Here is a 72,089-nt window from a genome sequence, read left to right on the forward strand (position 1 = left end):
TCCCCGTCATCCAGATCCGGCGGCGGCAGTACCTTCAACCCACGCAACTCTAAAAGATAGCCATCTAAGCGTTGCTTTCGCGGTGAACTTGCGGCCCCGCACCCTTACGTTAGACACCAGCCAACCGGCAGCCTAGGAGCTCCGCCGCCTCGAGGGGTGTTGCTTCCCATTGGGAATCGATTGGCCCAGAATAAAAATTCAGACAACTGATGCCTAAATAAAGTGATTTCAGATGAGGGTGCGACCTATCTGGCGGCATGGTGAAGTAGGCAGGTCCAGCTGCCGAGTCGGTGAGGCCGGCGCGGTTGCGGTGGTGACCGGCGACAGGGAAAGAGCGATGTCGCGACGGTCGACGGCTATGCGGAAGCAGCGCCAGGACTCTGGACAGATCCGAAGTTGGAGCCGCTCTGGCGCCGTGAACAACGGCGGGGGTGAATCGGCTCCAGTACGGTTCACGCGGCCGTCGTCGAGGCGGCACCAGCAGCACGGAGTAAGAGGCACACGGCTCAGTGCATGATGGCAATTGGACAGCGTCTCCGGCATTAGGGAGGAGGGCGGCTGTGAAATTGGTGCGGTGGGGGGCGCCATGGAGGTGGGGCTGAGGTTTCGCGGCTCGGGAGAAGGGAGCTTCCCGGGGAGAAGGTGATTGGAGCCCACGAGGTATGAATGGGGGCGGGCGGGGGGGGGGGGAATTGGGAGGGGAGTGGAACCATGTCTTACGGACGCATTTGTCTGAAATGTGAGGGGGAGTTACAGTTCTACCCTTGCCTATAGGCTTCTCGGCTTTGGTCTATGTACTGAGGGTCGGGGATAGTAGAGTAGCTTTGCTTCTCCCCAAATAGTGGGCGGGAGCGATTTCGGGCGAGGAGGGCGTGTTTTGAACTATAGTGGGCGCGAGCGAATTCGGGCGAGGAGAGCGTGTTTTCAAACAGTGGGCGCGAGCTATTTTGGGTGAGGAGAGCGTGTTTTGCCGACCATGGTTTATGAATTATTCGGCACATGTCATTTCAGCCGAGGAGAAGGCGCGCTTGGATGAAGTTACGAACCTACCCTCGATGTACAATGGGCCAATTGATGCGTGTCCCACATAGGACGGTAATTTCACGTCTCCCATTTATTTGCTCGGGCGAATTCCACCAAGCCGAGAGGATGTTTAACGGTTCGTTCAAATTTTGGGAGAACGAGCATCCATGTCTACCGTACCAAGTCGATTCGAATCAAATTTTGAAATATTAGCTTGCCACTTCTTTTTTATATGGAGAGATGATGCTCGGGAGTAATGTGTTTTTACATGCTCATTGCTAGCTATTTACTATATGACAAATAGTTGACCCACTCAAAAATGCGAATCAAACCCAAAATGAAATATCTCGATTCAATGAACTAGCTCGTTCAGTAGGTCAAAATAGTGAACTAAATCCAAAATTGAACACCTCAATCGATTAGCATGTTGTACAGTATTATAGTACTCCATGAACATGTTGAAAGTCAAATTAATGAACTTGTTTGATATACGCATATATCCGCTCATGTGTGGATTGCAGACAACATGGTCTCCAATTTAAATATTTGAATGCAAGTTTATATCAGTCTTTGATCCATAAAACGCGACCTCCCCCTCTCCCGGACTCCTGTTCTCTCTCTCTCTCTCTCTCTCTCTCTCACTCTCGCCGACAATCTTCAATTCTGTTGCACGCATCCGACACAAAAACCTTGTTGGTCCCTCTCCCTTTCTCTCTCTCTGTGTGTGGGGGGGGGGTCTTTCTAGTCCGCATTCATATATACACCATCTATAGGTCTCTCTCGCACACTATGTATGATACTCTAGCTAGTCCAAGCTAGATATCTTGGGTGCACTCATCGTACGCACACAAATTCCGTGGCTCTTTGCCCTTAACTCTCTCACGCACCACTATGTTGTCTCAGAGCTCTCCCCCCTCTCTCAAACTCTCCATCCACCTGGGTCACACATACACATGCATATCTCACTCGCACTCGATAGGCCCATCTAAAACTCTATCTCTCTCCACCATTCTCTCTCCATCTCACACGCACACACACACACAATCTCATGCCCAGCTAGCCAAGTATGATGGTCTCTCACTCAATTGTAGGCACACACAGTCCCCCGTATATGTATATGACTAGCTAATCTTAGTCTCCATCACAAACATGTGCATGGTCTATCTCGATTTCTCTCGGGGCATCTTTCTATCGCGCACGCACTCCCTCAATCTCCCACCCATATAGTCCCCTCATGATATCGAGGGGATCTCTCTATCACAAACACACCCTCTCTCCCTCCCCATGCGTCCATGGCATCCATGTGTCCCTCTCGACCTTTTTTACTTATTGGACTGATGTAGGGCCTTGAGAAGAGGTGTCTAGAGGGGGGTGATTAGACACTAAGTACCAAAGTTGTAGTTTTTAGGTTTCTTTAAAGTTTGAGTGGAGTTTAGGCACAAGTTTAACATTCACAACACATATCAAGCAAGCATGCAAAGAGTATATGAGCAGCGGAAAGTAAAGCATGCAACTTGCAAGAATGTAAAGGGAAGGGTTTGGAAGATTCAAACGCAATTGGAGACACGGATGTTTTTGGCATGGTTCCAATAGGTGGTGCTATCATACATCCACGTTGATGGAGACTTCAACCCACGAAGGGTAACGGTTGCGCGAGTCCATGGAGGGCTCCACCCATGAAGGGTCCACAAAGAAGCAACCTTGTCTATCCCACCATGGCCGTCGCCCACGAAGGACTTGCCTCACTAGCAGTAGATCTTCACGAAGTAGGCGATCTCCTTGCCCTTACAAACTCCTTGGTTCAACTCCACAATCTTTGTCGGAGGCTCCCAAGTGACTCCTAGCCAATCTAGGAGATACCACTCTCCAAGAAGTAACAAATGGTGCGTTGATGATGAACTCCTTGCTCTTGTGCTTCAAATGATAGTCTCCCCAACACTCAACTCTCTCTCATAGGATTTGGATCTGGTGGAAAGAGGGTTTGAGTGGAAAGCAACTTGGGGAAGGCTAGAGATCAAGATTCATATGGTAGGAATGGAATATCTTGGCCTCAACACATGAGTAGGTAGTTCTCTCTCAGAAGTAGGATGCTGGAAGTGTAGGTTCAGTCTGATGGCTCTCTCCACGAATGAAGAGGAGGTGGAGGGGTATATATAGCCTCCACACAAAATCTAACCGTTACACACAATCTACCAAACTCGGTGGGACCGAATCGTTAAACTCGGTCAGACCGATTTAGCAAATAATGTGACCGTTAGGGTTTTCGGTGGGACCGGAATGCAACTCGGTAGGACCGATATGGTTAGGGTTAGGGCATAACGTAATCTCGGTGAGACCGATTACACAAACTCGGTGGGACCGATTTTGGTAATAAGCTTTCCAGAGAGTTGGTCAAGCAAACTCGGTTGGACCGATTATCAAACTCGGTGGGACCGATTTTGGTAATGAGTCAACCAGGAAGTTTGCATTGTAATCTCGGTAGTACTGATTGCTCAAACTCAGTGAGACCGATTTTGATAATGGACATACACAGAGAGATTACAATCCCATCTCGGTGAGATCGAGATCCCTATCAGTGAGACCGATTTGCCTAGGGTTTGTGGCAGTGGCTAAGACATCCAAACTCGGTGGCGCCGGATAGAAAGAATCAGTGGGGCCGAGTTTGACTTTAGGTTTAGGACATATGTGGATGTGAGAAAGTGGTTGAGGGTTTTGGAGCATATCACAAAGCACATGAAGCAAGAGGCTCATTAAGAAACACCTCATCCCTCCTTGATAGTATTGGCTTTTCCTATAGACTCAATGTGATCTTGGATCACTAAAATATAAAATGAAGAGTCTTGAGCTTGAAGCTTGAGCCAATCCTTTGTCCTTAGCATCTTGAAGGAGTTCCCACATCCTTTAGTCCATGCCACTCCAATGTTGAACTTATCTAAAATATACTATATAAAAGTGTTAGTCCAACAAGAGATATGTTGACATTAATTACCAAAACCACCTAGGGAGAACTTGTGCTTTCAATCTCCCCCTTTTTGGTAATTGATGACAACATACATCAAAGCTTTAGATAAGGATGTAAAGAATAGCAAGTAAAGCTTTGGAAAGACATGTAACAAGCATAGGCTCCCCCTACATGTATGCAATCATGTGAATATGAAATATAGAAGCATGTGATAGCATAACCATGATAGAGCAGGCAATGTGTTACATGTATCTTGGCTATATGCATCAGAGCAAAAAGTATTAAAGAGAATACCTTCATGCCCATGAGTCCTTCTTACAAACAGTATGTACATCAGCAAGAATTCCTCATACACATGATTGTGATGCATATACTTACCTTGTAGTCTTGAGTAGGCTTAGGATGGAATGAACCTGTGTAAACAAGGTTAGATAACACAGATACATCTACTAGCCAGAGCAAACAGAAGAAACCACAAGAATACCAAGACTGGGATGACATGTAGAGAGTGAGTACTAAGTACTACATTGGATTAGACATGTCCCCAAGAGTAAAGATATGCAATGAATTTAAATGATCTCTATCCCTTAGATGTCTTGCTCCCCCTGAATCTAACATGGGCTACTGGGAGAAGATAGGGAACAGAAAATTAGAGCTGAAAGATATAAATAATGATCAGAGCTAAAGTTCAGAGCTAATGTATGCTAATGCAGAATGAGCACAACAGATCATATGAACATGTCTCTCCCCTCAAGAAGACATGTGGCATCTCTCCTCTTGAACACCAAGCATCTGGGATCCTTGAGAAATACTTTCTACTTAAGTATCCTCTCCCCCTGGAGATCTCTCTCTCCCCTTGAAGGATCTTCTCTCTCTCCCTCTGAGATGTGATCTCTCTCTCTAAATGATAAGCTTTGATGTGATCTCTCTCCCCCCCTTTGACATCAATTTCCAAGAAGGGCTTGATAAAGATGTAAACTCTCTCTCTCCCTCTGGAATTTGTCGTGAATGGGTTTGATCCTTGAGTCACAACATAAAGCAATGATAAAAATGTGATGCTTGTAGAGGACAAGATTCATTGAGTGGAGCTAGATTAGAAGAAACACAGAATAAGTGGCAAACTGTTTTTCCTGTTGTGAAATCGGTGGCACCGAGTTGTAGGCTTCGGTGGTACCGAAAATTTTCGGTTGGACCGAAAATAACAAATGGTGAAACCGAGTTCATCGCAGAGAAAACACTTGTCACCTCAGCTCACTAGACTAATAAGATCTCACAAAGATTTGCAAGGAATTAACTGAAAGATATGCAAGGAATTAGATGCAGAAAATGCAGAGCAAACAGAAACAAATCTAGATGAAGTTTTTTTTGAAAGGGGAAACAAATATGCATGAGACAAATGCAAAAAAAAAATACAGAAAAGAACACAAGAGAACTTCATCTAGAGATGGTCGGCGACGAAGTCACCTATGTTAGAGTATATTGACTTAGGAGTCAAGTGAGATCACTTGATCATAGGTCATACTCATCGTTTAAGCTCAAAATGGGGTTACCATTTTTCATTTAAGCATCTTGATGTATTCACATCTTGTCGAGTTGCTTTAGCTCATGTCTTGGAGTAAAGCTTGTCTAAGATTGAATAGCATACCTTGGTTGGTGGTGGTGTCCATGTAGTTGAACTTGTGTGGGTTGCTCAAGGTTGATGTAGCTCAACAAGAGCTGGGAGCACCACTCGGAATTTGAGTCCATCTACCTACATGAGTTAGTTCTTGCAAGGAAGAGCACTTGTGTATCCAAAAATGACAATCATGAAGCTTAACATAGAATTTGTCAAAGGATATGTTCGATGGTTTCGTGCTTCCTTGTCTTCAACCACCTTTGTGTAGAGGCTTGGTGATGTAGAGATTGCTCAAGATGTGAGTAGGTTACAATCTCATGGAATTTGATTCAACCAAGTACCTACATGGGTTAGATAACATGCAAGATACAAATATATCCAAGACATAAGATTTTCATCATAAGAGAAATATCAAGGATTAGTCATAAGCTCATGTCTTGCATGTATCCGATGGAGTTTCTACTCCATATGGTGTAGGCACACTTAAAAGTAGGCAAACATCCAATCATGTTTCTAGGCAATCCTCTAATGATAAGTTTGGCAGTTCTAACATTCCTAATCATGTCAATTGAATCATCAAGGGTAGGATGCATAGGATCAACACAAGGTGCACAAGGACTAGCAATGTACTTGTTCAAATGATATTGATTGAAAATTACAAGCATCTCATTTTTTCACACATGAAAATACTCTCCATCAAGAATAGGCACTCTATGTCTAAGACTCCCCAAAGTAGACTCATCCATCTTCCTCCAATGGTGATTAAACCAAAGCAATGGAGACCAATGCTCTGATACCACTTGTAGGACCTTGAGAAGAGGTGTCTAGAGGGGGGTGATTAGACACTAAGTACCAAAGTTGCAGTTTTTAGGTTTCTTTAAAGTTGAGTAGAGTTTAGGCACAACTTTAACATTCACAACACATATCAAGAAAGCATGCAAAGAGTATATGAGCAGCGGAAAGTAAAGCATGCAACTTGCAAGAATGTAAAGGGAAGGGTTTGGAGGATTCAAACACAATTGGAGACACGGATGTTTTTGGCGTGGTTCCGATAGGTGGTGCTATCGTACATCCACGTTGATGGAGACTTCAACCCACGAAGGGTAACGGTTGTGCGAGTCCACGGAGGGCTCCACCCACGAAGGGTCCACGAAGAAGCAACCTTGTCTATCCCACCATGGCCGTCGCCCATGGAGGACTTGCCTCACTAGTGGTAGATCTTCACGAAGTAGGCGATCTCCTTGCCCTTACAAACTCCTTGGTTTAACTCCACAATCTTTGTCGGAGGCTCCCAAGTGACACCTAGCCAATCTAGGAGACACCACTCTCCAAGAAGTAACAAATGGTGCGTTGATGATGAACTCCTTTCTCTTGTGCTTCAAATGATAGTCTCCCCAACACTCAACTCTCTCTCATAGGATTTGGATCTGGTGGAAAGAGGGTTTGAGTGGAAAGCAACTTGGGGAAGGCTAGAGATCAAGATTCATATGGTAGGAATGGAATATCTTGGCCTCAACACATGAGTAGGTAGTTCTCTCTCAGAAATAGGATGCTGGAAGTGTAGGTTCAGTCTGATGGCTCTCTCCACGAATGAAGAGGAGGTGGAGGGGTATATATAGCCTCCACACAACATCTAACCGTTACACACAATCTACCAAACTCGGTGGGACCGAATCGTTAAACTCGGTCAGGCCGATTTAGCAAATAATGTGACCGTTAGGGTTTTCGGTGGGACCAGAATGCAACTCGGTAGGACCGATATGGTTAGGGTTAGGGCATAACGTAATCTCGGTAAGACCGATTACACAAACTTGGTGGGACCGATTTTGGTAATAAGCTTTCTAGAGAGTTGGTCAGGCAAACTCGGTTGGACCGATTATCAAACTCGGTGGGACCGATTTTGGTAATGAGTCAACCAGGAAGTTTGCATTGTAATCTCGGTAGTACCGATTGCTCAAACTCGGTGAGACCGATTTTGATAATGGACATACACAGAGAGATTACAATCCCATCTTGGTGAGACCGAGATCCCTATCGGTGAGACCGATTTGCCTAGGGTTTGTGGCAGTGGCTAAGACATCCAAACTCGGTGGCGCCGGATAGAAAGAATCAGTGGGGCCGAGTTTGACTTTAGGTTTAGGACATATGTGGATGTGAGAAAGTGGTTGAGGGTTTTGGAGCATATCACAAAGCACATGAAGCAAGAGGCTCATTAAGCAACACCTCATCCCTCCTTGATAGTATTGGCTTTTCCTATAGACTCAATGTGATCTTGGATCACTAAAATATAAAATGAAGAGTCTTGAGCTTGAAGCTTGAGCCAATCCTTTGTCCTTAGCATCTTGAAGGAGTTCCCACATCCTTTAGTCCATGCTACTCCAATGTTGAACTTATCTAAAATATACTAGATAAAATTGTTAGTCCAACAAGAGATATGTTGACATTAATTACCAAAACCACCTAGGGAGCACTTGTGCTTTCACCAGACCTCTATTGGACATGTGCTACAGGGGTGTCTCTCTCCGTTGCAAACAATCGAACACTAGCTATCTTCGTGTATCTCCTCGCCTCGCTTTTCCATCTCGGAGATGCATGCGTGATATGTTCGCATAAGAAACGAAAAAACACACTCTCTCTCTAATTTATCATTTGTTGTCACTTTCTCTTTCACACACATACTCTTTTTGCACACTTACTCATTCTCCTTCACACGCACTTGATCTATCTCGACTGAGGCACTCACCTCCGTCCATAGAACATAGATTTATTGAAAATTCAAACATCACAAAGTTTGACCATGTACATGGAGAAAAAGAATTACATCTAGTACGGCAAACATATACCATTAGATTCACCATGAGATGTAGCTTTGTATGATGTATCTTTGGTAGATATAAATAACATTTGCGTAAACCTGATCAAAGTTTCCAAAGTTTGACTTCTAAAAAATTCACATGCACTGCATTATCGAGCGGATGGAATATCTCTTTCCCCCTCTCAGCTATCTGACGCACCACTCAGCCTTATCGGGGCTCCTCAATCTCTCTCAAACTTTATTGGTCAGTTTGGTTCATGACCTGACCCTCATGCCTTGATGGTCGGTACTGCCTGGTGTGGACGTGAGATGTAAAATATTTCTGCCTGGTCAGGCTTGTGTGGTGCTGAAGCGTTTGGTTCATGCCTGGGCCAGGCAAAGCATCAACGTCCCATCAATAAATCCATGCATCAATTATTTAATGCTAATATCCATCCATGTTGCTGTTAGCCTCGTGGCCGCACGACCAGGCACGGCCAGGCGTTCAAAATCGGTCGCTTGGGCCAGGCTACTTGGAGTGTCTGGAGTTCAGCCAGGCTAATTAAAGTGCAAGGGAACCCAACCCAAGCGGGCTTTCTTTTTCACAGGGTAGCAACCAAACAAGCGTGCATGAAATCCAGCCACAACCCCAGGCCACGCAAAAGATGCTCATGACGCAAGCCAAATAGGCCTTATATCTCCCTGGTTCACACATACACATGTCTCGCTCGCGCTATACATATAGACCCATCCAAGACACTCCGCCCTTGTTCTCTCTCCATGTGACACGCACCCCCCTAAGTACTATAATCCCTCACTCCATCATAGGCTCTGTTTGGATCCATGGGTTAGAGTTAGTTTGGGCTAGTTTGGAGTCAACTAACCCAAAAAGATCCAAACAGGAGGGTTAGTTTAGGTTAGATGCATCTAACCCATCCAAAAAAACTAACCCATCCAAGAGGTGCTTATTTGGGTTAGTTCTTCTCGGGACCACTAATAAACACTTTTTTCTTTCTCTCTCCCTGCAACAGATCCCTCCCCACTTCCTCGAAGCTTCTCGTCCTCTCCCTCCCTCCCTCTCGCACCGCCCGTGAAGGTGCCTCGCCGTATCCGTGCTCCATCTAACCCTGCCATCCAAACACCTCTTTACTTAGAGTTAGTTCAGGGTTAGAATCTAACTCTAACCTCTAACTGAGTTAGAGTATCCAAACAGGGCCATAGGCTCAAGCACTCCCCCCTCCTAAGTATGATTATCTCTTACTAGCCATCAGGAACACACGTATTGTCTCCTTCCATCCATACGTCTATCTCGATATCTCTCGGGGCATCTTCTATCGCGCACACACCTTGTCACTCGATCTCCCACCCATGTAGTCCCATCACGATCTCCAGGGGATCTCTCTATGACAAACATACACTCTCTCCTCCCCATGTCTGCATTTTCTTCATATGTCTTTCTCGACCTCTCTCCCTTGTTTGTCCGACCCCTCTTGGCCACGTGCTAGGGGTCTTCCTCTCTTGGTTCCAAACAACCACACACTATCTCCTCACCTTGCCTCCGTTGTCGAAGATGCATGTGTGATATGTTTGCATAAGACACGCACACTTTTTCTCCACTTTTATCGTGTGTTGTCCATGTCTCTTTCACACACGCACGCACACTTTTTTCACTCTCTCTCTCTCTCTCATCAGGGACTCTGTCACGTCCATAAGCATATGGATGTTTTAAAAAGTCAAACCTCAGAAAAGTTTGACTAGGTATATGTGGAGAAAAACATTTACATCTAGAACGATCATTAGATTCATCACAACATGGACTTACTTCATACTATCATTTATCTTTGGTATTGCCGATATAAGTAATTTCTTTATAAACTTGGTCAAAGTTTCAAAAGTTTGACTTTAAAAAATGTTGCAACTACATTATCGAACGGAGGGAGTAGCTCTTTCTCTCTCTCTCTCTGCTATCTCTCACGGGCCTCCCCTCTCACTCGAACTCTCTATACCGACGGATTATACGCTCACTGTGTCAGCGTATAGCTCTGTATATTATTTAGTTGACCGGTCAACCAATCCACATGCTGCGTTGTCAGCTCGTGTTCTGTATAGAGGCCCATCTGACACGCGGTGAAGGAAACAAAGTTGAAACCACTCGGGGTAGCACCCCGCACGCTAGTAAATTGAGGGCACATTAAGGAGAAACTTCTTGCGCGCGAAGGACGTACTCGCGCACAATTCACCACTGCGCGACGGCATGCACAGAAGGACGCACTCGCGCACACCCAGCACACAACACACACCAGCACACGTGTACACCGGCGTCGCCACCGGTTGAGATGGACGCCGAGGCAGCCAACAAGCAGAGGCCGCTCGAGCCAAAACCTCATCCGGCGAGCCTGGATTTCATCAGCAGCCTCCCCGACGACATGCTGCTCGTCATCATCGGCCTCCTCCCCACCAAATCTGCCATGTGGACTGCCCTGCTCTCCCGGCGGTGGCGCCCCCTCTGGTGTTGCGTCCCCCTCAACCTCACCGTCGACAGCTGCCTCTATGACGGGGATTGCAAACGCATGGCCGCAGTCTCCAAGATCCTTTCATCGCACCCTGGGCCAGCCAGACGCCTTGACATCCGCATGTTCAGTACCAATTGCAAGGTCCAACCCAAGTTCGACGAGTGGTTCTTATCCCCCGCCCTAGATCAGCTCGAGGTGCTCAGCTTTGAAGCTGGACGATGTCGCTCTCTGCCGCCGTCCACGCTCCGCCTCACGCCAACACTGTGCCGCGCCAGTTTCAGCTCCTGCTATCTTCCCCAGATTAATGTCACGCCCGCCCTTCTTCTCCCTCAACTCAAGCAGATCGACCTCTTTGACGTTGTCATCTCGAAGAAGCCTATGGAGCACCTACTCTACAACTATACTGCGCTCGAGTACCTTCGTCTTGAGCAGATCCACGGGTTCATTAGCCTCCACATCGCCTCGACGAATCTCCAATAGATTTATGTGTCTTGCTGGCCCCGCAACAAGACATCAATTGGGAAGAGATCACTCCAGCTATTCCATGTTATGGTCATTGAGAATGCGCCTTTCCTTGAGAGATTGCTTGTATCGGATCTAGAAGGTCCAACAAAAATCAAGGTCATTGACACGCCGAAATTGACAGCGTTGGTGTACTCGTCTGCCAAATTCTCCGAACTCTTTATTGGATCCGTAATCGTTCAGGTACAACACTCATCTTCTTCTCCGTCTTCTTGAAATTCACATTTTTAAATTTCTTCTTGATGTATTTATGACCGTCTTCCAGAAAATGATTCCCACAAGCTTGACCCAGTCCATGCGCACAGTGAAGATCTTAGCACTAAAATCTATCGGCCCCAATCTGGATCAAGTTGTTGGATTCCTTACATGCTTTCCATGCACGGAGAAGCTACTCATCGAGGTGAAACTTCTTTCCTATTAGTAAACGGTAATCACAACGTAGCTCAATTTTTTCATAATTTTCCCAAATTACGATGACAAGTGTAGTGTTCAAAACTACATCTACGCACTGCACTGAAAGAAATGTTTTTAGTATTTTTTCTCACGTGATCACCTGCATCATTTTTATGCTGTACTACTATAGTAGCCTAGGCTAGTCATAGTGGAAAGTAACTTAGACTACTCCAGTAACTCTATGGTTACCCTAAGGGCAAGTACTACCTCCGTCCTGGTTTACTCTTCCAATTTTGTAGTATCAAAATTTGACCATAGATTTAACTGACAAAATGTTAATGCATGTCACTAAGAACTATATCGTTGGATTTGTATTTGAACATAATTTCAAATGGTGAAATTTTTAGTGACATGCATTGGCATTTTCTTAGGTAAATCTATGGTCAAAATTTTATACTAAATACGAGGTAGTATTCCCTCCGTCCCAAAATTCTTGTCTTACATTTGTTTAGATACGGATGTATCTAACACTAAAATGTAACTAGATACATCCGTATTTAGACAAATTTAAGACAAGAATTTTGGGACGGAGGGAGTACAAAAGTGGGCTATGTAGGCCAAAACATGTGCCAAATTCACTTGTGATGCATTTGGCATCGATGCCCCTCCATTGCTCACCTGGTGCCCCAATCTGGAGCACCTACTTTGCTCCGGTGCCAAATTAACTCACGCAATGAAAAAACACTGCATGGGAGAGAGAGAGGACTGAGGCAATAAAAAACACTTGTTTGGGAGAGTGAGAGGCTGGTGTAGTTGGTTTGATTGATTTGTTTATACATGTGGGTCTGTGTGCACAAGGTGCCAACTCTCTCACATCGCGAGAGCGGTGCCAAAATCTTTTGATTTGACATCGATGCTTATTATGTGGCATACTTTTGCGAAATATGGCATCGGCCACATAGTGGAAGGCAACAAATGCCCAAGCTCTTCACGTGCTCCTAGTTAAATGAGAGGAAACAGAAACAGAGAGAGAGAGAGGGAGAGAGAGAGAGAGAGAGTGAAAAATATCACTAGCCAGCCAACCCTATCGTATGAGCGAATGATATTGGTACCTCTTGATGACACGGCAATCTTATGCAGCCAGCTGCTCTAATATGTTCTCTTCTTTTGCAGATAAAAAAAGACCCGAAAGTGAAAAATGTGCTGCACTATAACAATCTCATCGAATGCCTTGATCTCCATCTTACAGAAATTGATTTGATCGACTACCGAGGCAGCACATCTGAGATTAAATTGGCCAGGTTCTTTGTTCTGGAGGCAAGTGTGCTCAAGGTAATGAGGTTTGGCGTTCTCTGGCGCAACAATGAATGGCGTGCTGATCACCGCAAGCGTCTAAGCCTAAATGACAAAGTCTCCGCAGAAGTTGAATTTGTTTTTGAAACATCAAGTGGCCAGAGACTCGAAAACTTATTTGCCCATTAGTGACTTGTCAGGGCGGTGGATTTTAGTTTGTACGATAACGCTGCATCCACCTAAAGTAACGAAAGTTCTTACGTGAACTTCCTAGTAATTCCCTCTTCCTAGGTGCAGCATTACTCCTAACATTTGTAATATCAGTTTGAAACTTGTAATATTGCTGTGTCCTATTCCTGCGTTTTCAAAATCCTGCGAATCAAACAGGTCCTGAGTTGGTGATGATGTTGTGCCTCCCATCTTTCACCAGTAGCCGTCGGATCTAGATCTGACGCATACAAACCAAGCTTCTCCATTTTTGCAAAAAGATGCCTGCACTTGTTCCCTATTTACAAACAACTCCTTGTCTCTCACAATCAGCCTTATCTCCTCCCCACCACATCTAGAAGGCCGTGGAAAAATCTGGTGCTAGGGCCGCTGCCGGAGCAGTCCACCCCCAATCTTGGTGTTCCGTGCAATGCACGGGCATCTACGCACGGGAAATTATGTCGAACAGGGCTAGTTGTAAGCAGGCTAGCTCTACAGCCATGATGATAGTGACTGCAGACGGTGAAAATGACTATGGTATGCCGAACACGGCGCCTATACTCAGGTGTCATCTTCGGCGCAGGGTCTTGTCACTTCACTGTGAGGAGCAACACGTAATAATTTGACCAACGGGTAGTACAGTGCTAGTACTCCTAGGAGTACTACATTGGTAGTACTACTACTAGTACTAGTAGCACCACCATCTGGATTTAGGAGTACTACCATGTCTAGCTGGATTTTAGTATTTGACTAGCAATATCTAGTAATGCATGTCACAAAAAATGTACTACTCCCTCTGTAAATAAATACATGGTGTTTTATTCCTATCGGCGAGAGAACTTAATGTTTTCTTGCTAACTAGAGTCTTAATATGATTACATGCAACTAAACACTGCATGTCATGTTTGGTAGTCTCGAGTCATTGAAAGCATGCACGGCCCACATCTCTCATTGGTTGATATGTCACGAAATAAGAAACAAGGAGGGAGTTAATGCACCGTGCCTAAGTGTTTTGGGATTATTTGGTTTTCGTAATGTGACTTACACAACATTTTTGTTTACATGCATTAACATTTTATTAGTTAAATCAAAGGTCAAAACTTGGCGCAAAATGAAAAGGGGACCAATAAACCAGTAAACATCAAACTTCTCTCGTTTGGCCCCAACTAGAGGTTCGGGGAGATGACTATACTGCACCAACACGGAGGGGGCGCAGCTTCATTGACTTACGGCAACTGCCTTTGGGTGAAGGACACGTGGGCCCAGGGGGTGGCTGGCCCACCTATCATACAGCCAAAGGCAGCTGCAGTAGAGGGCCGAGGAGTAGTACGAAATCCTACGCACCTACGCACGCTAACCAAGGGCAAGAGTGATCACTCGAATCGCAAGATCAGTTGACTAGTAGAAGTTAAGGTAGACCCATGGAGGCGTTGAGCGCGAGCATCAGCCGGCTGTGCCAGATGGTCCACGACGCCGGCCTGCGGCCCGGCAACGAGAAACGTCTCCAAGTAGTATTGCTTGAGGCCGGCAGGGCGAGGGGCCGCTTGGACGACGACTTCGTCTCCTTGTTCGACGAGGTCCTCATCGGTTTCCTCGACAAGTTCACCGTCGTCAAGAAGCTCGCGGATGACTTTGACGTAAGCCTTCAGCCGACGCGCCCAGGCTCTGCGATGCCCGCCACCCTCAACGGCCACTATGGTGACGCAACGGTCGCGCTCACCGCGCAGCGCCTGGCGCAGCAAGACACAATGGACATAATCACCCACGTCTACGCGCATGCAAGAGGAGGACGATAGGACGCTGGCCTTCTTGGACCGCAGGGCAACCTTGGACGCACTGTTCAGAAGCACGTTGAGCTCGCCGCCAACGCCGCTGCTCCTCACACGTCGGTTGCTGACCCGGCGCACTAGGGCGTGAGGATGTCGTTGATGGATCCGTATGTATTTTTATCTTTCCGTCAAATCCATGTAGTAGTATATGATACTACAGTAATTATCTTACCTTTCGCATCAACTTCATAATTTTCATACGTACTCCATGCATGAATGGCGCTAGAACCAAACTTCTCATTACTTTAGGCAAAATTGTTATTTTCTATCTATCGATCGCGCCATGGAGTAGAACCAAATTTTACAAGTTACGAGTTCAAAAGAAAAAGCCTGCCGTGTTCGCGTCGCACCCCCACACGGTTGGTCCGGCACGCCGCTCAAGCGGGAATGCATGCGGTGTTGCATTTTCACTTACAAGTGGGACCATAGTTGAGAAAACCGACTATCGGCAAACCCCCACCCCGCCCACCGCGCGATGGCTGAGAAAATAGGAGGGAGAAGAGATGGTTGTAGCACGGACTCAAGAAAATTGGTGTCGGATGGGACTCGTGTGGGTGGCGTGTGCCGTAGTGCTAAACGTGAATGCTAGTTATGGCCCATGCCACCCCACTATATCAAGCCTATATCGAGGTACCGTACGTAGAACAAATTTCCTGCAGTCCGTGCTCATCACTCCTCTATCTCTCTTCTCAGCCAGCTAACGGACGCGCGGAGCCTATCGTCTGTTTGCTCACATGCGGTCCCACATGTCAGTGAAAACGCAAGCGGACCCACTGAACCTGCACATCTTTCACCTCGACATGCTGGTGATGAAAAACAAATCCAAGAAAGACCTTTGGTGGCCGCTTTTGGAGTTATTCACGAGTAGTAAGATTCTATTTACAGTTTAACCCAAGATGCACATCTCGTGGCTTCAACTTATCAACTACCACTCTATTTTCTTTCATGACACGACCTGGATGCTGGATGTCCCATGTGTCGGCAAAAGGAGGAAGAACCCGACCAAATCTTCGGTTGTGCTCTCGGATTAGACTAGTTGTGCTAACTTAAAAAATTTATTGTGTACTCCCTCCGTTCCAAAATACTTGACTTCCATTTGTCCAAAAAATGGATGTGCCTATATACTAAAACATGTCTAGATACATATATATTTTGACAAATAGAAGGCATGTATTGTGCAACGGAGGGAGTAGAATGAATGCAAGTTTTTGTATTGGGAAGAAGAGTACATCCATATATTGATAGAGCGCAATTTAGTAGATGTTCTATCACTTTTAGCTAGCACAGATGCTATAGATGAGATTAGTGCACTTGTTGATACTCCTACTTGGTATACGTGTTGCTGCTTAGACGCGGAGAAAAACGGACCGAAGGGAGTACTAGAATAGAGGCTAGACATGAGACTAGATGCGAGGAAGCAACGTCTACTTCTTTACACTCGAAGAAGAAAGAAGCATGCAAGATCGAGCCTCCGCAGATCAACAATGAATGCATCAAGAAGGCACTAATCCAACTTACAGGAGTAGTAAAATGTATTCTTGTGGTTCTTGTCTTCTTTGGTCTTGCTTTTCTAGTCAAAATTATCGTTGGAGTTCATGCAAAACGGAGGTCCGTTTGGGGTCGTGCGTTGCAGTTGGCCTTACAAGTGGGACCGCAGTTAAGGAAACCGACTATCGGCAAACCCCCACCTCGCCCGCCGCGTGATGGTTGAGTTAGAGAAACAATGAGGTTGAAGAGATTGCTCTAGCATAGACTCCAAGAAATATGATGTCAGATGGAAGTCATGCTGGTGGCGTGTGCCGTACTCCTGGACGGGAATGCTTGTTCTGGCCCATGCCACCCTACTACTCCTACTAGTTAGTACTATATAGTACTACTAGTATCGAGGATTCGAGGTGCTGGTTACGTAGTACAGTATGGCTACAGTAAAAACACCCACACGACACGCAAAGCATGTGAAGCTAGTCTCTACTCCTAATGTCTCAGTTGGTAGGTCGTGTTCCGGGTTTTATTTTCGTCCCACCTCATCCGGTTTTTTTGGTACCTATTTTGGTACCTCCTCCCACCTCCCACCTCCCAACGATTTTCTCCTGGACCGTCGAATGATGCCCCCCGTGGAGGTAGCGATGCCTCAGGTAGCGAGCGAGGCTTGCAAGTTAAAAAAACCTACAAAAGAAAACCTACGAAAGAAAACCAACGAGAAAAAACCCATGAGTGATGGAGCGAGGCAACGCACACCCTCCCTCCACAAACCCTAGCCGCCGCATGAGGGAAGAGATGAGGGGTAGCACGTTGCGTCCAGACGTCTCCGCCGCCGGCCTCTCTACACTCTGCTCCCCAGTCCCCACCTCCTCCGGTCCTCCCGCACGGCCGCTCCTCCGCGACGACACCAACCGTCCAGAAGCGGAGTCGCCGCCTCGACCCGGGGTCCCCCCGTCCCCGTCGTGGTCGGCACCACGCACATCCCGAGGCACCACCCGCTCGTTGTCGGCACGCCCGAGCCTGCCAAGAAGGAGGCCGTGCCGCGGAGGGGCTCCTGGGGCCGAGAAGCATAGCGGCGCCGGCGATGCCGGGGTGCTCGCATCACCCAAGGTTGTCAGGCCCATCGCGCTCAACTTCGAGGAGAAGACGCCCGTCAAGGAGCGGCCCTAGCCAGCGCGGAGCTCGGCGTTGGTCAAGAAGAGCACCACCATCATGCCCAGGCTGGTGACACACGGCTGGAGCTTCGTCGCCGACAGGGCAACCCACCTCCTCCTCCATAGAACAAGATCCCAAAGGGCCGGTTCCACCTGTATGTACTCTGCACACCTGAACTGAACATGTTCTGTCTTGCAGCTTCTGAAGCTGATTTGAATTGAAGCTTAAACTGTATGTGCAGGAGAAGAGCTCGATGAGCTGCACGGCTGACGCACCATGAGCAGGAGGCCCAGGGAGAAGGAGCCCTCCTTGCTGGTCTCCGACGGCCGGCGTCGGCAGCACAACTGCCTCCCCCAAGAGGAGGCCCTCCTTGTCGGCCTCTCCCGTGCTGGTGCTAGGGAAGCTCAATGCTCTCGGCAAGGCAAGTGGTCACATTCAGATGGGCTCTTCTCTCTGTTGGTTTTTCTATCTGCCTTTTCTTTGAACTGATCCGACGCTGGGAAATTTTATTTCAGGAAGCCAGGGAATAGGTGCAGCATCAATGGCAAGCCGAGTCGACATGTGACTTCACACATCAAATCGAATCAATAGTGTTTTTCTACTGTCACATCAGTGCAAAAAAATGACAATTGATAGCCTCTCCTTTAGCTATCATACCATGTGTTGTGTCACTAAGTTACGATCTTAGCTGCGGTGTACATATTTTCAGATTAATGAAGCTTATAGCCCTCCAATGCAGTATCTGTATGCTTTACAAAACTATCCGAGTATTGCAAAATTGCATGATACATCAAATTGGAGCGTAGCCTACATACTTATGGACTGTGGACTTATGTTGCTTATTTAGAGGCTGCCGTACATGGATCGGGTATGATATTGATTGCAGAAATTTCTATACGACTCTTGCGGATTTCAACCTTGTTCTTCTCCCTAATTTAGGAAAACTACAAGTATTTGGTGCACGATCTAAAATAGCTGCAGGCTAATCCTCCCCTAATGTTCATAATGTTCTGTGGTACACAATATGGGTAAAGGAGAGCACATTGCTCTAATGTTTTTGCATATGATATTAAATCAGACATTTCAGTGGATAATATATGGTATTGACTTGGACATTGGTGTTGTGGAACAATCTAGCAGGTATTGGATCTTATAGAATTATAGAGTTGGCAGGGTCTGAAAATCATGGTGTTGGTGTTTCAGCCTATTAATCTGTAGATAAAGAAAGTCCGCACATCTCTACAAATAATCCTGAAGAAAGTTCTACTATTGCGAACGCTCCAACTGAATAAGAAATATGATTTTTTTTTAATTGAAGAAGAAGCCAGTTTCTCGAGAAGGAATACAGAATAATATTTTGGATTATTTTACTTGAGGTATTTCCATGACTTCATTCTTTATTTTCTCATCCCTCATTATTGGTACTATATAATGTCAATTTGGGACGTTGCAACATAAAGTTTGGGCAAACATATGTTGCTTATTAGATGGCCATTTAGGATGGATCCGTGATAAATTGTGCATTATAAGTTGATATTTCTGAATTTACTCTCTTTTAGCTCTGCTAGGAGTGGGATTAATCTTTAGTTTTATTGATTACTCCTTTTTAGTACAACTAATATTTTACTGAATAAAAACTGTAACTCTATTAATGAAGTGGTAGTTAGTGGAGTACATAATTGCACCATTGTACGACAGTGACCATAACTCTAGATTATACGTAGGATTGCATCTTCACTGAAGTAGAGATATTTGGTCATTTTCCGATGTGAATTAAGATGACCATAACTCTCACGTCGTAGTTATGGTACCACCTCCTGTGTCATTAAAGGATACTTGTGTGATTTACTAGCTGTTTTAGGTACCTCCTACAGTCCTACGTACTCGTGTGATTTACTTGTCGTTTTATATAAGCATGATGCTCGTATGTTTTGATATTTATCACTTTGCGTCATATGTGAAACAAGTAATTTAAATGATTCCACCTATTGTAATTGCATACTAGGTCTCAAATTCATCGCATCAACCGTGAGGGGTAGTATGCAAGGATCAACCGATGTGGATAACAAAATCTGGGTGCGAGCTTCCGGGAAATCTAATTGGGTCTATGCAAACAAGCAGATTTGGAAGATAATTCCTGTACATGTATGACTATACGAACTCTTCTTCCCTCCAGGCAATAGAGTTTAGCTTCAGTAAGCAAGTGCTAAGATAACTTGCATTCATAACTCTGCTGCTGATCAAGTCAAGTGTCTGTATTTGGTGTTCAGGTTGATTTGGAAAATCTTTGACAGTAGCTGTGGGTCTTATACTGATGACAATCAACATGTCTTTTCCGACCAACCAGGGGTCGATTCCAACATATGTTTTGTCCATATTTGAAGCCCATTTTCTACTCATTGATCTGCTTCACTCCTCCACAAGGTGCGATATTATTATACCCCTGTTCCGTCCTACTGCGCACACGCAATTGTGGTGATCAGAATGGAATTATATTCGTGATTCATGATCTCCACATCGAAGGAACCGAATGGAAACAATAGCATGACAAAACAAATGAATTTCTACCTATATTTCTACACATTGTCCAGCCCCTTGTCTAGCTTGTTGATTTTTATTAGTTTCAGTTTCTCACTAGGTTCTCTTGAGCGATGAGTCATACTGGATGTTCAAGGACACAGAAGGCTTCATGAACCACATTCTCTTGCTGAACTTTTTTTGGCATCATAACAACGATTCCCATGATCTTTCTATGGTAAAACCTTCAGTCTTGTTAATCCCGTTATCTTGAGTTATGATGGTATATGAATTTTTTTTCCATTGGAGCAACAATGTCATTCTTTTTTAGCCTGCAACTGTGATGTTTCCATTCAAGTTACTGATTGCTGGAATGCGGTTATTTGAAGGCATCTTATGATCTGGTCATAACTAGCCAAAGCTCTGCAATATTAGTGTGTAATCATATCCTCTTTCTCTCTGCTTGTGGGTAGTGCTTTACTGATGGACGGTGTTGGCGCGTTTAGGGCATAATGACCTGAGCGGTAGATCGTACGGTGAACAACGTCGACGGCAGCGCTAGAGCGCGGTGAGGCTGGTTGAGGTTTTCTCTATGCTTCTTTTAATTACCACATGTAATTTTATTTGAGATCTTTTCATGGTTGCGCTGCTAATTAATAATCTTAATGATGTAATGTAATTCGCATAATATGATATAATCATTTGGTAGTAGACTTTGCTGGACTATTGTAGGTCGCCAGAAACACTATGTTCTATCCAGAAGGTCATCCACAACGTCTGTGCATTGCATAGAGCTTCTTACTGCAATTTTCTAGAATGCACTTCTTGAATTATTCCGGAAGATGTTAGTATTTCACCTCAGTACCTTGCTGCTCACTCCAGCGTGAAGACGTGTTCGCTAAATGGTGAGCTATGCATTGTGAAAGGGTAAGGCAATGCATCACGGTTGATCTTTGCTTGAACTTGTGGGCCTTCAATAGCATTTTAGTTCATATAAAAGCAAATCCCGTATATTCTTAAACATAAAGAGATTATTATGGTTCAGACTATCAAGGATATCAATAATTCTATATGCGCTAAATAGGACTCCCATTTTAAAGAAAAATAAGACTCTTTTTATAAACACGGTTCGACCATGGTGCTAATATATGTTTTTTTGGGAGGTGGTTATATATGTTTAGATTCATGCACTATGTGTATCATGCCTCTCTTTCTTTTCTAAAATATTGGCAGAGGCTCTATCTCATACACTAAATCTTTTATCGAGCCTATCATGGCTGCACCTCAAGGTTTGATAACTAATGTCGATTCAGAAGGTGGATTTGGCTCATTGATGATACATATAAGCAATTTCTGAGCTCATAGGTTCCAAGCTATTCAGTTTTATGCAAAATTGTGGAGCAGAAAAACAAGCTGGAAGCTTACTCGGGGATGCAAGCCAGCGGCAACCCCACAGCCGAAGGCGACAAGGTTGCGCCAGACATCAAAGAGAAGTAGCGCGCTCGGGCCTGCTAGGAGCTCTGGGCTTGGTGGGTGTGGACCATGACATTACCGAGGAGTATTCTTTATTGGTAAGTAGTAATATTTTTGTAATAATTTTATGATATCTAATTAGTATGTATTCAAATTTCAGAGATCAGGTCGCATAAACCTATGGTTTTATATCAGTCAGAAGAATTTTTCTTAGGGAAATGAATTGGAAGAATTTTTCTTTCTTTTGACACCTCAATTCCAGGAGTTTACCTCATAAATTGTAGTGAAAACATACTAGGGTTTGTAGAGTTTTGTGCAAGCTTTTGTGATGTTGCTTAATGGCCCATTTAGATCTCAGAGCGCCCCCATGGATATATAGAATCCCTAGATATATTTGTTGCTTTCTTCTTATGGACACGCGAGCTGGATATTCGCTACACAAAATAAAGGTCTAAAATTGATCCTTTATTTCCTAAATTATTGCATATTTGCCATGTAGTTGTTATACACTTGCACACTGCAGGACATGTGTTGGATGATTCTTTTTTTCTTTTAAAAAGGAGATCTTCTAAGCTGTTGTGTTGTTTCGAAATGTGGATAACATTTTGATCTAAGTGATCTGGTTCTTTCAATTGGTGCATAGCATGTTTGTTTGAAGTTCAAGCTAGCAGAGTATGAAACTATGGGGTATTTTAAATTCTCACTAAAATATCATGGTTAGTCATTCCAATTTTAGGATCTCAGAGCGTGATGCTCTGTTGCTTTTACTAATAGAATTCATATATGATTATTTTCTGTAATGTGCAAAACATTTTTCAGGACTATCTTTGTATTGTTTGCTTACCATTTTTGAAAACAGATTTCAGCACCACTTGTAATAATTTTTTAGGTGATTTTGTGGACAATTACACGCCCATATTTTTTGAATTAATGACACCAATGAGTTGATACTTTTGGTATCTGATCTGGTTCTTTTGGGTACAAGTCTTGCTCTGAATAGTAAATAGATTGCACAGCAAATTGTCCACTCTTGTTCTGGGATACATAATGCAATTTACTGATATTGTTCAAATTCAAAAAATAATTGATCAGCGCTTAGTAGGGTCGCATATAATAAAGTATATATGAAAGTATCTTATGGTTACTCTTGTTTGGATCATTTATCTCTATGTATACATCACCGAGTTAAATTGCAAGTGAAATGGATTTCAGTTATTTTCCAATTGTTGCAGGCTATCTTTTTTACACATACAAAATTTATATGCATTATATTTGTAGGCTCAGTTAGAAATCCAATTGTTGCAGGCTATCTTTTTTATACATACATAATTTATATGCATTATATTTGTAGGCGCAATCAGAAAAAGTACATAACTTGCGAAATTTGATATGCATTGTATTAATAGGTGCAGTTCAGAAAAGAATTAGAAGTTGGATCTCTCCTTTTGTGATATTATTGCTAAAATCAAGAGGCTCATTAGAAGGAATTGTCATGTTTTGTGTGCCTTGTAATAGTGACACGCAATGGTCGTGTGATGTTGAGTGATATTGATCCTATTTGATAATGGCTGGTATATGTTCTTTGGTGACACGCGATTTTATGGTTTAGGAGAGACCAAGACTGCCGAGAAAGAAAGAAGCCGATCTGCCCCCCTGGGACTTGCGGCCACAGCTGGAGAGGGCGTCTCCCCCTTATCGACGGGGTTTGGTGCCGGTGCTCGGTGCACCGTCTTGGCCGTGCTGGGCGGCGAGTCAGCGACAGGCTTGGATCCGATCTGAAGTTGGTGGCATCACCATGCTTGTCCTCCTTTGTTAGCTGGTCTGCGGGCTTCCTCCGGACGTCCTGCTCGGCTGGTTGGCAGAGCAATGGCGATGCAAGCTCTGGGTCGGGGGAAACCCTTAACCGGTGGTGCCGGTCACGATGTTGGCGGCGCTTGCGGCGCCGTTCTCCCTCTGGTGGGCGACATCGAGACCCTCTCCTCGCCTTCCACCCCATGGTCCCGGGCGAAAGCCTAAAATCTCTTGATTGGGCGGCGACAGCGCGTCGACATCGTTTTCTTCTTGAAGACGCTGCCTTGGGAGTCCAGGATGGCCAGGGGCTCGGAGCGGTGGTGGTTTGCCTGTTCTTCTAACGTGAACCTGCTTGGCAATGGCGGTGGGTTCCTTGGTCTTGGCTGGTGACGGGCATGATGTATGGGTTCCTATGAGAGGTGAGGTGGCCAGGGCTTGTCCTCTCCCGAACAACATGTTGGCCAGTCCATCCGTGCTCGGGGGTGAGCTATTCTGCCTCCTGACGGGTCGGCGTCCTTTGATCTAGGACGAGAAGGCAGGGGTGCCCTCTTCGAAGGCAGAGGCTGAAGGTAGGACAACAGGGTTGGCCCTTGGGAGTCGATGGAGCATGGCCTTCCTCCGGTGGTGAATTGCTCCCTTACGCGGTTGCGTCGATGGCATGATCGGAGGTCGTCTCTTGTTGTTCCATAGTGTTTGTATCTTGTTGATTTTCGATTCTCTTATTTTCCTTATTTGTTGTGGTGATGGCTGTAATGTGTGGTTGTTGCTTTATATATAAAGCGGGGCGAAAACCATTTTCAGTAAAGAAAGAAGCCGAAGAGAGTTTGAATTTGTTGCTATTTGATGAAACCAGATGCCACCATGCTTAACACGTATTTCTGAATTAAAATAATAATTTGATAAATGCGTATATTTCTATTATTACATGGCAATGCACGGTCATCCGGCTTTTGCCCGTAGCAACTTTTGATATTTCCTGGCCAGAGAGAACAAACATGTGTCCAAGCACGCCGAAGCTATTATTCTCAGGTTTTTTATGCTGATATTGAATGGCTACCTTCCATCTGCTAGGGAGATAGTTTTTGCTGATCTTTCATCTGAATGTGCTCATCTAGAGCTAAAGCTGGAAGAAGCCCAAGCATCACATAATCCTGAAGACCTATGCACTATCTCCAAAGTCTTGAGCTTATTAAGAGATGACACAAAATTTGAGCTTTATTATACAAAATTGTGTTGGTATCTGGTTGTAGAACATATTTCCTATTATAGAAGTTAAAGAGAGGAAGTAAAAGGGTAAGCCAAGGGCTAGCCTAAAATCCCAAAAGGACTCACATGGTATTTGTTGTCGGCCAACCTGTCTTCAATCCAGCGGTTGGTCGCTTGAACAATGTTATTCACTCAGAGGGAGTTTTGATCAAAAGTTTATGAATTATCATGCATGGAACCTGTATATGTTGTAGACTATTTCATTGTATTATGCTATATAAAAGCGGCAAAGTAGTATTATGGTCATTGCTTTAGTAAAACATACACATGCAGTATGGTTATGAAGCTGGATGAATGCTCATTGGTCAGTTCAAGACTTCAAGATATTCATAATTAATTATGTGTGTTTTGATTAAAATTTTAAAGTTGGCCCACCTCAACTTGTCAGGCTATGGATAGAGGGATATATTGCCACCCCTTTCCCGGAGGACCAGTAGTTAGCCACTTTTTGATGTAGCTGTCAACCAAATCTAGAGCTTCTCATTTCTCTTTTTGTATGTTTTCTAAAAGAACGTAACTTGTATGGCACAATTTTGATGCCACTTGTAAGTTTTAAAGCCACATGATTTGACAATTAGTCAAAGGTCCATGGTGTTTGGACTGTCCCACTAGGGCAGGAAACTGAGAGAGAATGGGAGGGTCCGGCAGGAAAAGGGAAGTTTGGGCCATGGTGTTTTTTTTGTTGGGCCAATGTTCCGGAGATAACATGACGGATAATCCGGATAACCATATTTCTCCCCCACATATGGTCCCAATTTGGGGGAGTTTGGACTGTCCAAACCGTTGAATTTTGTGGACCATAGTGGGTGCACCTTTGATGTCCGAACATGCTTGGACGTACGAGGAAGAAATGAGGTTCGACCTTGGAGATGACCTTAGGCATTTGTTTGATATATTTATATGCATTGTAGCCCGTAGCAACGCACGGGCATCCTACTAGTACAAATAGTGTACTACTTTTGTTGATTGGCCCCATCCAATAACCTGTTGCAATGCACGTACAATTATGTATTCGGAAAATATATTTTTTGCCTCGTCGCACCACTCACTCATAGAAGCAACTCGGAAGCCATTCATAAATTTAGTAAGTTTATCACAGGCATATCATTTTATTACATACAACAGGTCATCAATCCACATCGACAACGAGGATACATTATAAATACTAAAGTTTTCACCACACAACAAATAACAAGCAATGAAATGAACTTCAACTCAACCATTCCTCGGCGTTGGAAACGCTTGCTTTGAACCACAAGTGATTCTCTGGGACGGGCCATCCATTGTTGATCTGGAGACCAACGCAGGACTGATCATCCAGGCTGAAGCGGCCTACTATATCAGTACCAAGGTAGGGAACCACCCAAATGTCCAAGGTATAGACACAGTTGCTTCTCATAAATGGTAGTAATGTTGTGTCAACAGCAGTTGGATCGCCTTTCACCATCATTGGATGGTTTTGTCCAAGGAAGAGCGAGTTTTCTCCAAGACTATCAATTCTGTACCAGGGAGAAAGAGTTGGCGCTAGCACACTAGTATCCATCCCGAATACCATGCAACGGGTGTTGGAATAGGTCCGGAGAGTGCGACCATGGGAGACTACACCTGCTTCCTTAGTAGTAACATCATCAGTGGGTTGTATACACACAAGAAGAGGTGATCCATCAGAATTAGTTGCCAGGCGCCAAATAGTATATGGGCGCTGCTCGTCCTCATGCTCGTGATCATCACCATCATCATCTCCCCCTTGGTTATAAAAATCTTCAAGTATAGATGGTGGAATGTTCACAGGACCTTGGAAACACAAGAAGAAGGTTAATTAGTAAGGCTGGCCATAGTGGGGTAACATAAGTAGTATCATGCACTTGGGACTCGCAAACATGCTTATGTGGCAGGCAATTAAGGAAGAGAGAGATGGTTATAGTTGTTGGAAATATGCCCTAGAGGCAATAATAAAAGTATTATTATATTTCATTGTTCATGATAATTGTCTTTTATTCATGCTATAACTGTATTATCCGGAAATCGTAATACACGTGTGAATACATAGACCTCAATATGTCCCTAGTGAGCCTCTAGTTGACTAGCTCGTTGTGATCAACAGATAGTCATGATTTCCTGGCTATGGACATTGGATGTCGTTGATAACGGGATCACATCATTAGGAGAATGATGTGATGGACAAGACCCAATCCTAAGCATAGCACAAAGGTCGTTTAGTTCGTTTGCTAGAGCTTTGCCAATGTCAAGTATCTCTTCCTTAGACCATGAGATCGTGTAACTCCCGGATACCGTAGGAGTGCCTTGGGTGTATCAAACGTCACAATGTAACTGGGTGACTATAAAGGTGCATTACAGGTATCTCCGAAAGTAGCTGTTGGGTTGACACGGATCAAGACTGGGATTTGTCACTCCGTATGACGGAGAGGTATCTCTGGGCCCACTCGGTAATGCATCATCATATGAGCTCAAGGTGACCAAAGTGTTGGCCACGAGATCATGCATTACGGTACGAGTAAAGTGACTTGCCGGTAACGAGACTGAACAAGGTATTGGGATACCGACGATCGAGTCTCGGGCAAGTAACGTACCGATTGACAAAGGGAATTGTATACAGGGTTTGATCGAATCCTCGACATCGTGGTTCATTCGATGACAACATCGAGAAGCATGTGGGAGCCAACATGGGTATCCAGATCCCGCTGTTGGTTATTGACCGGAGAACGTCTCGGTCATGTCTACATGTCTCCCGAACCTGTAGGGTCTACACACTTAAGGTTCGATGACGCTAGGGTTATAAAGGAAGTTTGTATGTGGTTACCGAATGTTGTTCGGAGTCCCGGATGAGATCCCGGACGTCACGAGGAGTTCCGGAATGGTCCGGAGGTAAAGATTTATATATGGGAAGTCCTATTTTGGCCACCGGAAAATGTTCGGGATTTTTCGGTATTGTACCGGGAAGGTTCTAGAAGGTTCCGGAGTGGGGCCCACCTGCATGGGGGACCCACATGAACATGAGTAGTGGGGGAAAGGCCCCACACCCCTGGTCAAGGCGCACCAAGATCCCCCCTTAGAAGGAATAAGATCATATCCCGAAGGGATAAGATCAAGATCCCTAAAAAGGGGGGATAACAATCGGTGGGGAAGGAAATGATGGGATTTCTTTCCTCCCACCTTGGCCAACGCCCCAATGGACTTGGAGGGCAAGAAACCAGCCCCTCCACCCCTATATATAGTGGGGAGGCGCATGGGAGCTTAACACAAGCCAAGGCGCAGCCCCTCCCCTCCCCAACACCTCTCCTCCTCCGTATATGCTTGGCGAAGCCCTGTCGGAGTACTGCTGCACCAACTACACCACGCCGTCGTGCTGCCGTTGGAGCAATCTTCCTCAACATCTCCTTCCCCCTTGCTGGATCAAGAAGGAGGAGACGTCTCCCGTCCCGTACGTGTGTTGAATGCGGAGGTGCTGTCCGTTCAGCACTTGGACATCGGTGATCCGAATCACGTTCGAGTACGACTCCATCATCACCATCCCCTTGGCTAGCTTCCGCTCGTGATCTACAAGTGGTATGTAGATGCAAACTCTCTCCCTTGACTCGTTGCTTAGATGAACTCATAGATGGATCTTGGTGAAACCGTAGGAAAATTTTTAATTTTCTGCAACGTTCCCCAACAATAGTAACAAAGGTAGATACCGTAACATAATAAATGTGATGCTACTATGTGTCATGCATGGCAATAAATGAGACCACCTATGATACTAATCTAAGATACTATGCACTATAGAGGTAGTAACATAAACTAGTAACATATGCATGTTACTAGTCTAAGTTACTCCCCACTATGACCAGCCCTGCTAACCCGCATGCATGTGGATGAAACAATTATAATTACAGTGAAAGACAAATGTACCGAAACAACGAGGATGCCATGCAAAAACAGTGCCACGAGTGGTGGCAGCAAACACAAGGCCCTCGCATTGAATTGCAGCATAGTACTCATCCGTGTACAAAAACTGATTTTTGAGCAATATCCATCCAGTCAAACCACTGACGACGGCAACAAGCTTGTCGAATATAGCAACAACTTCATAGTTGTTGTAATTCCAAGAGCGGTTGGGGACTCGAGAAATCGCTATCTTCCGTAGAAGACAGTCACCATGATTGTATTTGAACGTGCGTACAATACCAGTGTGCTCAACCTCTAGGCAGTCTGCTGAGATTTTTGGAAGTGGAACCCGGTCACGAGTGTACACATTCACAAGTTCCCACTCGCAGTTGGACCCAATGTAAACAACCCAATCTCCATTTGCGCCTGCCCAAGCCTTGCCCTCAAGCGATGGCATCTTAACATCATATGTATCATTATCAAGCGGCATCAACTTGCACAGGGCGAGGCCTCCGTCGTGACGGTGCCAATCATCAGGGTCACGGCGAAGAAGATAGGGGAGATCAAACCGCTCCTTGACTCTTGGGTTCCTTGTAATGATGTTATTAGTTGAGTCGAGAATGGGCTTGAACGAAGCTGCCATGCTAGCTGAGGTGATGACGTCGCACCGATCAATGAGTTCCTCCACCATGTCATGTTTTAGATTGGGGCAAGAATAGCAGGGTCGTTTCCATCCTGTTCCCTCCATGGAGAAGACGATCGAACAATGGCAGAAGAAAGGGTGAAGGGCTGAAGGAAAATGGAGGAGGGAGAGGAAGAGCATGCGACAGCAGTTCCAAATCGAGAGGGAAAGGCGAAGAGTCGGTGGACGGTTGCCAGTTTGCCACGGTTCACGAAGGGGCGCCCCGGCCTACACGTCGGTTCGGAAATACTCCTACTACTTGCCGTTGTCTCACTCATATGTGGAACGGGACCACATGTCAACGAGACATGGTGTGTAATTTCTCGTGCAAAATGCGATCTGGCCGCGTTGGCCCGAGGTGCCACATTAATTATCGGCCTTTATTTTTTTAATGGCGCGTCGTTCAGTTTTGAAGCACGACTAACTGGTACTGTACGCAGAGAAAATATAAACTACTCCACCACTACTCCACCTCCAGTACTAGTAGTATAAAGAAGATATATAGGCTGGAGCTTCAGCGCTTTCTTGCCAAGGGCTGCCCACTTGCTTCTCACACTACCGCCCTCTCTCCAGATCTAAAAAAGATGGCCCCTCTCTCCCTCCTCACCAGTGGTCACAGATCCGCCGGGGAAGAAAAGGACGTGCAGCATTGACGCACTCGTCGCCGGCGAGCGAGGTCACGCACTGACAACAAGGCCGTCCTCTCAGACCTAGCGCCCGCGTGGGATCGCTGCCGTAGTGTGTGCGGAGGACGACGACCACGAGCAAAGCCACTTCCCGCCGACCCTCATGTATGCTACCTCTTTTCGAACCATACCCTTGTTCTATTGCCCCATCTGGCACGTCATTGCATGTGGATCTTTTTCCACTCCACCATCTTCCCAATTTGCTATCCTCTGCTCTGCTGGCCACGCAGACGAAAACCATAATTTGCACTATTAAAGGAAACCCTACTTCATGCAGACTAATGCATGTCTGGGTTGAATAAGGAAAGGAAGGGAGACTGTACTATCCAAGAGAGTAGGCATCGAACCCGCATCTAGGTTGAAAAGGGGAAAATCAGTAGCTAAGGAACGAATCTCGTGTCTCTTGGTTGAAGAAGGGTAGAAAGGCATGACAACGCAATAGAGAATGACCAGGTCGATCAGTTTGTTATCCTCACATAGGAAAAAGGTGGCTAAAGAGAACAAAAATGGGACGTAATCCACATATGCTGCCTGGATATTTGTTGCTCTGGGCAACCATACCTCCCTCACCACTTTGCGTCCGTGGAGGTACATCGTACTGGTGCGCCCACTGTCCGAATGGCCTCCCATGCTCTTATTGCCACTTTTTTGATGTTAGTATAACGCCAACAGTCAAGTCAAGCAATTTTATAACCTTTAGATTTTTGCACTGTTAATGCTTATAGATTACATACCTCACTTTCATGAGACAAGTTAACTTTTTTGTACAGTGTCACCAAAATGTCAAGGCGCTGATGTCATTTTATTTTTGTTCAACTGCACAGACAATTATGAAGACAAGAGGAAAGGTCAAGAGTGGGCACCTCCTCCTCCAGCTGTTCTCTTGATTATCAAGAGGAAAGATCAAGTTTTTATGTTTGATCGATTATCAAGATTGGGATAGCAATTTTTAAGGTCCCCCCGAGTTTGAAATGATATTTTCCTTGGAGGTACATGGTTTGTAATTTTTTTATACTGTCATTAGTTAATAATGCTAGTTACCTTCAAACTTTTGTATTTGGTTTAATGCTCATGTGCAGCTAGTATACTAATGTTGAAACTTGTTACCTTTACATTTTGTATTGTTAATTCTTATAGAAACCTTCCAGTGCTAGAGTTTATTGAAATCTGTTCAGTAAAACCATTGTACTGTACCCTGTAATAAACTAACTACTCTACTATTGCACTAGCCACTAGATTAGTGTATATTTGTAGTATTCGAATGGTGTTGCATTAGCGTATGGACATAAATAAAGTGTGGCAAGCTTTCCCAGATATGTGCTCAAGAAAACTACTACCTGTTTTTCTAAATACTAGACGTTTGGGTACTTTAAGTTGAACTGCGAAAACGTCTTATATTAAGAAACAGAGGGTGTAGAGTTCAATCAAATTATCCCGGTAGTCACACCTTTGTTAAAATTAATGTTCATTATGTTATCGGAGGAGGTCTGCATGTTTGTCTCTAATGCTTGTCTACTACATACCCGACATCATGATGTAATGTTAAGTCATTTCCTTTTGTATAGTGTAACTAAATTGTCAAGGCGGTGACGGCATTTTATTTTAGTAGAACTGCACAAAGTTTGCTTAAAAGAAGAGGAAAGGTCAGGAATGGCTCAGTTTTTCAGAAAAAAAACTATGCATGCCTTCCTGACATCAGCCGCTGTTGCTTTATTTATTCCTTCAAATAGGTGGTTAGAAACAGTCTTGCTACCTTTTCCCATTAAGAAATTGGAATGCTTATATTTTTGAGTCTATGCTTCAACTAGTGCCACTTTTATAGTAATCACACTTTTAATATCTATGCAAACAGAGATGCTCGATTTTAGTGGAGCTGCACAAAAAGTCCAACTGGTTCAACATTAGGAGCATGTTTTTTTTTCAAACCTTTATATCCAATTGGTGGCACTATGAGCTGTTCATTACGAAGGTACATGGTTTGCTACTATCTTGCTACTCTTTTTGTACTGTCATTAGATAGTAATACTAGTGGTTTGCATGTGAATTTATTGGCAGGGTGGACCTACATTGGAGGTGCAGGACAGGATTCAATGATTGGATGCTCAATTTCGGTTGTATCGATTTCACCTCTTCCATCACTGCGAACATGGTGTGGTATATGTTTACTAGCTGCTTGATATTTTTGCAGACAGAGATGTCTGCCCGTTGCTATTTGGCAAACAAACAAAGTGTCCACAATTTTGGTTGAACTGCACAAGAGAATAGTATAGTCACTGGATGCAGTGCCATTTGAAAATAGACACAAAGATTGGATAGTCACTTCATGGACTGCAGAAAAGTAGTACTGTACTATTTACTGGCCAACAGTTGGTGCTTCATTGCTTTGGTCTAATTATACAATGGGTATCATTTTCCCTAAGTTAAAGTTTGTATTCCGAAAATAGTCTCGCGGTGTGATCGAGAGAAGACCAAATCATATTGCAGTGGATGTTCCTCCATCATATGTGGTTCATTCTCATGGTTCCAACTGTTGGTGAAACCACTTACGTTTGCAAGAGGAATTGTAGACTTCACAAACAAATTTGTCTTTTAGTCTGTACTGAATGTTGGCCAAGAGAAGCATCCATATTAGTAGGAAGAACATATGTTTTTTCTAGATCTTTGCTTTTGGAGCTACATATTTATATATGATCTGTGAATCATTGAGATGCATTAACATGCTGATCTTATGTATGGGAATCGTACTAGTTAGTTTTAGTTGCGACGCAAGATCCGAAGTGGTTGCTCTGTGCTTTTGGAGCTACATATTTGTATATGATCTGTGAATCATTGAGATGCATTAACAGTTACTTATTTTTGTTTGCTCAGTGTTTACAAGTTACTGATTGATCACTAGCTAGCCTACAAATGCGCACCTGGCAGTTTTATTTGCGACGCAAGATGCGAAGTGGCAGTTTTTTGACTAAAAATGCCTACCTCTGAACAAACTGACAAGCTACACTATCGATCCTACACGGATAAAAATGCCTACCTCTGAAGAAACTGACAAGCTACACTATCGATCCTACACGGATAAATAGCGTATCACACACGTACTACCTCCTTTCCGATTTGCAGGGCTCAATTCAAGAAACGACCTACTCGATCCTACACGAATAAATAGCGGATCACGCACGTACTAGAACCTCCTTTCCGGTTTGCAGGGCTTAATTCAAACCTCTCACCAACCAAGGTACTCCCTCCGTCCGGGTTTATTAGTTCCGTGAGCAGAGCAGCAAGACCAAGGCATGGCAATAATTAACGGCATGCAGAAGTTTAAGCCTAATTAATTCCAGCGATTTAAGTGGCTGCATGCATGCCCTCGGTTGCGACTCGTTGCATGCTGCTTCGCGTACTGCCTGCGAGCGATTCGGAGTGCCTGCATGCAGCCGGCCGTAATTAAGGCAGCTAACTGATGCGAAAAAAGATACACATTAATTGTTGCGGGCTTTTTAAATCCGTGAAATCATTATTGACAATGAGGGAGATGATTCGAGTGCACTTGTTTGACCGCCATGCCGGCGTGTGACCCAGACGGGACGGGATGGCACAGTCATAATTTTAGTTTCCCTAGTTTTCCACGGCAAGCTGGCGCGCTAAGCCATTATGCATTGAATTCTGATGACCGTCGCGCAACCTTCCCCCTATAAGTACTGTTTCCCGGCATTCTCCAGTGCCACCGTGACCAACTCGCCACATCCTCATAAGCCCCCACCAGCCCGACGTCGCTCGCCACGTCCGTCATGCCCCCGCCCGTCTGCGGTAGGCGACGCCGGAGGCGGTCACCACCGGAACTAGTGTTCGGTTTTTCACCGAAAAGGCAGACGGAGGGAGGAGGCATCCTATCTGTCTTTAGATGGCAATGCGCAGATCAAGGAGTTGTTGGAGTGCGACCGCATGGCGGAGGATCAGGAGTTGTTGGAGTGCGACCGCCTGGTGGAGGAGCAGCGTAACACCGATTTGCACCACCAGCGGGACATGGAGCAGCAGCGCACCGACGCTCTGAGTTATGAGCAGAGCACCTGCAACTGGGCTAACTACGTGGAGGCCGGCGCCCGGAAAATAGCCCTGGAGGCTGTCGGGCACGCACACATTCACGACGCTGATTTTTACTACCAGCTCGTCAAGTGGGTTTCCCGCTTGGAAGCCGAAGCTTCGGTGGACCACGCCGGCATGGAAAGGGCCAACGCGCGCGAGCAACGCGCCCTATCGCACCTCTGGCAAGTCCGAGGCGAGGCGTAGGACGCCGGTGCTAGCGTTTAGCGTGTACCGCCGGCATCGTCTAGTTAGCTAAGAGTAAGTTAGTACTTGTCTAGTGGGAGTAGATAGTTAACTTGGCTATGATGGTTGTAAACGTGGAAGTTCAGTACTCTATATGTGGATCAGACCTGTTACTTTGCTCTAAATGTTGAACTTTCCATTTGAACGTATGGAATGGGTTGTTATTTTTTTAAATGGGTTATATTTGTCCTCCACGGGTTTAGAGGACTTGTGGGCCTAGCAAGTTGACACGTACACAATCAGGAGATGCTTGTACGTGGAGAGGATGACAGTAGGGACCCGCCAAGGTCATGGCAGTACGCAAGCAAGTGCCTCCTTATTTCAAGCCAATAAAAAAATGGCTCCTCCTAGTGGATTTTTGACATCTGGGTCCCATGCCATTGTCAACGTAGTCAATAAATGAGAGAATTGCACAACGAGCGGCTGACACCAGGGACCCAGCAGCTCGCCCAGTTATTTTTGTTTTGGGTTAATTTGATAAATGCCTCCGAGAAATGCCACTGCAATTTCCAAACTTTGAAAAATGCCATTTCTAGTGGCATTTTTTGAAGTCTGGAGTGGCGTTTTTCAAAGTTTGCAAACTGCAGTGGCGTTTTTCAAAGTTTGCAAAAATTGCAGTGGCATTTTTCAAAGTTTGGAAATTGCAGTGGCATTTTTGTGAATCGCCATAATTGGAGTGGCATTTATCTAATATGTTTTTGAGACGGAAGCAGGGTGTCAACTGGGCTGCGCGGGACACTCTGGCCTGTCTAGACAGCCTTTTCTTTTATGTTTACCACAGACCAGCCCAGTAATTTTATTTTCTTTTTGAAAATGGCTAGCCCAGTTTTTTTGTGATTTGTCAAGTAAGTCACTTTATCAGGCCTGTTGGGCTAGACGAGGAGAGTTTTATTCGGTTGGCCGAGAAAATGGCCTATCAGTAATGAGAAATGGGCTGTACATTTTTAAAACACATCAAACTGGCAATTAGTTTCAAATATCTTTTTTTCATTACGAGATTTTAAATTGCATTGATTTTTATGCATGGACAATTTATTGGATTTTATATTGATATACATTTATTTTTTAAATCATTCTGAATGTGACTCGAAATTTCGGGATTAAAAACAGTTCAGACCGCACCTACATATGCAAAATTTCGTATAATTTTTTAACCGTGGCCACAATATGGGTTGTAATGCTAACAAAAAGAATATGGGCTCCAAAAAAACCATAAGAATTAGCAAATGGGCTGTAAACTATTTGAAATAATGTAAGATGGGTTGTATGCTGTTTTCCGCAGATTTGAGGCTTTCCACAGATGGCCTGTATACTGTTGGATGTCCATCCAACGGCCGTCGTGCTTCTTCAATCTCTGCTCTTCCTGCTCCAGCCGCTCAAACAAGCATCGGCGGGACTGCCTGCTACCTCCTCCCCGCGGCCGGCTGTGCTGCCGCGCAGGCCTCACCGCCCCACCGTACTCCCATCGCTGGCCTAGCTATCCCTCTACTCACCCTCAGTCCCACACATGCTGTTATTATCCGACGACGGCAGACGAACCAGTAAACCCTCGTACTCCTCCGCGTGGGAAATAACTGTCGAGTATTCCCTGGCTCTGTGTCGTTCCCTTCCTAGGCCTCGCCGTTGTCCACTGCCCTGGTGCTCTCGGCGCGTCCTGGTCAACGTGGTCAATGAACGACATCCATCGGAAGTGGACTGTACATGGAGAGGCTGACAGCTGGGTCCACGGCTGCACGCAAGGAAATGCCTCCTTATTACGCGCAAAATAATGATTCCTCCACCTGACATCTGGGACCCACCGAAAGAGCCTCTTTATTTCACGAAAAAAACGTTACCGCCGCTGACAGCTCGGACCCACCAGCTATATCTTTGCACGCAAGGAAGTGCCACCTTATTACGCCCAAAAAAAGAATACTCCCCCTGCTAGCTGGGACCCAGTATAGTGAGCCAACTAAGTTGACGGGGACGAAGGGCTTTGTCAACTTAGTCAATATGCACGATTCTAGCTCGACTGACCGTACGATGTCCATCCAACGGCCGTAGTGCTTCTTCAACCTCTGGTCTTCTTGCTCTATCCGCCCAAAGCAGCGCCGGTCGTGCCGCCTGCTCCTGCCTCCCGTGGCCGGCTGTGCTGCCGGGAGGCCTCACCGCCCCCATACTACTCCCACCGCTGGCCAAGCCATCCCTCCACTCCACTCACCCACACCCCCTGTTATTCTGCGGCGACAGCAGCGCAGCCGAACCAGTGAACCCTCGTACTCCTCTCCGCGTGGGCATCCACTGCCGCGTCTTCCCCGGCTCCGCGTCGACCCTTCCTAGGCCTCGCCGTCGTCCACCGCCGTGGTGCTCTCGGCGCGGCGTGGTCAATGTGGTCAACGACCGAATTCCATCGGAAGAATACTGTACGTGGAGAGGCTGACAGCTGGGTCCACGACAGCTGCAAGGAAGTGCCTCCTTATTACGCGGAAAATAATTATTCCTCCACCTGACAGCAAGGACCCACCGGACGGGCCACCAGTACTTCGTGAAAAAAACGTGTGCCCCTGACTGTTGGGACCCACCCGACGGGCCACCGTATTTCGCGAAAAAATGTTCCCCCTGCTGTCAGCTCGGACCCACCGGAAGTGCCTCCTTATTACGCACAAAAAAATGAATACCCCCCCCAGCTAGCTGGGACCCACCTTGGTGGGAGGCTGACTTGTGGGCCTACTAAGTTGACGGGGACGGAGGGCTTTGTCAAATTAGTCAATATAAACGATTCTAACTCCAGTGACCGTACGATGTCCATCCAACGGCCGTAGTGCTTCTTCAACCTCTGGTCTTCTTGCTCCAGCCGCCCAAAGCAACGACGGCCGTGTCGCATGCTCCTGCCTCCCGTGGCTGGATGTGCTGCCGTAGAGGCTTCACCGCCCCCTACTATTCCCACCGCTGGCCAGGCCCTGCGGCGACAGCAGCCTCACACCGCAGCCGAACCAGTGAACCCTCGTACTCCTCTTGGCGCGGGCTTCCACTGCCGCGTCTTCCTCGGCTCCCCGTCGTCCCCTTCCTAGGCCTCACCGTCGACCACCGCCCTGGTGCTCTCGGCGCGGCGTGGTCAACGTGGTCAAGGAACGATTTCCATCGGACGTGGACTGTATGTGGAGAGGCTGACAGCTGGGTCCACGGCCGCAGCAAGGAAGTGCCTCCTTATTACACGGAAAAGAATTATTCCTCCACCTGACAGCGGGGACCCACCAGACGGGCCACCGTATTTCGCCAAAAAAATGTTTCCCCCCTGACTGCTGGGACCCACCAGCTACACCTTCGCACGCAAGGAAGTGTGTCCGGGCAAAAAAAACAATTTGCCCCTCTGGCTGCTGGGACCCACCAGCTATATTTTCGCACGCAAGGAAGTGCGTGCAGTCGGGACCCACCTGGTCGAAGCGTACGTAGCGTTGTCATTCTGGTCGCGAACGTGTACGTACATACTGGTCGTTGTAGAGGCGCGCACGTGTCATAGTAGAGGCGCACACGTAGCATGTACACGTACGTACAGCGGCCAGGGTGCAAGAAAGAAAATACGGCCACGTATGTGTACATACGGGCGGGGTCTCGAATGCCTAGTCGCGCATACGTACGGCGAGGGCTCATGTTCATGGGGAGGCAACGGAATGCGTCATGTTCATGGGGAGGCAACGGAATGCGTCATGTTCATCGGGAGGCAACGGAATGCGTGTTCATGGGGATGCAACAGAATGCGTCGTGTTCATCGGGAGGCAACGGAACGCGTGGGAGCCAACCGGCTTGGACGGAACAGGCGATGGAATGAGGCCTGGTGTACCGCACAACGGGGGAAACGGACCTCCTACTGTCGAAACGGGGGTCCCGTTGATCGGGAGGGGTGTGGCGTACAGCAAAACGGAGGAAACAAACCTCCTACGGTCGAAACGGGGGTCCTGTTGATCGGGAGGGGTGGGGCATACCGCAAAACGGACGAAACAGACTTGTGTTGGAGCGTTACAGTCGAAACGGGGGTCCTGTTCATCGGGAGGGGTGTGGCGTACCGCAAAACGGACGAAATGGACTTGTGTTGGAGCGCTACGATCGAAACGGGGGGAGGGGTATGGCGTACCGCAAAACGGGACTCCACGGGATACTGTTCATCTCCACCGACGACCTCCTCTAGCCTCCACGGGCTACCATCGACCTCCTCCAGCCTCCACGGGCTCATGTTCATCCAGCCTCCACCGCGCGCTACTCCACCGGCTACTGTTCAACCATCTCTCCACGGGCACCCCTCCACCGTCTACTATTCATCCAGCCCTCCACACCACGGGGTCCTGTTCAACCCCCCCCCCCACGGCCACCCCTCCACCGTCTACTGTTCTTCCAGCCCTCCACACCATGGGTTCCTGTTCATCCAGAGGCAATGCCACCGCTCACTGTTCATCCAAACCCCCCCGCAACGCTCACTGTTCATCCCAGAGGCAGCATCGATCGGCTTCAGTTAGCAGCAGTAGCGAAGGAATCGCTCCATCGGGTTCAGTTAACAGCCATCGATTGATCGCTCGGGTTCAGTAACGCGTAGCCTGCAGTGCAATCGCTCAATGCATCACTCGGGTTCAGTTAGAGCCAACGCCTCGCACACACGCGCCACTAGTAGAAAAACACCTAATAGTCCTGGTTCGTAAGGGCCTTTAGTCCCGGTTCATGAACCGGGACTAATGAGCCGTTACTAATACCTCCACCCATTAGTCCCGGTTCAAACACGAACCGGGACCAATGTGCCTCCACGTGGCCCTGTGTGCCGAGCCCAGTCAGGGGGCCTTTGGTCCCGGTTGGTGGCACCAACCGGGACCAAAAGTCCATGTTTTTTTAGAAAAGTGGCTGCTTTAGGGGTTTTGGGGGTTATTTTTAGGTTGTTATTAGCTAGCTAATAGAGAGAAGTGTCCTCTCTTATATCTTCGTCCTTGGTTTACCAACGTTGCTGCTATATATGTTCATTTCACCCGCTGATATAATAACTCATGCATGCTCGCATCATACATCATCATATATAATAACAAGTCCTACTAATCATGCATCATCATACAACTTCTACTCGTTATTAATAATAAGTCATACGATCATCATCCTCATAGTCATCGAACCCAACCCTACATAATTGTTCTTAGCACATGATCATCAGTATCAGGTAGGACATGACCTAAACACCCTTAAGGTAAAATAGCATAAAACAATATAGACCCTGACTCTCCATTATGAAGAATGGCGATCATCCTGTCTCCAATTTTTGCCCTTCGCTGATTGTTGCTTCCAAGAAGCTCCTTACGACTGTCCATACATTTTTTCCATTCTTTGATTGTCATGTCTCCACTTCTTTTAGAAACCCGGTATGGACAGTTCAGATTCGTAGGAAGACCTGGTTGTATGTTCAAAACATGAAGGCTACCGTGTGTATACATCAGATGAGGCACACAATCATTCGGGATTATCTGTTGAAAAACATAGTAATAACTTCGTTGTTAGCAATGATGTACTAGTTTTAGAAGTGTGCAAAAAGATGTACGGATGTCGTAATAGTAAAAAATCTTACCAGGGTATCTCCATGGTAGTTACCGTAGTTCAACACGTGCACTAGTGGCACGTATTGACCATAATGTTGAGGAGTTTGATTGTAGATATTGTAATTCTCAAGATCAGTACAAAATGCGACCAGATGATTTTTCTCCTGATAAGTTAGTTCGGAGCCTTCAGTGTAGTAGGTTCTGTCTACCATCTTCTGCACATTCTTTGAAGAATGAAAATAAGCTGTCAATGGAAATAAGTTGTCAACTATTTTGAAATAAACAATATAAATTACTTAATAACTATGTTAAGCTCACATGGGGGAAGAATTGGAGGTGTATCCACAAGGACGAAAATCGAAGGTCTCTCTTGCGCGATTGTAGGATCACCAAGATCCATGGTGACAAGCATACCCTCATCAAAACCATACATCTTGCAAAGTGCTTCCCAGTTTTTGCAACCAAAATTGGTTACACTCTGAGCATTGTATAGCTTTACTTGAAAATCCACACCATGATGGGTACTTAGGATAATTTTTTTGGTTTCCATACTTTCATGGTCTTCAAAACCCATCCTCTCCAAGACATAGCGTCTTGCAAAGCATGGGATAAGCTAGTCGAATTGGAAAAGATGAAAAATACACGTTAAAATAGTTTGAGTCGTGCTTAATTACGAAAAAAACTATTGTCGTCGTTGCGTACCGTATGAACATCGAAGGTCTCCTCGAGCTTAATGCTGAAGCGCCGATCTTCGTCCAGCTCAATGAACCTGTCGCACATACCTCGGTCGTCGTGGCACCAGTCGCACTCCCCCGGGCGGTTTTCATCGTCCGAGTACGACATTTCCGGCCTAAGTTCATAATTCAAATATTAAATATATGTACTAAAAACCTAAATTAGATCATTATTATTAATCACGGGTTGACTATCGGTGATGGTATGTAGCTCCTCCTTTCATTCCCGAGTGCATTATTACAACAAATTGTTTAGCACACGGGAATGAAGGAGAAGCTACCCCACGACGACGTGGATGATGGAGGGGGCTCCTAGATTTCTGCATGGAGTGCTCTTCAATTTTAGCATTCAAAGTAGGAGTACTTTTCCAATATGAGCATTCAATAAGCAAAACCAAATCGTAAAATAAAGTAGTATTCAAATTAGCATGCATTCAATTATAACCAAAAGTACATCATCTCTTGTGTCCGTACATCGTCGAATACTCCTCGAATACTATCATACATATAACATCGCTAATTAATACAGCTAGAACCGTAGCGCCCGACGGGTATCGTCGCGGGCGGTGGACACCCAAAGATAAGGAACGATCACAGGATCATAGCTCCAGTGAGATCCCTGAAGAACCTGCCAGGTATTGTCGAACCTGCCCTCCAACGCAACCATGTAGCGACGGACGTGCTCGTCCTCCTCGCTGACACGGTGACGTACCACCTCCGCGGTGTCCGGAAGCCTCGGCACCGTCACTGGCCCACGCGACCGCCACCAAACAAGGATCGGGTCAACAACGGGTTGCCTCCTCACCAACCTACATCCCCCAGAAGGTAGCACCTCCCAATACCAGCCCGGCGGAGCCCAGTCCCGAACATGGCCCTGATCAAGGCCTCCACCGCCGAGTCGACGATGACGAGGATGCGGGATAGGCATCGCCAACGTCGATGCGAGAACTACGTACTTCTATATATAGTTAAATAAAGTAGTTTTATTAATTAAATCAAGTATCTAGTTCAACTACACTAAGCACTTACTATAAATAAATAAAGTAGCACTTACTATAAATAAATAAAGTAGCACTTACTACACACTACTTCTATATATAGTTAAATAAAGTAGTTTTATTAATTAAATCAACTATCTAGTTCAACTATACTAAGCACTTACTATAAATAAATAAAGTAGTACTTACTCAAAACAAAGTAGCACTTACTATATAGTACTTACTAAAAATAAACTAGTATTTTTCTAACTAACTAATATTTTTCTAACTAATTATATTACCAAAAAAATCTAAATAAAATAGTAATTATATTTTTCTAACTAGCTAGTTCAATTATAGTACTTACATATCACCAAAAAAATCTATTAACAATAATATCACCAAACATACTACGAACAAATTAATAGAAAAAAATCTATTAACAGAAAAAAATCTAACACAATATGAACAAATTAATTACAATCTAAATTGACATACTACGAACTACATATCTCAATTACTACACATCTAATCTAACAAAAAAATCTATAAACTACAAAAAAATCTAAAAAAAATCTAACAAAAATCATAAAAAGATGCTCACGGCGAGGTCGACGGCGACGGCGACGGCGAGGTGCGGCGTGGGGCGGCGACGGCGTCGGGGCGGGGCGGGGCTGCCGGGGCGGCGACGTCGGGGCGGCGGGGCGGGGCGGCGACGGCGTCGGGCCGGGGCGGGGCGGCGATGGCGGCAGGGCGGGGCGGGGCGACGACGGCGTCGGGGTGGGGCGGCGACGACGAGGTGGCGACAGGCGACGGCGCACGGCGTCGGGAGATCGAGGAGGAGGAGAGATCGAAGTGGGGATGCGGTTCTGAAATTTTCCTTATATAGCAAAGTCTTTGGTCCCGGTTGGTGGCTCCAACCGGGACCAATGCATCCTTTAGTCCCGGTTGGTAGCACCAACCGGGACCAAAGGCCTCTTTTCAGCAGCCCAAAGGGCGGGAAGCAGAGGGCTTTGGTCCCGGTTGGTGCCACCAACCGGGACTAAAGGGTGGGCATTGGTCCCGGTTGGTGCCACGAACCGGGACCAATGGTCGTGTGCTGGCACGGTGCGGCACGAAAGTTTAGTCCCACCTCGCTAGCTGAGAGGGGCGCGCAGTGGTTTATAAGCCCCACTGCCGCTCCCCTCTCGAGCTCCTCTCCACTGCAGGCTTACGGGCCTACTTACTACTGCTTTGCCTGATGGTCCTACTGGGCCACCTGCGGGCCTGAATCCTGGCCCATGGTGGGTTTCTAGTCGTATTCAGGCCGTGGGGGCCCAGTAGGAGGCACTTTTTTTTACTTATTATTGCTATTTTTATTTTTTCCCACATTTTTTGTTTTGTTTTCTGCATTATTTATTTTATTTTGTTTTTTTGCTTTATTTTTAAATTCTTTTTTGCTTTTAGTTTTAGAACAATTTTAAACTTTCTGTTAGTGCCATTAGTTCTCAAATTTGAAAACACTTTTTTGTTTTTTTGTTTTGTTTCGTGCTTTATTTATTTTATTTTGTTTCTACTTACAACAAAATACTTATTGTTGCTATTTTTATTTTTTCCCTAGATTTTTTGTTTTGTTTTCTGCATTATTTATTTTCTTTTGTTTTTTTGCTTTATTTTTTAATTCTTGTTGCTTTTAGTTTTAGAAAAAATATAAACTTTCTGTTAGTGCCATTAGTTTTCAAATTTGAATACACTTTTTTTGTTTTCTTTTTGCTTTATTTATTTTAATTTTTTCCAGTTTTTTTGTTTTGTTTTCTGCATTATTTATTTTCTTTTGTTTTCTGCATTAAAGCATTTCAAATGAACTCTGAAAAAGTTGAAAGTTGAAAGTTGGCATGGTATCACGAGGGCCGAACCATAAGACATTAAAGCATTTTGTGCTGGGACTAAAGAGGGGCATTGGTCCTATTTGGAGCCACCAACCGGTACCAATGGACCCGTCTAATTACTTATTTATTTTCTGCAGCTGTTTTTTAGTTGATTCTTTCTGCAACTGTTTTTTTAGTCCCACCTCGCCAAGCGAGAGGCACTCGCAGGTGTTTATAACCCCTGAGTGCAGAGATGATGAAGAAGAGGCTCAATGCTCACCTGCACGTTGGTTCACTTCAAGCCTTGAGGAATAGGGTAGACTGCACGGAGTTATGTGCAGTGCACTTTACACTATTCTGAAAGGCTTGAAGCAAATTAACTAGCATTGCGCCTCTTTTTTATTTTTAATGACTTATTACCACACAGAAATAAATAGAAAAAATAAATATAGCAGAAAGAAAAAAACTATATAAAAAACTACCCAGAAATAAATAGAATAAAAAATAGTTGTGATTAACTTTACTAAAATCTTTTTTATTTTTAATGACTTATTACAACTCAGAAATAAAAAAATAGCAGAAAAGGAAAAAAAACTATATAAAAAACTACTTAGAAATGAGCATAGATGCGCTTATAGAGAAAATTCAATCTAAATTCATAATAAATTTCTACTAACTTCAGAGAAATTCAGTATGAATTTAGGTCAAATTTCCTGTATAAGAGCATCTATTTTCATTTTGAGAGGAGCTCAACAAGGCAGAGAGGGAGGGGCTTATAAACCGGTGTGAGCCCCCTTCGGTTGGCGAGGTGGGACTAAACTCTGGCCGCAACGAGGACCAACACTTTAGTCCCGGTTGGTGGTATGAACCGGGACTAATGGGCGTCCTTTGGTCCCGGTTCATGCCTCCAACCGGGACCAATGGTGGTGGGCCAGGAGCAAGGCACATTGGTCCCGGTTCGTCCCACCAATCGGGACCAAAAGGTCCAGATGAACCGGGACCAATGGCCCATGTGGCCCGGCCGGCCCTCGGGGCTCACGAACCGGGTCCAATGCCCCCATTGGTCCCGGTTCTGGATTGAACCGGGACTAATGGGCTGACCCAGCCTGGACCAATGCCCCCTTTTCTACTAGTGCGCGTACCTGTACGAGAGAAACGCGCATCGCTCTCCCACCGTAACCGGCAACTCCCCGAAATTTTCCTCCCCCTCGCTTCTACCACGGTTTTTTTCGTCATGGACGGCCCAAAGAATGTCATGCAGCTGCGTCTCCGGTTCGCCCAGGACGAAAAGCCCATTTTCTGTCATGATTTTTTGTCATAGAAGTAGGAGCCCACCACATCTATGATGATACCGGGTTTTGTCACAATTATCGTCATAGAAGTGTCATATGTATGACAAAAAAATTCGTTCGGCCCAAAATGTCACGGATGTGTCTTTTTTTGTAGTGATGGGCACAGTTGTAACGCCCCGGATCCGATGCGCTAGGTGTCTTCCAGTTATTCGCCGTCGTTGCCATGTCATTTGCTTGCGTGTTGCATTTTGCCATGTCATCATGTGCATTTCATTTTGCATACGTGTTCGTCTCATGCATCCGAGCATTTTCCCCGTTGTCCGTTTCGCAATCCGGCACTCCTATGTCCTCTGGCGTTCCCCTTTTGTCTCCTGTTGTCAGTGGGTGTTAAACTTTCTCGGAATGGCCCAAGGCTTGCCAAGTAGCCTTGGTACACCACCGGTAGACTGCCTGTCAAGTTTCGTGCCATTCGGAGGTCGTTTGGTACTCCAACGGTTAACCGCGTAGCCCGAAACCCCCCTTTCTCTTTGCAGCCCAACACCCCTTCCAAAGTGGCCCAAAACCCATATAACTCCCCTCCATGCTCTCGGTCGTTCGATCACGATCGCGTGGCCGAAAACCGCTCCTCATTTGGACTCTCCTAGCTCCCAGAAATCTATAAATAGCCCCTCCCCCGAAATTCGCGGTCTAATCCTACCCTAACCCTAGTTTTTTCCTCTCCGCCGCCGGACGCATCCGCCCCGGCCGGACGTGTCCGCACCGCCACCCGCAGTCAACCGGAGGCCGCCACGTGGCCCCGGCCACCACGCGCACCGGAGGCCCGCCGCCGGCCCCCGCAGCCCGCTCCGCCGCCCGCTCGCCTCCGCGCCTCGCGCCGCCGCTTGCTCTCCGCCCGGCCTGCCGCGTCCCCGCCACCGCGGATCTCCGCTGCAGTTGGTCGTCGCCCCGGCCGGCCGCCGCCCCCAATCGCCTCCCCGCGGGCCCCGCCGTCTCCTCCCGCGCCCGAGCCAGGAGGGCTCGTGCCGCGCCGACCCAGGCCTCCTTCGCCGAGCCGCCGTGCTCCGGCGACCTCGCCTCGCCGGCGCGATGCCGTCCCGGCCTCGCTGGCCTTCGGCCGCCTCGCCGCGCCGCGTCCCCGTCCGCCGGCATGCCCCCGCCGCCTTGCTCCGGCACCCCCTCGCCAGGAGGCCTCCTCCCCGAGCTCCAGCGAGTTCCTCCCGGCCGGATCCGCCCTTCCTCGCCAACTCCGGCGATGCTCCGGCCGCCTCGAAGTCCGTGCCCTCAGCCCCAGATCCAGATCCAAAACGAGGTTGACTTTCCCCTTCCCCGATTCCTCTAAGTCCCGAAAGATTTGCATATTATCATGCCATGTTCATCGCATTGTATCTCTGCATCCGTAGCTCCATTTCGTGCGTATAATATGTCAAATTGTTCGTCTCAACGAGTATATCATTTCATTCCATTGCATCATATTCATTTGAGGTCATCTTGATGCCTGAATCATCGTTGCAAGAGCGCTTCATAATGTTATCTGCTGTCTGTTAACAGAACGAGCTCTTTTGTCATTTTTGCCATGATTGATGTGTGCATCCTATGAGGTTGATGTCTACATGTGTCTTGATCTATGCTATGTCTTCTTTACAGAGGTGCTTAGCATGTATTTTTGTGATTAATGTGGTGACTAGCACAAGCATGCAAACTAGGCATCGTGATGTTGCTGATTTTAGTCCCTGTTCTGCTATTATTTTGATGCCATGTAAACTTGATGCTACAGAGAGATCCATGCATATTTTGAGATACTTCAGTAAGGATGTTTTGAACATATGGTTGTCCTCTATCCATTCATGCCCTTTTTTTCAATGATGGAGTAGTCTAGCATGTCATTTTCATGCTCTACTTTTGCTTCAAAATGTTTCCTGGCAGATTGTTTACATGTTATTCAATTTTGCCAAGGTTGTTGTAGTTGATCCTTGCATGCTATGAACTTGTTCTTGCCTTGTTTTGTTTCACAAACATGTATTCTTGATGATGCTATGCTTATCTTGTCATGCAATGACTTGTGGGGAGTGAATCAAGCTTGTTAAGTAGTGTACACGCTGTTGCTGTTTTGCTAGACTGAATTTGTTATTTCGTGATGCCATGTAAACATGTTGCTACTAGTCATTCTATGCATAATCTGGAGATGGACACTAAACATGTTTTGTTCTAAATGTCATGCTCTTTCCATCCATGCCCCTGGTTGCATTTATGGCTTGCTGTAGCTTGTTTTAATCTTGCTCTAAAGTTGCTTCATAATGTTGTTGTCAGCCTGTTAACATTAAGCTCAGTTGTTGCCATGTGTTTTCCTAGTGTTCCATGCACCCTATGACCTTGCTATTGCCATGCTTAGCTTCATAAACATGCCTTCTTACTGTTGGATGCCTTTCTATGCCATGTTTTGCTCTGTAGTGAGTTGCACAAGCTCATTTACATGCCTTCATAATTCTGTTCCTGCCATGTATGAATCTGTAATATAACTTGCCATGTTTACATGGGTGCCATCATATTTTCTGATCCTTTTTGGCTTATGGTCAGTAAAGGACTTTTGATTTATGCATTTAGTAGATTCATGACATGCCTTTGTTTGCCATTATAAGTTCCTGTAACATGTTGTTTGATAGCTCTGAACATTGCAACCTGATGTTATTTTCTGCAAAGTCTGAATTGTTATTATTTGCAATCTTGTCATGTGTGTTTGAGCATGTTCTAGTAATTTCTGGAGATAGCTCAGTGTTCATGTTTTGTAATGCTTTACATGTACATCATGCCCATGCCTTTTGTTTACTTGTTGAGGTCCTGTATCATGTTGTTTTGATGCTTGCAATATGCCTAGTTGCTGTTTTGGACAGCTTGTCCTTTAAACTTGTATAGAGTGTGTGTGTTGCACCGTTGCTCCGTTTTGAGTGTGCCCTATATGAAACTTGCTTGATATTGCATGTAGTTTCATATTATCATGTTGCATCCTTGTTTTGAGGTGTTTTCTTGATGTTTGGGTGCATTTCGCATCAATGCCATGTTTAACTTGTTTTGCTCATATCTTCTAGGCCGTAGCCCCGAACTAAATGAACTTTATATGTAACTTGACTAGAATCTCGTGCAGATCATCTTGGTGCATCTTAACTTGCTGTTTAACAACTTGAACATAAGGCTTATTCAGATCTGGACCAATTTCGACATTTGCATATGAGGACTTACCGGAATTGTTATATGTTGTTCCCGGCCTCATTTAAACTTGCCTTGATGTGTTGTTCTTGTTTGCATCATCTCTTGCCATGAGTAGCTTCATGTAGCCTTGTCTTGCATCATGCTTGTTGTGCATCATGTCATGTTCATGTGTGGTGTGTTTACTATGTTGTGTGCTTCTTCTCGATAGTTCCCGTTTCGTTGCGATCGTGAGGATTCGTTCGTCTACGCTTGCTTCATCTTCGTGGCTTCATCTTCTTCATGGACTCGTTCTTCTTCCTTGCAGGATTTCAGGCAAGATGACCGCTACCCTGGATCTCACTACTATCATTGCTATGCTAGTTGCTTCGTTCTATCGCTATGCTGCGCTACATATCACCTGTTTATCAAGCCATCCCAATTTGCCATGAACCTCTAACCTTTGACACCTTTCCTATGTGAACCGTTGTTTGGCTATGTTACCGCTTTTGCTCAACCCCTCTTATAGCGTTGCTAGTTGCAGGTGAAGTTGAAAATTTCTCCATGGTGGACAGGATTTTGGTTGGGATATCACAATATCTCTTATACTATTAATGCATCTATATATTTGGTAAAGGGTGGAAGGCTCGGCCTTTTTCCTGGTGTTTTGTTCCACTCTTGCCGCCCTAGTTTCCGTCATACCGGTGTTATGTTCCCGGATTTTGTGTTCCTTACGCGGTCGGGTGATTTATGGGACCCCCTTGACAGTTCGCTTTGAATAAAACTCCTCCAGCAAGCCCAACCTTGGTTTTACCATTTGCCTCACCTAGCCCTTTTTCCCTTGGGAGTCGCGCATCCCGAGGGTCATCTTTATTTTAGCCCCCCCCCCCCGGGCCAGTGCTTGTCTAAGTGTTGGTCCGAACCAGAGCCACTTGCAGCGCCACCTCGGGGAAACTCGAGGTCTAGTTTTAGTTGTACATAGTGTTCATCCGGTGTTGCCCTGAGAACGAGATATGTGCAGCTCCTATCAGGATTGTCGGCGCATCGGGCGGTCTTGCTGGTCTTGTTTTATCATTGTCGAAATGTCTTGTAAACCGGGATTCCAAGTCTGATCGGGTCTTCCTGGGAGAAGGTATATCCTTCGTTGATCGCGAGAGCTTGTCATGGGCTAAGTTGGGACACCCCTGCAGGGTATAATCTTTCGAAAGCCGTGCCTGCGGTTATAGGCAGATGGGAATTTGTTAATGTCCGGTTGTAGATAACTTGACACCAGATCCGAATTAAAACGCATCAACCACGTGTGTAGCCGTGATGGTCCCTTTTCGGCGGAGTCTGGGAAGTGAACACGGTTTCTGGGTTATGTTTGACGTAAGTAGGAGTTCAGGATCACTTCTTGATCATTACTAGTTGACGACCGTTCTGCTTGCTCTCTTCTCGCTCTTATTTGCGTATGTTAGCCACCATATATGCTTAGTCGCTGCTGCAGCCTCACCACTTTACCCCTTCCTTTCCCTTTAAGCTTTGCTAGTCTTGATACCCATGGTAATGGGATTGCTGAGTCCTTGTGGCTCACAGATTACTACAACAATAGTTGCAGGTACAGGGTATGCGATGGTCATGACGCGAGCGCGATGTTTACTTGTTTTGGAGTTCTTCTTCTTCTTCTTCTTCGATCAGGGATAGGTTCCAGGTCGGCAGCCTGGGCTAGCAGGGTGGATGTCGTTTGAGTTTCTGTTTATGTTTCATCCGTAGTCGGATGTTCCTCTTATGTATTGTGATGTTGTATTCGTGTGGCATTGTATGCCTCTTGTATGTATCCCCATCTATTATGTAATGTTGATGTAATGATATCCACCTTGCAAAAGCGTTTCAATATGCGGGTCTATCCTTGGTGGGACCTTCGAGTTCCTTTTGGATAGGGTCGCATATTGGGCGTGACAACAGTCCAGCTGCTGCTTTAGTGAAACCTCAGGCGCCTAGGAGCCGGAGGGGCTCTCCGCTATGCCATCAGGGGTCGCTAGGCTAGTGACGCGGGCCGGTGCTGCGACCCTTCCTGCTGCAAGGGTAGATTAGGGAGTTGTGGGCGCTGCTAGAAGGTCCACGATGAAGGACATGGGAGAAGATGGTGGTATGGAGAGGAGAGACTCTTCTAGGCCCGACCGCCACTGGTCTTGTTCCCGCGAGATTGGAACAAGAGTAGGCCACCACCGATCGTTCGAGGCCACTGTCAATTGACTCTCGCACAGTCGGCCACCATCGCCCCTTGTTATGTGGTGACACCGTCACCAATGATCGCAGAAAGGGAGAAGAGATGTCAGGGCGTACGTCTAGAGATAGTTGAGAAGAGGTGCAGACCTGCGTCACGTATTGCCGCCGCCGCTGCCCCGAGAGAGACGATGAGATGCGTTTTAGGAGGAAAATAGGGTTAGTGGAGAGAAAGCTGAGGGGGTTGAGGGGAACTGGTTGAGTGGACGCATGGAGGAAAAAAACCAGCGAAGGGTTGACGATAAAAATCAGTGGAGAAGGGACGTGCGGGAGGAGGGCAGGACGAAGGACAACGACGTATGACGGGAAACGGAACGCTCCGTTTCTTTTAGGTAACTACCACCGGGTGGTAGGATGGATTTTCCCTATATATATATATATATATATATATATATATATATATATATATATATATATATATATATATATATATAATAGTTAGTGATATCCACCACTGAGTGTGCGCCTGTTTTTTATTCATATCCTTTTCTTTTCTAGAAACACTAATTCTGCTTTCTGGGGCCTCTCTTCCCACTCTAAATTGGGCCCAGAGCCTGGATCACTTCCTCTCCAAATTGGGCCTCATTCGGCCCACATGGTCTGTCAGCCCGTAGCAGCCACAGAAATCAGGAGCGGCCCATAGTAGTTTTCCTCTCGACCAAAAAAAAAAACGGTCAGCGGCGGCGACACGGCGAGCTCCTCTTCGTGCCTCGCCGCTGCTCATCTTCCTCTCCGTCCCATTGCAGGTCGACGGGACGGGAGGAGCCGCGGGCCGCTGCTCCTCCACCGGCACCGAGCAGCGCCACCGTAGGTCCACCCCGCGTGTCGCCGCATGTCCTTCTTGTTGCCTCTGATGGGGTGGGGATAAGACACGCATCTGCGGATCTGCCTCCGGTGCTCCACCACCTTTCCATGAAGCTGCAGTCTTGCTTCGCTGGTCCTGTGAAATGCCTGGTAAGTGACGCAATTACTGTTTTTATGCGGTGGTCAGGTGGTCATGTAGTCAATGCTGTTGACACAAGTTGCTCGATGTTTGGTGTGTGAAATTCAGTTAAAAATCAGCAGTAGGTAAGTTCATATTGTGCTCGTTTCACAGCTCAAGAAGGCACACTTGGTCAAGCAGGATCTTAATCAAGTTCATCAATGCACCCAAGATTGCCCATATCCCCATCAAACCCTTGCCACATTGGTGATGGGCGATGCAGTCTAGGCACAGCCAGTTTCTGGTAAGGAAACAAAATTCAGTTTGCATAATGGTGATGTGCTCTTTTTCATGGATTGTTGTCATTGCTGTTCAGAGAGGGTGCCTGAAAGCATGTGATACAATTAGCGTATGTGACCAATTAACGCATTTCTGGTAGTGCAAATAATAAATTGACTTCACAGCGTCACATCATACTCTTAGCAGTTTGGATACTTTAATGTAATGGATATTCTGTAGTGCTATCTGCTCTGAGGGTGTTCAGAGGGTAAGTTCCAAACTTAACTGAAAGTATGTTAGAAAGGTGAAACTATCTCCCGCCCACTCCCTTCCGAAAGAAACTCAAATTTAATTGTAGTTACTCTCTTCTTAAAGAAACTCAAATTTCATTGTAGTTATTCTCTTCTGAAAGAAATTCAAATTTCATTGTAGTTACCACATTCCAGTATCCCCACCATTATTGTTGATTCCACTCATTTCTAAAATTAGTAACGAAGAGAGGGTTTGCTTATTACGCTCGAGGCGAGGATAATCCAAATTTCTTTAGAAGATGCTACAGGCTGATTGACAAGTAAAAGTTCAGTACCACTAATTCCATATTTTTTTTGGTGCAACCTTAATTTATGTCAGTTTCTTTTGTGCACGTTTCATTTCTTTCTTTTCAGCATGAGATCAATTTGTGTATTTTAGTATAACTGCATTGAACTTTGCACCTTTGCTTCGCAGATATTATTCTGAGGAGATACACATCCATGTATTATGCGGAACATGGCTTCAAATAGCTGGATGCCGAAATGGATACATGTTTTAGTGCTAAGTTGCAGTGTAAGATCACCCCATCCCTGGCTATGCCTTCTATGATATTTTAGTTCAGTTTATCAGTTTCGTTCAGCGAGTACCCACATGCCTTTTTAGTTAAGATCCCAGCCTATAGTTGTGAATTATACTTGCATGTCCTTTCAGACGAGTGCAATCCTCCTCCATCTTGATATTTTCCAAACTATTAATATGTTCCCTTTTACCAGTGAAAAACGGTACTACATAATTCGATCTAACTGTAACATAACTTATTTACTGCTTTATAGGTTGCTCCCATGAGACATGATGCTTTTTGTCACATTAGAACAGAGGAAGATCTGCAGTTATGTTCCTGATCTTAGGTAATGGTACTGTGTTCTCTGCATAGTTTCTACATAAAGTGTTAAGGGGGGTTTGCCCACCATCTACATAAGTGTTGAATGCTAATTTTGCAGGTTTTGCAGTCAATGCTAACTTCGCACGATTGTTGAAGATACTTGGCTTTCCTTTTTATCCTGTAGACTGCTAGGGAAAACATGCATGTTATTTGTCAAAGCCTGCTCTGTTGGGGCTCTAAGAACTCTATGACTGCTCCACCATCTCAGCTCAGGGTCAGCCTATACGCCGATGACGCGGCTCTGTTCATGTCTCCTTCGGCAGCAGACATTCAAACTACCAAACAAATCCTCCTGCTCTTCGGTTCTGCCTCTGGGCTCAAGGCCAATGTTCAGAAAAGTGTTCTTCTTCATATTGCTTGTGATGATATTAACCTCCAAGATCTGCTACAGAACTTCCCGGTTCCCATCAGTCAGTTCCTTGCAAATACCTGGGTTTGCCTCTCCACTTCAGGAACATCACAAGAACGGGCATCCAGCCAACTCTTGTTAAACTGGTATCTAGGCTGCAAGGTTGGTGTGGTAAGCTTCTATCTAGTGATGCTCGCCTTCAGCTGATAAACTCGGTACTCTCGGCAATCCCCGTATACCTCATCTCCCTTTTCAAGCTGGATAACTGAGCCATCAAACAAATAGATAAGCTGAGAAGGAATTTTCTGTGGCGCTCCAAACCTGACGCTGCGGGTGGCATGGCTCTTATGAATTGCAAAACTGTGTGTCGTGCCAAAGCTCGGGGTGGCTTTGGCGTACTCGGTCTCAGAAGATTTTGACGTGCCCTGCGACTGCTGGAAGTGGTTTGACTGGACTGATAAGGATAAGCCTTTGGTCTTGCTCCTCCATCCCCTGCATGTGACAAAGATGACTTGGCTGGCTCTCTTCTCGGCTTCCACATATGTCATGGTTGGCAATGGTCAGCGCACCAGTTTCTGGTGTGATCAATGGCTTGATGGGCAGGTTCTGCGCTACTCTGCTCCTGACATCTTCAAGCTCTCTAAGTGCAAGAACATTTCTGTTGCACACACACTTACAGATCATGGTTGGGTGTTTGGGCTGCAAAGGATGTCAGTGATTTCTGAGCTTCGGCAACTCACACAAGTCTGGCTACGTCTGAAGCAGGTATCATTGCAACCAGATACTGAGGACACCGTTAGCTGGGTCTGGAACCCCTCCCAGGTGTACACGGCTGCATCCTCGTACCACTGCCAGTTTCTTTGTTCCTTCTCCCACTTAGCATTTGATAAGCTTTGGAAGGCCCTGGTTCCTGCCAAGTGTCATTTCTTCATGTGGTTATGGCTTCGGGGAAGAATCCAAACAAATGACAATCTGGAGATTCATGGCATTCCCTGTAATGATGCATGCAACTTATGTGATCAAGAAGATGAATACCCTTTGCACCTTATTCTGAAATGCTCCTATGCTAGAACAGTTTGGCAGCAGGTTGCGAACTGGAGTGACACCCCTGCTTTGGCCACTCATGCCCAAGAAACTGAGTCCATCACGGAGTGGTCAAATGAGCACACCTGCAACTTGCCCAAGAAACTGAGTCCATCACGGAGTGGTCAAATGAGCACACCTGCAACTTGCCCAAGAAACATGTATCCACTGCAATCTACACTGCATGGAATCTATGGAAAGAGTGTAACAGGCGAGTCTTGGAGCGCAAGTTCTTAAATGAAGCTGCTCTTTTATCCAATGAAGCAAGATATATTGCAACCGAGTTTCTCCTTCTGCTGGATAATCGATGTTCAAAATGCACCAGAACCTGAGCCTGACTAGTTCTCTATTAGCTTGGTGTGGGACACCTTAACCCCAACCTCTTGTAAAACAAGGAATTTGTATTTGTTTTCTCCTACTTAATATATCGGCAGCAAAACTGCCAAATTCCTCAAAAAAAAAACATAGATGTGAAATATTGGCAAACATTTTTTTTTCAACTTCTCACGGCCCTGGCTGAGACATAACTTGTCAGTTCAATTGCAGCACAAGCATAAATGATAATCATCACAGACAGCAGCTAATTAAGCAAGTACTTAAGCATCGCAAAGCCCATCTAATCAAACAAACAGAACAACAATGACCGTCATGGCGGCCACAACGAAGCCCGAGATGCACGTCTGGGAGGTGCCTGAGACGGCGAGGTTCGGGTTGCCTTCAGCCCAGATCATCGTGGTGCTCTGGAATCTTGGCATGGTGCCCTCCAAAGAGTTGTCGGAGACGTCGAGAACCTTGAGAGACTGCAATCCCGCGATAGAACGCGGTACAACGCCGGTGATGTTGTTGCCTGCAAGAAGGAGCACCACGAGAGACTTGAAGTCACCGAAAGCGGGGGGGATAGTGCCGATGAGCCCAAGGCGGCAGAGGTTGACACCGGTGATGGAGCCGCTCTTGTCGCAGTGGATGCCGAGCCACCCATCACAGGGGTGGTTCCCCTTCCAGCTCATCGCAAGAATCTGTGGGTAGTGAAGTGCCCCGGCGATGCTGATGAAGGACTCGACACGGTTGTCACATGACCTGGGCTGTGGCCGACAGAAACTCCCATCGAGGGACGCCTCGGCAACATCAGTCTGCACCGATTCAGCGAACACTGGAACAGGCCCTTGGAATAGATTGTCCCTTAGTGTGACAGAAGCAAGACCTCTGAGTCGGACTAGAGTCGCTGGCACAACACCGTTGAGATTGTTATGCGCAAGAGTAACCACCTGGAGGCTCCATAGTCCGCTGAAGTCGGGTAACGGCCCGGTGAAGCTGTTCCGGTCGAGTCGAAGTTCTTCGAGTTCCGGAAGTTTCGCAATGAAGTCCAACGGACCCGAGAGGAAGTTATCACTCAGATCCAAGTGAGTGAGGGTCCGGCTTGAGAACGTTGTCGGCACCTCGCCCGTGAGCCGGTTGTTCGCCAAAGAGAGACTGTCGAGGGCGGCGAACGTGTTGGAGGAGCCGAGGAACCTCGAGAGCGTCCCGGTGATGCTAGCGTTGTTGGCGATGTAGTCTCGGAGGTTGCCAATCGTGTGAGGATTATTTGGGAGATCCCAACCCTGAAGCTGCGAGTTGTTGCTGATGGTGAAAACCTGCATCATGGTTTTCCTTTCAGTTTAGACTAGTAAGTGATGTTCAAAGTGGCAATGAAGGAGAAAATCAAGCATAGACAAATATTGAAGAATGATGAAAAATATATGAAAGTTTGGAAATATAAACTTGTTTCATACATAAGATGTATCACATAAATTGGAAGAAAGATAACTGCTTCTACAAATTTTGTCCGTGTCTTCTTTCGCACGGCATAACACAACTACTATGCGAGTGCATCTTTGTAGAAAATATCATGTAAATTTTCCAACAGATTTTTTTTGTTACATCGACACAGGCTTACTGTGTGGTGTTTATCAATGGGGAGTGAAATAACTGAACTGTGTGCTCTTTCAAGTTTAAAAAAACCCATTATTTACAAAAGCTAGGATGATAAGTCAATTGAGAATCAGATCATGCTAAGAAAACGTTGAGACCATGCAACCTAGTTACTTATCAAGATTAACTTGGTAAATTGAAGATGTAAAACATCTAGAAACAGCAATGACCAGAAGGCACAAACTACTCTGTTTTGGCGTCCCTTTAAATAAATGAAAAGATTCATTAAGCAACCACTTGCAAATTTTCAACTAATAAAACCAACAGTCGACTAAGCAATTCTACCCCGTTGAACAAAGTGGATTAATTAGAAAATTAGACCATACATCATACAAACATTTTGTCGCAGCTATACACTTATAAAACTTGACCATAATGTACTTGGATAAATCAAGAAAGCATGGTTGCTTAACAAAGTCCAGTAGCCTTTTTATTAACATTAACCCCTTGTATCATCGCCCCAAGATTATTATTTTTTAATCACGAGAAGGAAGATTAATCGAGTCCCTCTTCTGCCTTCTTCTGCAACTGAAAGATTGCAGAGTTCAGAATTGTGACAGTACTGGGTTGCACTCCTCAATGATCTACAAGTATACTGTGCCAGCCCTTGCCTTTCCCTCTGCTCCCTTTACCTCTCCCAATGTAAAGAAACAAAGAAAGAAAACACTACTCCTACCTCATAAGATTCCTTAACCATGTGTTCATCCACCCAAATCTGCTATCTTTCAGAAAAAAGCATACATCTGAAGCAAAATTGAGTCCTAGTTGTTTTTACACAGGGAACTCCCTATATATAAAACTTTGCCTGAAACGTTTTGGAGCGCTATGCCTAATCCTTAAGTGAACTGAAGTGAGCTAGCAATTCATTCATTCAAGTAAAGCATTGAGTTGGCACATTGAGCAACTGAGAATCAACTGAACTGAATTATATATCGAACTAACAAACTGACAAAGTAGATCAGACGGTACAAAGTAGCGGCTGAGAACTGAACTGAATTACCTGCAGCAATTTGGCGGCGGCCAAGAATCCAACGGCCACGGACGTGAAATTGTTGTTGTCCAGCCGCAGCCTCTCCAGCCGGAGGAAGACGGTGCTCGGGAGCTGGCCGGTGATGGCGTTGTCCCGCAGGTCCAGCTCCTTCAACCACGGCAACGCCATGTCCCTCGGCAGTGTGCCGTTCAGGCTGGCGTTGCGCGCGCGTATCGCCGTCACCCTCCCACGCTCATTGCACGCTACTCCGGTCCAGCCGTCGGTGCACGGGGATGAGTCGTTGCGCCAGCCCAGAGCACGGTCCGCGCCGAGGGAGGTCGCGATGGTCTGCATGCTGTAGTCGTCGTTGACGCAGACGCATGCCGGGATGGCCGACGCGGCCAGGAGGACCAAGATGTTAGCCATGCTAAGCTCACGTCATAGGCTAATGTAGTTTTCTGCTTAAAATAAACATTGCATGCCTGCAGATGTGACACTTCCATGCAGCATGCACATAGTAGATGGAGACGTGCAGTACGCACGATCTCGCTCCGTTCTTTCTGTTATAGTTAACCCGGTCAGCGTAGCGCGCTTGTGCATCTGGAGATTGCGGGATGGCGCGGCCAATCCGGATCACAGCGAGCTGGCCGGGGTAGTTAGTCGTTTCCAATTTTGTAACAGAGACAAGAAGAAAAGGGAAGAGCAGAAAACGCTGCGCAGTTGGTGGCAGCACAAAACTGACTCTCTCTCTCTCTCGTTCGTCTACCTCCGTCTCTCTCTCGCTCGACCTCATCTCTGATCGCTCTCGCTAAGTCCGGCAACAACAATTGGCATCAGAGCCGTGGTGTTCGATCCACTCTCCGGTGGCCGGCGGTGTCCGATCCGCGGCGTACCATGTCGGATAGCGAGGAGGAGAAGATGAGCAAGACCGGGACCAAGTCGCCGCCGAAGACGCCGACGTCCAAGGCGCCGATCGCGCGTCTCACCGGCAGCGGCAGCGGCAGCGGCGAACTCCGTGTGGTGGAGCGCGTCGTGCGCGAGGAGTCGGGGACGTCCATGATGCTCACCCGTACCAATTACCAGGAGTGGGCGCTTGTGATGCAGGTTAAGCTGCAAGTCGCCCGCGTCTGGACCGCGGTGATCGAGGACGGCACCGAGGAGAACGACGACCGGCGCGCGCTACAGATCATCCTCACCGGCGTTCCGCCGGAGATGCTGCGTGTGCTGGCTACGAAGGACACGGCGGAGAAGGCGTGGGAGACCATCAAGACGATGCGGATGGGCAGCGAGCGCGCCCGTGAAGCCAAGGCGCAGGTGCGCCGGCGGGAGTTCGAGGATCTCCGTTTCAAAGACGGGGAGTCCGTCGAGGATTTCGGGCTGCGGCTTTCTGGCCTCGTCGCCGACCTGGAGCTGTATGGCGACCCTGTCACCGAGCACAAGGCAGTCCAGAAGTTTCTCCGAGTGGTGCCGCGGAGGTACCGCCCGATGGCCATGGCGATCGAATCCTTGATCGATCTGAAAACCATGTCCATCGAGGAGCTCGTCGGGCGTTTCTCTGCATGTGAGGACCACTACGACCTCGACGACGGCACGCAATCCACCGGGCGCCTTCTGCTCACTCATGAGGAGTGGCTGGCCCGGGAGAAGCTGGGCAGCGGCGCCGGCGGTTCATCGTCCGGCGGAGGAGGCGGCGGCAAGAACAAGTCGCCGGGCAAGCCAAAACCTCACGGTGGCGGCGGTGGCAGACCTGCACCGGGCAGCGGCGGCGCGGGAGGATCCGGCGGCTCAGGCGGCAAGAAAAAGGGCAAATGCCATTATTGCAACAAGCCGGGTCATTGGAAGAAAGAGTGCTACACCAGGATTAAGGCGGAAGAAGAACGTGCAAAGCAGGGGCAAGCACATCTAGTCCGCGAAGGCGACGAGCACCATGAGGGACTTATGATGGCCGCGGTCACCACTTGTTTCACCACCAGCATCGTGGCGCCCCAGCAAGTTCATCTCAATGAAGAGAAAGTGCATCCAGAGATCTCACCGCCGGGGCTGTGGTACTTTGATACGGGAGCTACAAGCCACATGACTGGTGACAGGGGCATGTTCAGTACTCTTGATGAATCTGTGCAAGGGACTGTAAAGTTCGGAGATGGATCACGCGTTGCAATCCGAGGAAGAGGTTCAGTGATCTTCAGAGGACAGAGCGGCAACCAACGCGCACTGTCAGAGGTTTACTTTATCCCAAGTCTTAGCAGCAATATAATTTCAGTTGGCCAGCTGGATGAAGGGGGGTGCAGAATTCAGATTCATGAGGGACTGATGACAATTCATGACACCGTCGGGCGCATGATGGCTCACATCCGGCGTTCGATCAGTCGTTTGTACACTGCCGTGCTCACCATTGACACACCGGCGTGCCTGCTGACGAAGAACGACGACGAGACCTGGCGTTGGCATGCTAGGATGGGTCATCTACACTTCAGGGCACTGCGTGCCATGTCCTCCAAAAGCATGGTACGTGGGATGCCGCTGATCGACCGCGTCGACGAGTACTGCGACGGATGCACCCTCGGCAAGCAGCACCGTGCACCATTCCCGCAGGCAGCAGCGTACAGGGCCGAACAAGGCTTGGAGCTTGTCCACACTGACTTGTGTGGTCCGATCAGTCCACCCACTCTTGGAGGCAACAAGTATTTTTTGCTTGTAGTTGATGACTTCAGTCGATACATGTGGTTGGCCGTACTGAAGACAAAGGACGAGGCATTCAGCTGCTTCAAGAGGATTCAGGCTGCTGCTGAAACTGAAGGAAGATGCAGGTTGCGTGCGTTCCGGTCTGACCGGGGCGGCGAGTTTAATTCTGGTGAGTTCGTGGAGTACTGCGACAAGCTCGGGGTCAAGCACTACACGACTGCACCGTATTCGCCGCAACAAAATGGTGTCGTTGAGCGGCGTAATCAGACTGTTGTCGAGATGGCGCGGTGTTTACTGAAGAGCATGGGCATGCCCGCTGTGTTCTGGGGCGAAGCAGTGAGGACGGCTGTATACATTCTCAACAGATCACCGACCCGCAGCCTCGATGGTGTCACGCCGTATGAAGCATGGCACGGCAGGAAGCCGAACGTGCAACACCTGCGTACCTTCGGCTGCACAGTACATGTGAAGAAGCTCGGACCAGGGGTGACCAAGCTCACTGATCGCTCAACTCCCATGGTGTTTATTGGCTATGAGGAGGGTGCCAAATGTTATCGCGTCTACGACCCAATGGCGAAAAAACTTCAGGTAACTCGTGACATTTTATTTGAAGAGAGCAGGCCATGGACTTGGAGCACCCCGGGCACGAGCGCGGACACCGCATTGCCGGTGACATTTACCGTGGTTTACACCATGGATGATGGTGTCCAGGAGATCGACAGTGGGTCGACCACCCCGCTGGCCACCCCTCGGACCGCGGTGACACCCTCTACACCAGCCTTGGGGACACCGCGATCTCCTGCAGTTGCCACACCTGTGGTGGACGCGCCCGAGTCATCGCAGTACAAGCCGGTGACACCCATGGACTCGCCAAGGGCTAGCGGGGACACGCCTCCGTCATATGACTCCAGGCATGATGTGCCAACGGGGCAGCCAGTTCGCTACCGGAGCTTCACGAGCGTGCTGGAGGAGACCGAGGATCAGGCGGTGCGTGAGCAGTTCGAGCGGTGCCTGCTCGTGCGCTGCCTGTTCAGTGCCGAGGAGCCGCGTGACGTGGACGAGGCGCTCGCAAGCAAGGCATGGAAGGGCGCCATGGACGTCGAGATGCAGTCCATCATCGACAACAAGACATGGGAGCTTGCTCAGCTCCCAGGTGGACACACGGCGATCGGTCTCAAGTGGGTATATCGCGTCAAGCGCGACCCGGATGGCAAGATCATCAAGTACAAGGCCCGCTTGGTGGCGAAAGGCTATGTGCAGCGAGAAGGCGTGGACTTCGAGGAAGTTTTCGCGCCGGTGGCACGCATGGAGACTGTGCGGCTGCTTCTTGCGCTCGCCGCGCACTCCGGCTGGGAGGTGCACCACATGGATGTAAAATCCGCTTTTCTCAATGGTGACCTCGCCGAGGAAGTGTACGTGGCGCAGCCGCCGGGGTACATCACCGCCGGCAAGGAGCAGCAGGTCCTGCGGCTTCGGAAGGCACTCTACGGGCTACGGCAAGCTCCGAGGGCCTGGTACGCGAAGCTAGACGAGAGCATGAGCATGTTGGGGTTCACGCGCAGTCCACTGGAGCACGCCGTGTACCGCCGTGGCAATGCTCACTCGTTCCTGCTAGTGGGCGTGTACGTCGACGACCTCATCATCACGGGCACTGACCAAGCATCCATCATCGAGTTCAAGGGACAGATGCAAGAGCTCTTCAAAATGAGTGATCTTGGCCTTCTAAGTTACTACTTGGGCATTGAGGTAACACAAACCAGAGACTCCATTACTTTGTGTCAGAGGAATTATGCAGAAAAAGTGCTCGAGGTGGCTGGAATGGATGGATGTAATGCATGCCAAACTCCCATGGAATGCCGGCTCAAGCTGAAGAAAGATGATGAAGCAAAATTGGTTGATGCCTCGCTGTACCGTACCGTTATTGGGAGCCTGAGATACTTGGTTCACACCAGGCCAGACATCACACATGCGGTTGGGATAGTGAGCAGGTTTATGGAGAAGCCCACTGTGACTCACTGGACAGCCGTGAAGCAAATCCTTCGGTATGTGCGCGGCACTCTGAACTATGGCTGCTGCTACCGGCGTGGCTCCGGCAAAGCTGAACTGATTGGTTACAGTGACAGCGATCACGCCGGAGATGTTGGAGATCGCAAGAGCACCTTGGGTCAGATCTTCTTCCTTGGTGAGAACCCAGTGTCATGGACCTCTCAAAAGCAAAAGATTGTAGCCATCAGCTCATGTGAGGCGGAGTATGTTGCAGCAGCCGCAGCCACTTGCCAAGGTCTTTGGTTGAGCCGTCTTCTTGCAGAGATGAGAGGAGAAGAAGAAGCAAGCTCATTCAAGCTTCTGATTGACAACAAGTCTGCAATTGCACTGGCCAAGAACCCCGTTCACCACGACCGAAGGAAACATATTGATATCAAGTTTCATTTCATCCGAGATTGTGTTGAAACAAAGGAGGTGCAGATTGATCACGTTGGCACTGATGATCAGGTTGCTGACGCCTTGACAAAAGCGCTGGGTCGGGTGAAGTTCGTCGAGCTGCGTCAGAGGCTGGGAGTGAAGGTAATTAGCAAAGGACGCTGAGCTTAGGGGGGAGAAATGTTAGCCATGCTAAGCTCACGTCATAGGCTGATGTAGTTTTCTGCTTAAAATAAACATTGCATGCCTGCAGATGTGACACTTCCATGCAGCATGCACGTAGTAGATGGGGACGTGCAGTACGCATGATCTCGCTCCGTTCTTTCTGTTATAGTTAACCCGGTCAGCGTAGCGCGCTTGTGCATCTGGAGGTTGCAGGATGGCGCAGCCAATCCGGATCACAGCGAGCTGGCCGGGGTAGTTAGTCGTTTTCAATTTTGTAACAGAGACAAGAAGAAAAGGGAAGAGCAGAAAACGCTGCGCAGTTGGTGGCAGCACAAAACTGACTCTCTCTCTTTCGTTCGTCTACCTCCGTCTCTCTCTCGCTCGACCTCATCTCTGATCGCTCTCGCTAAGTCCGGCAACAACACAAGAGGCATCCGGCCGCGACGAGGGAGAGAGGCGACGACGACATGATGACAGGATGGAGACAGGCGCGCGACTCCTTCCTTCCTCTTCCTCTTCCTCTTCCTAGGCGCGGCGGGGCGGGGCGAGGCGGAGGAGGAAGAAGACGCCGGCGTCCTGTGTCTGTGTTGGTGCCGCACGCGGAGCAGAGCAGAGGGTGCTGGGGGAAGAAGACACCGGCGTGATGTTGGTGCCGCACTCGAGCAGAAGAGATGGAGCACGGGGAAGACGCCGGCGCCGGCGCCCGCTTGGTGCTCCGAGGAGGGGGAGCAAAGCGCCGGCGTCGGTGGACTTGCCGCTTGCTTGTCCCCGGCGTCCCTAACGGTGGGCGGTGGTGCGGTGGTGGTGCCCCTGCCCCATGGTCTGGAACTTGAGAGAGAGAGAGAGAGCAAGGCGCCGGCGTCGATCGACTCGCTGCTTCTTGTCGCCGGCGTCACTAAGGGTGGGTGGCGGTGCTGCGGCGGCGGTGGTGCCCCTGCCCCATGATTCTGGAAGAGGGGGTGCTGTGCTGAGTTTGTCACGCGCGCCGGTGCTCTCTAGTTTCTCTCTAGTCTCTTCTCAGACTCCAGCGTGGTCAAAGGAGTCAACACAATGTGATGATGCTTTACTTCTTTTACTTGCAGTGAACATGTCAAAAAAGTTATACGTTGGCTATACTAGCCACCGGCCACAGAGCCATCACAATCGGGAGACCCATGTCATCCATGTGACCGGGCTGCCCAAGTTTGTATCTCCAAACAATAAAATCTCAATACAATAGCAATATAAATGAGGAACCTTTTAACATCACACAATACAATAATCATCTCAATTACAACAAACTGCTCAAATCTGAATAATTGAAACAATAACAAATGGTCCAGAATTAAAAGAGTTGTCCAAATCACACATGAATACAAAAAAGATCAAATGAATCAATCAAATGGCCATACATTTGCCACTGGTGCTCAATGAGATCATCGCGGAGCTGGGTGTGTGGCATTGTCCTGAATCTCTCCAGTAGGTCTCAAGAAATGCATTCGTCTAATCTGGATTCCTGCCAGACTTGACACGGCTACCAATGTTTCATAGTAAAACTCTAATTTTAAATCCCTCTATCCTTGACATAGCTAGCTGAGCAAAAACATGTTAGTTCATGGTTTAGGCTAGCGAGCAATGAAATAAATCATGCATGCTAGAGGACACAAATAACCTCAAAAGGTGTGTAATTATGCATTCATTATGTTTTCTTTCGTATCCGGACTAAACAACTTGATTAGGTTTGAAAATACATTTTGAGAGTTTTCAATCATAAAAGCCTCCAAGATAATGTATTTGCATGTGATGTCTCTCTTCCTTGTAATAAGTTTTTATGAATCGCTTCAAGTGACCAATGCTTGTTTGTTAATTCTCAAGAAATGTTATTCATATAAATGTACTAAGTTTTATGAACTGCCCGGCTCCTGCGGCTCCTCTGCGTCAGCCTCCGCCTTCTCCTCCTCCTCCTCCGCCTCCAGTTCGGTGAAAAGCATGTCGGTCGCCGCCCGTTCTTGCCGGATGAACCACCAGTTGACCTTGACATAGGCTTCATCCTAGATGGACTCCGGGATGACGGTCTGCTTCGTCATTTCCAATTCTTGGGCAACCTCGTACTCCGCCAGGGTGAAGCCAGCAACCGGCATGGGCTCCACCGCCTCCTCCTCCTCCTCCATGGGCTCCAGCTGCTGCTCCTCCTCCTCCGACTCATATGAATCCGGAGGTAGGCCCGCTGCGAACCGGGCGGCGCACCTATCCCGATCTCCTCGAGCAGCTGAAGGCGCCGCTCAGGTGTAAGCATAGCATAGGTCGTCTTCTTCTACCGGGCCATGGCGGAGAGAGGCGACGAGAGGGAGAGCGGAACCGGATGGGGACGACGGCGAAAAGTGGATGGATGGGGTCAGGTTGGTGGCGTTGAGAGGGAGGGAGAGAATGTGGTTATCGCTAGGGGACGCCGTTCGGCTTGAATAGCCAGGCCCTGGCCCTCGGGCGGCACACCTATCCCGATCTCCTCGAGCAGCTGAAGGCGCCGCTCAGGTGTAAGCATAGCATAGGTCGTCTTCTTCTGTCGGGCCATGGCGGAGAGAGGCGACGAGAGGGAGAGCAGAACCGTATGGGGACGACGGCGAGAAGTGGATGGATGGGGTCAGGTTGGTGGCATTGAGAGGGAGGGAGCGAATGTGGTTATAGCTAGGGGACGCCGTTCGGCTTGAATAGCCAGGCCTTGGCCCTCGGGCGGCGCACCTATCCCGATCTCCTCGAGCAGCTGAAGGCGCCGCTCAGGTGTAAGCATAGCATAGGTCGTCTTCTTCTGCCGGGCCATGGCGGAGAGAGGCGACGAGAGGGAGAGCGGAACCGGATGGGGACGACGGCGAGAAGTGGATGGATGGGGTCAGGTTGGTGGCGTTGAGAGGGAGGGAGCGAATGTGGTTATAGCTAGGGGACGCCGTTCGGCTTGAATAGCCAGGCCCTGGCCCTCGGGCGGCACACCTATCCCGATCTCCTCGAGCAGCTGAAGGCGCCGCTCAGGTGTAAGCATAGCATAGGTCGTCTTCTTCTGCCGGGCCATGGCGGAGAGAGGCAACGAGAGGGAGAGCGGAACCGGATGGGGACGACGGCGAGAAGTGGATGGATGGGGTCAGGTTGGTGGCATTGAGAGGGAGGGAGCGAATGTGGTTATAGCTAGGGGACGCCGTTCGGCTTGAATAGCCAGGCCTTGGCCCTCGGGCGGCGCACCTATCCCGATCTCCTCGAGCAGCTGAAGGCGCCGCTCAGGTGTAAGCATAGCATAGGTCGTCTTCTTCTGCCGGGCCATGGCGGAGAGAGGCGACGAGAGGGAGAGCGGAACCGGATGGGGACGACGGCGAGAAGTGGATGGATGGGGTCAGGTTGGTGGCGTTGAGAGGGAGGGAGCGAATGTGGTTATAGCTAGGGGACGCCGTTCGGCTTGAATAGCCAGGCCCTGGCCCTCGGGCGGCGCACCTATCCCGATCTCCTCGAGCAGCTGAAGGCGCCGCTCAGGTGTAAGCATAGCATAGGTCGTCTTCTTCTGCCGGGCCATGGCGGAGAGAGGCGACGAGAGGGAGAGCGGAACCGGATGGGGACGACGGCGAGAAGTGGATGGATGGGGTCAGGTTGGTGGCGTTGAGAGGGAGTGAGCGAATGTGGTTATAGCTAGGGGACGCCGTTCGGCTTGAATAGCCAGGCCCTGGCCCTCGGGCGGCGCACCTATCCCAATCTCCTCGAGCAGCTGAAGGCGCCGCTCAGGTGTAAGCATAGCATAGGTCGTCTTCTTCTGCCGGGCCATGGCGGAGAGAGGCGACGAGAGGGAGAGCGGAACCGGATGGGGACGACGGCGAGAAGTGGATTGATGGGGTCAGGTTGGTGGCGTTGAGAGGGAGGGAGCGAATGTGGTTATAGCTAGGGGACGCCGTTCGGCTTAAATAGCCAGGCCCTGGCCCTTGGGCGACGAGCCAGAGCAACGCCACACCGCGTTCACATCCCCACCGGATGAGACACCCGTTGGACCTGTGTTTCCGGACCTTTACGTGTGGGGTTCGGGTGTTAGCACGACATGACGGACGTGCCCGGGTCGTCTCATATCCGCCCTACATTTAGGCCGGATATGAGGCGTGCCGGTCAGCACGGGTTTGAGGCCCCCGGGTGAGTTAGTTTTTTTTTATCAGTTAGTGAACGGGCCGACCACCCGGGTGTTTGAGGGGGGGTTGAGGCTCCCGAGTGAGTTAGGTTTTTTTACCAGTCAGTGAACGGGTCGACCGTCCAGACGTTTGAGGGGGGGTTAAGGTGTCCGGGTGTGGATGCTTTAAGTCAAATAAGGAGCGACCCGGCCCAACCAAGCCGGCGACCTAATGGTCGTTTGGTCATTACCGTCTCCCCATATGGCCACGTGGCCTGGAAAGGTGGGTCCACAATTGTCATAATCAGATTTTTAAACAGGCGAACGGGCAACTAACTGAAGTAGTAGTAGCAATTTGCCAAAAATAAGCATAAAAGGTATCGTTTTGTTAGGTCTTTTAATTATGGTAGTTTACGCGGACGCTTGCTACAAAAGTGGTACTCTCATAAAGTTGTATTAAAGCAACGTCGATTAATATGAATCGGGGGGAGTTTTTTTTTTTTGCTATTGACTCCAAGTCAATGTCATTTATTTATTTTCGCTCGCAAGAATGACCTCCGTTGAACACATTACCACTGCAGAAAATCTGGAGCCCGAGCGTTTCAGACGCATTACGAATGGCGTGCGCTCAAATTGGAGGAAACCGAGTGCGGAGAAGGAGAGGGGGCCGTGTCGGGCAACGAATGAGAAGTGAGGAAGGAAGGGAGAGATGATTGGCGGGGTAGTGGTGTCGTTGACAAGGATGATGTGGTCAAGGGACTAGCTAGCTACAGATGACAAACGTCACCACGGCCCTAGTCCCTAGAGGAAGGCCTGGCCTAATGCCAATGCTGATGAGTGGAGTGGTGTAGAGGAGGAAGCCACACAACACAAGCCGTGGAGAGTGAGGGTAGTCGGAGCGTAGTAGGACACAAGAAGAGAAGCGCCTGCAGGCTGATGGCAACCCGTGGAGAGCCACACAACACACAACGTTGGAGTGGCCAAGAATTATCCACTAGTCAAAATGTTTGTCCAAATACCACATCGGCACATTGCTCAAATATAGTTTGTACCACCACCGGTCCATGTGACGGGTAAGCAGGGCCCAGAAGTAGAGAGAACTCCTCCATAATTACTTGTACTATCAGGGTACGCTATTGTTTGCTCCCCCCTCTAGAGAGCATCTTCCCAGTAGTACGACTACCAAGCTAGTTGTGCTTTTTTTTGTTGAGGATAGAAACATCTCCTGGAACTTTGCAGAGAGCAAGGCAGGTTTAGCCTAAGAAAACCGAATATCATATCAACTGAGAAATGTCGATGAATAAAAGTGAATTATGCCATTAGTCTACAATTAACTAGCTTGTGACCTAAATCGATCAATTTGTAGTTGTTGGCCTAAAGCGTGCAGTCAGCTATAGTTAACGGAGTAATGTCGCGAGTCCGAGCCCGGTTCGAAACGGACTCTTGTGGCCTTTAATTATTTTTATTATCTTTTAGGTTGGCGCGGCAGCTACATGGTCGGTTTCCCCTTCCGAATCGGCTTTGACCTTATTTTGTCAAAGTAACAAGTTTGTGGCATAATAAATCGATCAATTCTGAGTTTTTGGTCTACAACATGCGGTCCGTTTGGGCACATTTGGCCACGCCATCATCAATAACGAATAGGAAGCACATCACCTCCACATGAACCAGTGCTCTTCCAAGTAGCGTGCTCCACTCCACCAACAACCGTAAATGACGATCCCCGCAGATATTTAAGTAGGAGTAGTACATGCGCAGTGCATCATTTTCCCTCGCAGCCGGCCAGGTTGTCAGATACGGCGATGAGGCAAGGGCGATGCAGGCTGGATACATCATAGCACAGAGACGCCGTGGTCACCGATGGATGATGATATCCATCCATCCAAGGCTGGGCTTGCAACCAGAGAGGATCCTCTTGCTTTGCAATGTTCCCAAAACGGAAGTTGGACTAACAGTGACAGGTTCACGATCCCGGGATGCTCTTCTCCCCCAGCGTCCCAGTGGAACAGTCTGTGTACTGTGTTGGACCAAAAATGTTGGGCAAAGAGCTTTCTTCTCTAGTAGGCACACGATTAATTCCGGTTGTTGCACAACCCTCCATGTCCACTTGATTTCTACTCTTTTCCACGCATGCATGGAAGCCTGCCCAGAGCCACTCATGCAGCACCAAACCACGAGACCACTGCCAGAGCTCCCCAAATCAAACAAACATGGCTCTCCCTGTTTCATAACGTAGTATCTGTAGATTTTTTCTTCAAAAGTCAATCTTTAAACTTTGATCGTGTTCATATAGAGAAAACTTTCCACATTTATGATACCAAACACGTATCGTTACATACGACATGAGACATATTTTCATATTGTATATGTTTGGTGTTATAGATGCAAATAATTTTTTCTATAAACTTGATCAAAATTTGCTAAGTTTGACTTTTGGAAAGATCAATATGTCGAATGGAATAATAAGAAACACATGGATAACAAAAAGCACCTATTTGATGCCTCCTGGTGCGTCCGGGCCAAAGGAGGGTTGCTATTGGCTCGCCTGTAAAGATGCCTGTCGCTGATTGAGAGTAAATCGCACCTATATACTATATCCTTAATGGGCCAACTGGTTTTCTATTGGTTTTTGTGTTCCTTTTCTTTTCCTGTTTATTTCTTCTTATTTTCCTATTTTTTATTTTCTGTTTTGCTAAACCACATCTATTTTTCCTTCTATTTTTTATTTTCCCATTATCTTTTTCCATAGTTTAATTCATGAGTCTAAAAAAAATCATGAACGTATTTAATAAAATCACTCATGAGCATTAATAAAGTGCACAAGCATTTTTAATTTTTTAACATTTTTTCAAATTGATGAACATTATTTAAAATATATCAATACATTTTATTTATTTTTACTTTTTATAAACATTCAAGGTTTTTTTAACTGATATCTTTTTTAGATCCAAGATTTTTTAAATCCATGAAAATCTTTTGATTTAACGAACTATTTCAAATAATAAATGCTATGAATTTTTTTTTGAGGTAGCAACGGAGCGAGAAGAAAATGAGCTAAGCGAGCGAGAGGAGCAGGGAGCCGAGGTCGAAATGTGTAAGGACACTACAACCACGCAGCGAACAACGCTCAGAACAAATACCTTCTCCAACAGCTGTCCAACAAAATATAGCAGTTATAAAAGGCACCACCAGAACATAATAAAAATCCAAGTCACCGCAGAGAAAGCCTTATCGAAACAATCAAACAAACAACCATAATTAATTGTTATAGGTTCTAAAAAAGATAATTGTTAGAGAAAGCAAAAACTAATCCTGCAAGAAAAGAACAGCACGACAAAGTGCGCGTTGGCCTCTAGTCCATAAGTAAGCCAGCTAGCTATACTAGAGTGGCAATTTTCTCCAAGGTCTAGTGCGAAGTATGCTAGCTAGCCATAGAGAAAGCCACGTACCACACCATCCTCATGGCCCCCCTGGTCGTGTCCATGATCCACGTCAAGACGTCCTTGCCCTCGGGCCGCCTGGGTTCGCACAGGAAAATTTGGCGTCACTGCTTGCACAACCGTGATGGGTGTAATTCGAACAACTCCGAGGTCATCGAAACGATGAAGAATTGAGGCAGCTCAGCGACACCCGCGGCAACATTTGATAAAACGATGCAACTATTTTCGATAATCAATAGATAATATGCCGGCTCAATCTTTCGAATGTGCTCATAGGGTTTGTAGGGGTGAAAATATGCGCGTATGTATGAGCGTCTGGGCCTTTATTGTGTTAAGAAAAACCATTCTCGATAATCAACAAATCTTGCCGAATAGCATTTCCTCTCCAAAAAATCCGCAATAAGTTATATGATCTTCATTCATCATGCGGATGGGTAAGTTACGCTGAATCTCAACTCCAAATGGAGAGAGAGAATATGAAACAGTGGGAGTGTTGGTAGATCCACATCAACAAAATAGTCAAAAATAAAATAAAATTGGTCATCTAGTGAGAGTGAGAGGGCTCAAAAAGAAAAAAGAAAAAATTGCACGGACGGATCATTGATCGGCAGTATATACTCGTATCAACTAGTAGTAGTAGTAAGCATGATTATTTTTTATCACTTACGTATTTAACAAAACAAAAACTTGGGCGACGCACAAATAATGATGAAACCTAGCTAGCTATGGGCAGTCCTTGCCGATTTGGGGGTTTCCGGTGACGTTCACGGCAACGCCAGGAGGAAACTTGAGCGGACCGCACAAGTTGTTGTCGGCGGCATCAAACACCTTGAGATTGGCCAGCGCGGAGACGTCCAGCAGAGGGCCGCGGAATTGATCGCCAGCCACGTGGATCTCGACGAGGCTAGTCATGCCGGCGATGAAATCTAGAAACCCATTGTACATGCCGAGGCCGATCGAATCCCGCTGCCTGCTAATGTCGAGGAACTTGATCTTGCTATTCTTGGCGAAGGAGGAGGGCAGTCCACTCTTGAGATCATTCCTCGCTAAAGAGAGGCTCTCGAGGGCAGGGAAAAGGGTGGTGTTGCCGAAGTAGGCGGGGAAGCGGCCATAGATGGTGACGTTGTTGGCCGAGAAGCTCCTGAGGCCGGGGTAGGGGGGCACGTCCGTGATGTCCCCCATTATAACCCAGTTGTCGTCGAGGACCACGGTCTCGAGCGCGGGGAAGGAGCGGAAGAAGGTCTGTGGCATGTCCATGAAGGAATTGGACTGTAGGTTGAGTGTCGTCAGGTAGGTGAGAGGCCTTGGGAGGATAGGCATGTCGTCGCCGAGGCGGTTGAAGCTGAGATCGAGCTCCGTGAGGTATCCGAGGTCGACGAGGTCGGTGCCCGAGAGAGTGCCGGAGAGGCCGGCGCGGCTGGCGTTGATGGCGACGACATGCGAATCTTTGTCGCAGCGGACGCCTGGCCAGGTGCCGTCGCATGGATCTGCCGATTTGACGCCCCAGCCAAGCGACCTGTCGGCGCCGGTAGACTTGGCGATCGCTTGCATGGCCGCCATCTCTATGTCGTCCGTGCGCACAGCGGGCGAGAGACTAGAGACGCCATCGACACCAAGCGTGACGAGCAAGAGGATGAGGGCTATCGACATGTTAATTTATATCTGACTGATGAATAGAGAAGGGATTCTTCCGCCGAAACAACGCATCTGCCTCTCGCACCCTCGACCACTTATATGGCCATCTTGCATGTATTGTTTATGGCATGTGCTGCTACCGAATCAAGAATTTCCATGTTTTTGCACTTTTAACGAAATCTCCATCATCACTCAAAAAATAATAACAACTACAATTCCGATTGATATATGCTACTACTACATAGTACAAATCTTTTGCGCATATCTCCACGTTATGGTGTGTGAGATATGCTACCAAAAGTGCATAGTCCATACCTTTTTACACATAATAATCACGTTCAATTTGATTAAAGTTAATATCGCCATCAGTAGATGAACTTGCATAACATAAACAGATACATAAAAAAACTTGAAAAAACTAGAAATCTGGTCACATAACTCAAGATGTGGCAACAGATTGATACAAAGCACTCAATCAGTTGCCAGATCGAACGCCATGTCAGCAAGTGGTACATTCTCGTTCTTTTTTTATAAAACCCCCCGATGGAACAACATTTATTTCTCACTAGATGACTACCCGTGCGTTGCAACGGGAGAACACATGTATGTACTAGTAC

General features: G+C 47.1%; 2 long non-coding RNA genes across 13 annotated transcripts; both read left to right on the top strand.

Annotated features, from left to right (window-relative positions):
- Nucleotides 1–18,303: 18,303 nt before the first annotated feature.
- On the top strand, nucleotides 18,304–25,098 carry LOC123090760 (uncharacterized). 12 transcript variants are annotated; one of them, XR_006442586.1, is made up of 8 exons: nucleotides 18,304–18,656; nucleotides 18,728–18,816; nucleotides 18,929–19,164; nucleotides 19,794–19,933; nucleotides 20,059–20,212; nucleotides 20,427–20,543; nucleotides 20,812–21,876; nucleotides 23,388–25,091. It is a non-coding gene; the product is annotated as an uncharacterized lncRNA (long non-coding RNA). The 12 variants fall into 12 exon arrangements; XR_006442585.1 differs by having other exon boundaries at nucleotides 18,308–18,656; nucleotides 18,926–19,164; nucleotides 20,416–20,543; nucleotides 20,779–21,876; nucleotides 23,388–25,092; XR_006442583.1 differs by having other exon boundaries at nucleotides 18,308–18,656; nucleotides 20,416–20,543; nucleotides 20,779–21,876; nucleotides 23,388–25,092.
- Nucleotides 25,099–50,922: 25,824 nt separating this feature from the next.
- LOC123090761 (uncharacterized) lies at nucleotides 50,923–54,540 on the top strand. The gene is made up of 5 exons (XR_006442589.1): nucleotides 50,923–51,206; nucleotides 51,349–51,478; nucleotides 52,180–52,278; nucleotides 52,539–52,613; nucleotides 52,707–54,540. It is a non-coding gene; the product is annotated as an uncharacterized lncRNA (long non-coding RNA).
- Nucleotides 54,541–72,089: the final 17,549 nt, after the last annotated feature.

Source organism: Triticum aestivum, chromosome 4B (genome assembly GCF_018294505.1).
Source record: "Triticum aestivum cultivar Chinese Spring chromosome 4B, IWGSC CS RefSeq v2.1, whole genome shotgun sequence".
Lineage (NCBI taxonomy): Eukaryota > Viridiplantae > Streptophyta > Magnoliopsida > Poales > Poaceae > Triticum > Triticum aestivum.